Here is a 72,089-nt window from a genome sequence, read left to right as displayed (position 1 = left end):
CCTCCATGTCAGCTTGGAGTTACTGTGGCCTCCTGACGGGATTCCTCCCTTGGGAAGTCCGAGAACCTGCGTCTCTGGTTGCACTGGGACAGGTGCCACGTATCCTGAGAATGACTGGGTACCAGACAACACATGACTCCTCTGTGCGTGCTTTGCAGACGCCCGGAGCTTGGGCCGGCCTTCCCTCCCAGACTCGCTCTTCACAAGGTAGTGTTGGTTCGACTCCCAGGCCACCCTCACCGTCAGCTGAAGCTTAGAGTCTTCAAAACTCTCACCTCCTTACTGAATCTAGCAGGTGCTAACACGATGAAGAATAGATTCATTTTTACATAAGGCAGCTAGTTCTGAAAACATTTGAATGTTTTCTGGTTATCTAGAAAAGAACACGTGTTAAATTTGAAAAAGAAACCTCCTAGTGACAATTTCTGAGTTTCATGAATCCGCAAGAGTAAGGTGAACCTTAACCGGTCAATGGATTACTCTCCATTTAAAGCTTAGCCATTCAAGAGAGGACGGAGGTAAATTTTAGGTATTTTTTGCCAGAAACTTAACTGACTGACTTCCTCATCAACCCTACCCATGGTGGCTTAAATAATTTTAAGGCGCTGCTGTTTTTGAATTTCAGATGTGACGTCCCTCTGACTCAAGAAGGAAGTCCTTGTAGTTTGCATTTGCAGATGGCCTCTCCTGCTCCGTGGGTACATGGCTTTCTTTTCCTGTTGGCAGGCTGGAAAGTACACGACTGTAGACATTCTTGGGGTTGCTGCCTTTATGGGGACCATAGCCTGCTGTAGAGCAGTGGCCGTCCCAGAGGAATGAGCCAGACTCTGGGAGTAAGGACGGAGGAACTGAAGTCACTGTGAGCTGTGCCCCCTGTGTCCTGGAATGCGGTAAATTCTCGTAGGTCCACATGAGCAGTTGCAGTCACTGGGGCTTGGGGACAGAAGGATACCCACGCAGGCTCTGCACAGTCCTAGTGGCAGTTGCTGGAGGTGAATAATATGAGCTGTCCCCAGATGTGACCACTTCATGGGCTTCGCTCCTGGAGCACCTGAGACTTTGGCAGTTCTGGGAAGGATAGGAAGGGGAGGGTTGTGAAGCACAAATGTCCACCTGTGCTGGAAGGGACTTGAGAGACCAGGGCTTTACCTCAAAGCTCCCTGGAGTTTCTGAATCCACCTTGGATTTGTCCAGGACACAGGACCCAGCTCCCCTCACTTCAATGGCTTGCAGGACCATCTCTGCCTCCCCAGGCATCCAGGATGAATGTGACTGGTCCCCTTACTCCCAGAGACTTGGGGACTCCTGGCCGTGGAGCGGAAGCTGCCTTGCACAGGGCTCTGCCTGCACAGTGACCTGCCATGGCAGAGGGACAGCTGCCTTGTGTCATGCCACATCTGCTCCCCTGGGGTTCCTGAGGGGTGAGTGGACCCAAGTACATGGAAAGCTCTCCGGCATGCTGATTTCCTCTGACAGAGTTGGCTGACATTAGTGGTGAGCTGTGGAATGTGCTAGAACAGCAGCGGGGAATCTGCAGAACTCCCCACTGAAGGGTGCGGGAGCTGAGCTTGCATTGCACATCTCCTAACAAGGGAATGCTGCCCATTAGGCTCTGAATGTGCAGCACTGAGTGCCCTCAAGGCTGGCAGCTGTGTGCTGGAACTTAGAGGTTTGACCAAACGCCTCTGGTTTTCTGAGAGGAAACTGCAGGCAGGACAGAGGAACTATGACTGACATACCTTAGATCACCTGCAACAAGTTCAGGGCAAGTGATCCCAACTTCATCACTGAAAAATGAAAACAAAAACTGAGAAAGTGTTCTGTGCTATCCTCCCATGGCTTCACATTCTCAGCTCAAGGCACAGGGGGTGATGAAAAGTGTTTCCAGTTTGGAGCGTGGGGTAGGAGCTGAGACGGGGATGTGAGGTTTCCTGGGACTGCGGGTTCTGGGCAATCATGTAAGTCCCACCCTCCTCATGGTGGCTGGGCCTCATGGAAGCAAGACACGCATGGGCAGTGGTGGGCCTGGTACCCACGGGGCCAGAGCTGCACTTCTTCAGGAGGTCGTGAGATTCTTCGGGAGCAAGAGGTGAACCATGTCAGCAAACAAGCTCTCACACCAAGGAAAACAGATGGGCGCTTCCTTGGGTTGAATGTCCCCCACACTTAATCCCCAGTGTAACTGCTGAAGGTGGGAAATCCTATTATGATGATTGAAAGGTGGCGCCTTGAAGAGGTGATTAGATTGTGAGGACCGTGCCATAGTGAGTGAATTAATAAATTGATGGTCTAGTGGTGTCATGGGTGTGGTTCTGAGGACTGTAAAAGAAGCAGTAAGGAGTTAGCTCTCTCTCTGCTACCTGCCATGTGAGAAGCCTTTGTCACTGTCACCACCAACAGGCCTTCATGAGGTGTGTTCCCTGGACTTTGGACTTCCCAGCCTCCAAATCTGTAAGCAGTACATTTTGCTTTCTTTATAAATCACCTAGTTTGGGGTATTTTGTTATAAACGAAAGAACAGACGAATACAGGCATAAAATCCATAGGGTCCAAAGTGAACTCAAAATTCTCCCTGAAACAATTCATCAGGGACTGATGTTGATGGAACTGGAGGACGAGTTGGTTGGGGAGAGCAGGCGGGGGTTCCAGAAGGTTCCTCTGCATGGCTGTGTCCTCTGTGGGAACCGATGAATGTAGGAAAGCTGGTGGACTGAAGCGCTCGGAAATCCAGAGCTGGGCGGGCACCGCAGAAATCGCCTTCCTACCCAGATAGCTCGTTCCTCTTTCATGAATTTCTAGATGGCCTCCTTTCAATTAAACAGTTTTATATTTGAAGGCATTCGATTTACATTGCTCCATATAAACTACTGAATGATTGGCATAGTCCATTTCAAGAAGATTCCAAATCAATTATGAGATTGATTCCACATGATGTGTATCTTCTAAACCAACACTATGGGCTCCAATTGAAGAAATATTCAGATAAGATTGGGAGCACATGCTAGTTTTTCTTTTGTCACGATTTATGCAACATTTAAAAAAAAATATTTGGAGATTTAGAGAACATTCAGTAAAATTCTATTATTCTTGTAGTAAATTTAGAGTAATTCTTTGGTGTCATTTAAGAATTTTGGGTGAGTACAACTTCAAATGATGTGAAAATCCCTTTATGATGCTCAAAAGAATTATGTATTGTTAGAATTCTTTGATTAAAGCCCATGATTTTGCTTATAATTCTCCTAGTGTCATAAAATGAGTTTGCGTGCCGCAAGCCAGGAACTGGGTCCAAGCACTCAGGCGCCTCTCCAGTGTCACCAGAGCTCCTTGTGCTCTGTCTCCCTCTTGCCAGATCCCTCCACGGACCAGTGGGACCACCTTGGGGGCAGGAGCCTGTGGTTTGCCTTGGTGGAGCATGAGGCTGGCCCCATGGCTGGTGTCCCACTGCTGGATGCTCTCAAAAGCTCATTCCACAGATAACACGTAGTTCTGGTCAACCCACATCAAAAAGAAACAACGGTGCTTTCTCACCGTAGTCTATTCCCATATTACCTAGAAAACCGTTTAAATTTCTTTCTTCTTTCTAATTTTCTCTCGTCTTTCACCCTCTTATTTCTATAGGTTCTACCGAGACGGCTGCTGAGAGGAACACAGGTACCTCCAGGGCTGTCTGTGCAGCTGGCCGAGTGGCGCGGTCAGGAGGTCACTTCCAGGCTCCTTCCTGAGGCCCCCATAGCTCTGCAGCCTCCCCACAGTGCTGTGAAGAGGGGTAGAAGGAAACCTCTTCCTGTTCCACTCCCATAGCTTCTGTTTGAAATTATGATATCGTGGCTCCGGGTACTGTCCACACACAGTACGTATCTCTCGTAAGAAATTGTACTTTGGTTTAGCCTTATGTACTTTGATTTTTGTGATCAAACTAGATGATAAAAGCTACATCTGCCATTTACACAGGATTGAAAGCAGATATTAAGATGGAAGTTCAAGACACGCATGGGCAGGCTACACAGACACCAATAAATGAAGTATTTATGCACATTCCAAAAAACGAACTACAGTAACCATGTATACGACGTAATCTAATCAAATCTGTTATTAATATTTCAGCTTTTGGCCTATATGGCTCTGGCAGTCGGTGCCTGTTTCTTCTCCCATGACAGAAATTAGGGAAACCAGCCAAATTTGGCATCCCTCCCCTCTTGTTTAAAGTAGATTTGGGATTAATTATAATAATAGCAATCTTTTGTAAACTATTTAATTTTCAAGTGCATTTTGCGCACATGTAAATGTATTTTATGTGTACCGACACTGTCTTATATGGATGCCCACACACACAATCCCTACCCACGCAGCGTGGTGGTTGTTAACAGCACAGACTCTGAGCCTCCCTGCCTGGCTTCGAAGCCCAGCCTCACCTCCTACCTGCTGTGACTGTGGGCAGCTCATGACTTCTTCCTCAGTTTCCTCACCTGTACAATCATGATGAAAATAGTGCCAGCCATTGGGAAGTTAGGAGATTTGAACGAGTTGCTATTTGTAAAGAACTTAGGGGGCTCCTAGCTCACACAGAGTCTAATTTACGTCTCTTCACAGCCGGTCAGTTACTGCTATTTTCCCCATTTATGGAAAATGAAGCTATTTGAGACATCTGAGAGGTAAAGACACTTGCCCAAACTATGCAACAACTTTACTTTCCCAACCCTAAACTCTTTCTGGTGTGTTTAGACTGAGGCAATTTATGACGAAGCCCGTTTTCAGACATTTTTCAGATATGTGCATACTTCAGATAGATTGTGGGTTTGGTTCCAGACCACTGCAATAAAGCAAATACCACAATAAAATGAGTCACACAAATTTTTTGTTTTCCAGTGCATATAAAAGTTATGTTTACACTATACTGTAGTCTGTTAAGTGTGCAATAGTGTTATATTTAAAAAAATAAATGCATACCTTAATTAAAAAATGCTTTATTGCTAAAAAATGCTGAGGGTCTTGCCTCCAGGTTCATGGCTGCTGAGCAGGCTGGTGGTTGCTGAAGTCTGGGTTGGCTGTGGCAATTTTAAAAAATAAGACAGCAGTGAAGCTTGGTATAGAAGAGTCAAAGAAGCTTGACTCTTCCCTTCAGAAAAGATTTCTCTGTAGTATGTGAATGCTGTTTGATAGCATTTTACCCACCGTAGAATTCTTTCAAAATTGGAATCATTCCTCTCAAACCTTGCCACTATTTCATCAGCTAAGTTTATGTGATGTTCCAAATCCTTTGTTATCATTTCCACCATGTTTGCCACGAGTAGATTCCATCTCAAGAAACCGGTTTCTTTGCTCATCCACAAGAAGCAACTCCTCATCGGTTCAAGTTTTACCACGAGACTGCAGCAACTCACTCCCATCTTCAGGCTCCACTTCTAATTCTACCTCTCTCACCATTTCCACCACATCTGCAGTGACTTTCTCCATGGAGTCTTGAACTCCTCAGAGTCATCCATGAGTGTTGAAGTCAGCTTCTTCCAAACTCGCGTGAATGCTGGTATTGACCTCCTATGAATCACAAATGTTCTCATGGCATCTAGAATGGTGAATCCTTTCTAAAGGTTTTCAATTTACTTTGCCCAGACCCATTAGAGGAATCACACTATCTGTGGCAGCTACAGCCCTACGAAATGTATTTCTTAAGTAATAAGACTTGAAAATCAAAATTACCCTTGACCCATGGGCTATAGAATGGATGTTGTGTTAGCAGGTGTGAAAACAACATTAATTTCTTTGTACATCTTCATCAGAGCTCTTGGTGCATCTAGGTTCACGGTTGATGAGCAGTAATATTTTGAAAGGAATCTTCTGAGTGGTAGTTCTCAACATTGGGCTTAAAGTATTCAGTAAACCATCCAGTAAACAGGTGCCGTCATCCAGGCCTTGTTGTTCCATTTATAGAGCACAGGCAGAATAGATTTAGCGTAATTCTTAACTGCCTCGGGCTTTTCAGAATGGTAAGTGGGCATTGGCTTCAACTTAAAGTCACCAGCTGCATTAGCCCCTGACAAGAGAGTCATTTGTCCTTTGAAGTCAGGTATTGACTTCTCTCTAGCTATGAAAATCCTAGATTCATTTTCTTCCAACATAAGGCTCTTTTGTCGATGTTGAAAATCTGTTGTTTAGTGTAGCCGCTCTCACCAGTGATCTCAGCTAGATCTTCTGGGTCATTTGCTGCAGCTCCTGCATCAGCATCTGCTGCTGTGTCTTGCTCTTTGTCTTTCTTCCTTTAAGCCTCATGAACCCATCTCTGCTAGCGTCAGACCTCTCTTCTGCAGCCTCCTCCCCTCTCAGCCTTCACAGAATGGAAGAGAGTTAGGGCCTTCGTTTGGATTTGTCTTTGGCTTAAGGGAGTGTTGTAGTGGTTTGATCCTGCATTCAGACCACTCAGACTTTCTCCACATGGGCAGCACGGCTGCTTCGGTTTCTCATTATTTGTGTGTTCACTGGAGCAGCACTTTTAATTTCCTTAAAAACGTTTCCTTCTCACTTAGGACTTGACTAGCAGTGTGGCGCGAGAAGCCCAGCCTTTCCGTCTGTCTCGGCTTCCGACGTGCCTTACTCCCTCAGCTCCATCGTCATTTCTAGCTTTTGACTTCAAGTGAGAGATGGGTGACAGGCCATTGAAGGTCGTCAAGTGGCCTAATTTCAATATTGCTGTGTCTCAGGGAACAGGGAGGTCTGAGGAGAGAGACAGGGAACAGCTGGTCGGGGGAGAGGGCAGAACACACACAGCGTTTGTTGATGAAGTTCGCTTTCTTCTGTGGGAGTGGTTGGTGGCGCCCCAAAACAGTAGCAATAGTAACATCAAAGATCACTGGTCACCATAACAGACATCATCATCATCATCATCATCATCATCATCATCATCATAATAAAGTTTGAAATATTGCAAGAATTACCAAAACGTGGCAAAGAGACACAAAGTGAGCACATGCTGTTAGAAGAATGGCACCGACAGACTTGCTGGATGCAGGGTCGCCACAGACCCTTGACTTGTAGAAAATGCAGAACCTGTGGATTGCAGTGACACGAGGCATGCTGCACATGGAGGGAGCTTTTAAACCATACTCATCACTAAACGACCTGCTCTCATTGCTTTCCTGTTTGCAGTGGTCTAGACACTAAAATTAATCCAATAAATAATTTCCACATTCTCGCCATTATGTTTATTAAGCATTAAATATAGGCACGATTTAAGGGAAAATGACGGGTGTCATGTTTTTCTTACCTTTTCAGCTTCGTCTTTTTTTGTGGCTGTAAACTGCTTCTTCAAACAAATAATAATTTTATATAATCCATTTCCCTCGCTCCCCTGGTGCATTCCCAGGTCTCTAAAACAACTTCTCTCAGTGCTCTGATCTCTCAAGAATATAGATCCATTGAGCCAATTAGCATAACGCTGAAAGTGGTTGGCATGATAACATATGTGCATGGATTAGAAACAGGAAGCAGATGATTCAAGTGTCTGACATCCTGAGAATTTGGAATTGTTTCATCTGACAACCATGGAGCAATTTTCAACATATCTGAAGATGACACGTTGTGAGTCAGCAGGGTTACCCACAAACCACCATAAATGGGATTTAGTGTTGAAGTTATTTTGTCTTCAGAGAAGAGTTTTGGGAGGAAACATTATTGTGATGTTGTCTGTAAATTATAGTCCCACTAGATACTTACTTTTCTCACTGGAAATATGACACAGTGCTCAGGTGAGAGGAGATTACGCTGCATGGCATACAAGCTTTTTCCTTGTAAAGTGACCCCGCTCGTGATGCTGTGCTCAGGTGTGTGGTGTTTGCGTGTCTGCACAGCTCAGCTGGTACGTGTGCATAGTTTAAAAGTGCATGCGCCTGTGTGTTTATGCGGTGTTGTGCTCACAGCCGTGCACCAGGGTGATGAGCACCGATGCTGTTGTCCACTTTGCAGAGCAGGGTGTGACTCACCCAGGGAGGTGGAGCTGCTGGGTGATGGAGCTGGTGCTTGGACCAAAACATCCTCACTCTTGGTCTAGCAGACTCTCCGTCCTGCTACACAACTTCTTCTCTTGGAATTTTTTATACCTATTTGTAATATTTCCAACTCAAGCCTCTAACTTTTTTCCTGTTTTTTTTTTTTTTTAAATGGAGATGGAATTCACGTAACGTAATTAATAATGTTAAAGTTAACAATTCAATGTCTTTTAATACATTTTACAATGTTGTGCAATCATCAGCAATATTTAGTTCCAAAACATTTGTATTACCCCAGAAAGAAGCCCCACACCCATTGAGCACCGGGTCCCTGCCCTGCCCCAGGCCCTGACAGCCACCGATCTGCTTTCTGTCTCTATGGAATGGACTATTCTGGACATTTCATATAAATGGAATCACAAAATAAGTGTCCTTTTGTGTGTGGCTTCCTCACTTAGCGTGTTTTCAAGGTTTGTGAGTGTTGTGGCATGTTTCAGAGCTTTGTTTCTCCCTGTGGCTGAAGAGTACTCCATGAGAAGCTGTATCACGTTTCGCCTATCCGTTTGTCTGTCCATGGACGTGGGGTTGTTTCCATCTTTTGGCGACTGTGACTGATGCTGCTATGAACACATATGTACATGTATGTGTTTGTTAACATTTTGGAAGCTGTATCTTTGGGCTCAACATTTAGCAATCAAGACACCATTATTAGACGTCTCAGGCGAGAACAAAGGGTGACTTCTCGTATAAGTGGGACCCTGGGCTTCGATGTTCATTATCAGTGGTGGTTGTGAATCCCCTAAGCTCTTTAAACTGCCTTTGCTTCCTTAAATCTTAGGGTTATTGTGGGAGTAATATTTATCTATGAGCATTGTACAAGTATTAAACATGTAAACGCTCCACTAGGAATACTTTACCTAGTGCTGGAAAAGTTATCCTGGGCCCTCCATGCCTACACAGAGTTAGGATTTCGAGCTAGTTAGAAACCAGCATGTGTAATAATGCTCCACTTTTATGAACATGGCCTGAGGTTGGCAGCCCAGAAGATCAGATTTAGCAAATATTTAAACAACTTTATCTATGCCACCAAAAAAGGTTTCTTTTTAAAAATAACAAGACAGATAAACACACTGAAAAAGCACAGAAATGACCTTTATTCTATTTATAGAAAATATTGGGACATGATATTTTCCTTACTTTCTATCCCTAAGCAGAGACTATACACATTTACAAAACAGTCTTAAAATGCTCATAAAATAGATTTATACTTTTCTTTGCCTATTTCATGTTTATGATTTATCTTTCCAAGTAGAAACTTGAAATTATTAAATTATTTTATTTTGATTAATGGGTTCAGAATTATGGCTATTAATTCAAATTGATTAGGACATGTTGAATGAATTAGAAAGGTGACCAGTAAATATAAGTTATTCAATTAGTCATTTATTAACTAATTAACAACCATTAATTTGGCTTGATCTTTTTTTATGTGCCAGATCCTTTGGAGAGAAAAAGGTAGTGGATTATCTCATCCCTTGTTTGGATGTTGAGGAGATATTTACTTTCTACTCTTACTTATAGGTCTGCATGTATAAACTTTTAAACACATTTAGTGTAAAAACATTTAGTGAAGAGATGTATGCCATCACGTGGGGTAAGGAACAGAGGAAAATGAATTTAATGACATGTATTGATTTGAAGTTTAGAGGATACAGCCAGTGCCCTGACACAAGAAAAAAAAAAAAAAAGTTGGCCAAGAGGGCAACTTAAAGAAGTTAAATGCTCGAAGTATGCACAGTAGGTTTTTATGCATTTAGTCAAGTCTTTTACCGTAACAATGTTTACAAGAAGGTGGCTCATGTACTTTTTTCAAAAATCACGTGTTCACTGATGTTTTCCAAGGAACAAGTACAACTGGGGACATTGCTGCCTTTTAGTCCCTTAATTTCTATAACACTTGACCACCTAAAGATGACACCGAGTCATCCGGGAAGCCCAGGGCTTCCTGTGCCACACACGAACGAGGTCCAGAATAATTCGCGTGGTGGTGGCTACAGTAGACACTTTTGTGGATCTGACATCTGCCTTCTTTGAAACCATCCACTCCTGACCTCACACCAAAGAGGAGCTAAGTATGCAAATACAGAGTCCCTCTAGCATGCAGGAGGGGGATGGAAAATGCTGTGGATGCTGCTATGTGCATAATCTTGTCACTGTCCGTGCTGCTGGCCACTAGGTCCCTGGAAGCCAGGTGGGATGGACTGCTGCTCCCTCTGGAAGAAAGGGATAGGATGCACCAACCAGCCACCAGGTGTCTGCTAGGATTTCCCAAACTGGGGACCCAGCACTGGCTTCTGTGTCTGACAGTACAAACGTTTGGAAATGGCGGTAGTTACATCTGTTTATATTGTCACTTAGTGTCAATTCTGTTTTCCCAGGAAGTACACAATAACCAAAGAAATGGTTTAAAGCTCCCCTCGCACCTTCCTCCCAGCCAGTCCTGAGAGGGCTGTCCCGCAGCTGTCCTCCGTGTCTGGGTCAGTCCTGAGTGTCCCGCAGTTGTCCTCCGTGTCCGGGTCAGTCCTGAGTGTCCCACAGCTGTCCTCCATGTCCGGGTCAGTCCTGAGTGTCCCGCAGCTGTCCTCCGTGTCCGGGTCAGTCCTGAGTGTCCCACAGCTGTCCTCCATGTCCGGGTCAGTCCTGAGTGTCCCGCAGCTGTCCTCCGTGTCCGGGTCAGTCCTGAATGTCCCGCAGCTGTCCTCAGTGTCCGGGTCAGTCCTGAGTGTCCCGCAGCCGTCCTCTGTGTCTGAGTCAGTCCTGAGTGTCCCGCAGCTGTCCTCCGTGTCCGGGTCAGTCCTGAGTGTCCCACAGCTGTCCTCAGTGTCCGGGTCAGTCCTGAGTGTCCCGCAGCTGTCCTCAGTGTCTGAGTCAGTCCTGAGTGTCCCGCAGCTGTCCTCAGTGTCTGAGTCAGTCCTGAGTGTCCCGCAGCTGTCCTCTGTGTCCGGGTCAGTCCTGAGTGTCCCGCAGCTGTCCTCAGTGTCCGGGTCAGTCCTGAGTGTCCCGCAGCTGTCCTCCGTGTCCGGGTCAGTCCTGAGTGTCCCGCAGCTGTCCTCCGTGTCCGGGTCAGTCCTGAGTGTCCCGCAGCTGTCCTCCGTGTCCGGGTCAGTCCTGAGTGTCCCGCAGCTGTCCTCAGTGTCCGGGTCAGTCCTGAGTGTCCCACAGCTGTCCTCCGTGTCTGGGTCAGTCCTGAGTGTCCCACAGCTGTCCTCTGTGTCCGGGTCAGTACTGAGTGTCCGACAGCCGTCCTCTGTGTCTGGGTCAGTACTGAGTGTCCCACAGCCGTCCTCTGTGTCTGGGTCAGTACTGAGTGTCCCGCAGCTGTCCTCAGTGTCTGAGTCAGTCCTGAGTGTCCCGCAGCTGTCCTCAGTGTCCGAGTCAGTCCTGAGTGTCCCGCAGCTGTCCTCTGTGTCCGGGTCAGTCCTGAGTGTCCCGCAGCTGTCCTCCGTGTCCGGGTCAGTCCTGAGTGTCCCGCAGCTGTCCTCCGTGTCCGGGTCAGTCCTGAGTGTCCCACAGCTGTCCTCAGTGTCCGAGTCAGTCCTGAGTGTCCCGCAGCTGTCCTCAGTGTCTGAGTCAGTCCTGAGTGTCCCGCAGCTGTCCTCCGTGTCCGGGTCAGTCCTGAGTGTCCCACAGCTGTCCTCAGTGTCTGAGTCAGTCCTGAGTGTCCCGCAGCTGTCCTCCGTGTCCGGGTCAGTCCTGAGTGTCCCGCAGCTGTCCTCAGTGTCCGGGTCAGTCCTGAGTGTCCCACAGCTGTCCTCCGTGTCTGGGTCAGTCCTGAGTGTCCCACAGCTGTCCTCTGTGTCCGGGTCAGTACTGAGTGTCCCACAGCCGTCCTCTGTGTCTGGGTCAGTACTGAGTGTCCCACAGCCGTCCTCTGTGTCTGGGTCAGTACTGAGTGTCCCGCAGCTGTACTCAGTGTCTGAGTCAGTCCTGAGTGTCCCGCAGCTGTCCTCAGTGTCTGAGTCAGTCCTGAGTGTCCCGCAGCTGTCCTCTGTGTCCGGGTCAGTCCTGAGTGTCCCGCAGCCGTCCTCCGTGTCCGGGTCAGTCCTGAGTGTCCCACAGCCGTCCTCTGTGTCTGGGTCAGTACTGAGTGTCCCACAGCCGTCCTCTGTGTCTGGGTCAGTACTGAGTGTCCCCCAGCTGTCCTCAGTGTCCGGGTCAGTCCTGAGTGTCCCGCAGCTGTCCTCAGTGTCCGGGTCAGTCCTGAGTGTCCCGCAGCTGTCCTCAGTGTCCGGGTCAGTCCTGAGTGTCCCGCAGCTGTCCTCCGTGTCTGGGTCAGTCCTGAGTGTCCCACAGCTGTCCTCTGTGTCTGAGTCAGTCCTGAGTGTCCCGCAGCTGTCCTCCGTGTCCGTCCTGAGTGTCCCGCAGCTGTCCTCCGTGTCCGTCCTGAGTGTCCCGCAGCTGTCCTCCGTGTCCGGGTCAGTCCTGAGTGTCCCACAGCTGTCCTCCATGTCCGGGTCAGTCCTGAGTGTCCCGCAGCTGTCCTCCGTGTCCGGGTCAGTCCTGAATGTCCCGCAGCTGTCCTCAGTGTCCGGGTCAGTCCTGAGTGTCCCGCAGCCGTCCTCTGTGTCTGAGTCAGTCCTGAGTGTCCCGCAGCTGTCCTCCGTGTCCGGGTCAGTCCTGAGTGTCCCACAGCTGTCCTCAGTGTCCGGGTCAGTCCTGAGTGTCCCGCAGCTGTCCTCAGTGTCTGAGTCAGTCCTGAGTGTCCCGCAGCTGTCCTCAGTGTCTGAGTCAGTCCTGAGTGTCCCGCAGCTGTCCTCTGTGTCCGGGTCAGTCCTGAGTGTCCCGCAGCTGTCCTCAGTGTCCGGGTCAGTCCTGAGTGTCCCGCAGCTGTCCTCCGTGTCCGGGTCAGTCCTGAGTGTCCCGCAGCTGTCCTCCGTGTCCGGGTCAGTCCTGAGTGTCCCACAGCTGTCCTCAGTGTCCGAGTCAGTCCTGAGTGTCCCGCAGCTGTCCTCAGTGTCTGAGTCAGTCCTGAGTGTCCCGCAGCTGTCCTCCGTGTCCGGGTCAGTCCTGAGTGTCCCACAGCTGTCCTCAGTGTCTGAGTCAGTCCTGAGTGTCCCGCAGCTGTCCTCCGTGTCCGGGTCAGTCCTGAGTGTCCCGCAGCTGTCCTCAGTGTCCGGGTCAGTCCTGAGTGTCCCACAGCTGTCCTCCGTGTCTGGGTCAGTCCTGAGTGTCCCACAGCTGTCCTCTGTGTCCGGGTCAGTACTGAGTGTCCCACAGCCGTCCTCTGTGTCTGGGTCAGTACTGAGTGTCCCACAGCCGTCCTCTGTGTCTGGGTCAGTACTGAGTGTCCCGCAGCTGTCCTCAGTGTCTGAGTCAGTCCTGAGTGTCCCGCAGCTGTCCTCAGTGTCTGAGTCAGTCCTGAGTGTCCCGCAGCTGTCCTCTGTGTCCGGGTCAGTCCTGAGTGTCCCGCAGCTGTCCTCCGTGTCCGGGTCAGTCCTGAGTGTCCCGCAGCTGTCCTCCGTGTCCGGGTCAGTCCTGAGTGTCCCGCAGCTCTCCTCAGTGTCTGAGTCAGTCCTGAGTGTCCCGCAGCTGTCCTCCGTGTCCGGGTCAGTCCTGAGTGTCCCGCAGCTGTCCTCAGTGTCCGGGTCAGTCCTGAGTGTCCCGCAGCTGTCCTCCGTGTCCGGGTCAGTCCTGAGTGTCCCGCAGCTGTCCTCAGTGTCCGGGTCAGTCCTGAGTGTCCCACAGCTGTCCTCAGTGTCCGGGTCAGTCCTGAGTGTCCCGCAGCTGTCCTCAGTGTCCGGGTCAGTCCTGAGTGTCCTGCAGCTGTCCTCAGTGTGCAGGTTAGTCCTGAGTGTCCCGCAGCTGTCCTCAGTGTGCAGGTTAGTCCTGAGTGTCCCGCAGCTGTCCTCAGTGTCTAGGTCAGTCCTGAGTGTCCCACAGCTGTCCTCAGTGTCCGGGTCAGTCCTGAGTGTCCCACAGCTGTCCTCAGTGTCCGAGTCAGTCCTGAGTGTCCCCCAGCTGTCCTCAGTGTCCGGGTCAGTCCTGAGTGTCCCGCAGCTGTCCTCAGTGTCCGGGTCAGTCCTGAGTGTCCCGCAGCTGTCCTCCGTGTCCAGGTCTGTCCTGAGTGTCCCGCGACCGTCCTCTTGAGCAGCGGCACTCACTTCTTGAGATGTCCCATCTCTGATCTAGCTTTGTCTTTTCTTTCTTTTCAGGGGCTATATAGGACCCATATTGACCACAGGCATGAGGAGAGGCAGAGGCTCTGCAGAATCCCTGGTGGCAGGCAGGTCCCCTCAGGTGCATACTCCTCTTCTGAGCTGCTGTGCCATTCCTGACGCAGAGTTCCATGTCTCATGGTCGCATTGGTAACAACCCAGGATGTTTCTCTCTGATGGCAGGTCATTTTCTATGTCACATGGCATAGACTTGCTGTCGAGGTTTGGGAGTCAGGGTTGTGATTTTCCTGCTGGGGCTTGTTGTGAATTCTGCCTGTGTTTTCTCCCAGCACAGATGCCTCTGACAGGATGGAGCCTGCCAGGTCTTGGGCCCACAGTGGCTGGCGGTGTCACAGTGTGGACCTGCTGCAGCATGGCCATGCCTTCCCTGTGCTGGCTCTTCAGAGCCACAACCTTTGATCCCACCGGAAGTGGCTGCAATCAGATGTGCTGTTCCCATCCTGCTGCAGGGGCAGAGCTGGCAGACAGACCTGAGGCTGCCTCTCTCAGCCACATAGAGGCTGGACTCCCCTGACTGCTCCCGACCAGTGATGGAGTGTGGCCAGGGAACTGGCAGACCCCTTTCTGAGGACTAAGTGCCATCTTGCATCTTCCTCCTTCCCCAGTCACAGTGTCAGGATAGTTCCAGGCTAAGACCTTCCCTGCCAGCTACTGTTTCCTTATGTTCCCCTCACAGCAATTCCTCCTGCAACACTATTGCATGTGTGAAACTCTTCTGAGATCTGCTTCTTAGAGGTCTCAAGCTTCCCTCCTGGGTAAATGGGTCAGAGCAGTGTGCCCAAGAGTGAGACATGTTGCCTCTAAAATTCCTTTCCTTTGCAGGAAAAAGGAGCTGTGTGAGGTGTGAGGTTCAGTCTCTGTCCCTTTCTTTGGAAGAAACATGCAATGACTCAGACACTAGACCTTTAAATTTTTTAAAAATTTCACCCATGTGACAGTTCTTTGAAACTTTGCAGTATTTATCACCCACACTCTGAAGCCTGCATATCTAAGCAAGCATCCAGCAGAGCTGACACTTTTCATTCATTCTAATACATATGAGGTAATCAATATGACGGAGCAGTGTGATACCTTAGAGAACGTCCACAGGGTTCAGGCCCTTCAGACCATGTCACGGCAGAGAGCAGGAGTATGAGCACAGCCCTTTAAATGCCTCATTTTGCATTAAATTAGTGGTTAATTACTGCTCTGAGCTGAATGCTTGTATCCCTGCAAGATTTATATGTTGAATTCCTAACTCTCGAGTGACCTCTGTAGGTTGGATACTCCCCCCAACTTCATTGAGGCTTAATCCCCACTGTGACTGCTGAGCTTGGGAAACCCTATTATGAGGACATGGCAGGGCAGAGAGAGACAGCTCCTCGTGTGCTCTCCTTTTAAAGCCCTCAGAACCATGCCCCCGACCACCATTTTTAATGCATTCACTATGGCACGGTCCTACAATCCAATCACCTCTTCAAGGCCCTGACTTTTAATTACCATAATAGGATTTTCTACACTCTTTTCATGTCACAGTGGGGACTAAGTTTTAGGGGGATGTCAATATACAGCAGTATGGGTGGGGTGCTACTGTAACAAATACCTAAAATGTGGAAGTGCTTTGGAACTGGGTAATAAGTAGAGGTTGGAAGAATTGGGAGGCACATGCTAGAAAAAGCCTTCGTTGCTATGAACAGACCTTGAAGAGTGATTATGGAGAAGCCTCAGAAAGAGAGGAGGATGAGGAAGCCTCAATTCTCTTTGAAAATACCTGAGAGGGTGCAAGCAGGATGCTGGTAGATATGGATACTAAGGGCCATTCTGATGAGTTCTAAGACAAAAATGAGGAACTTGTTATTAGACAATATAATAAAGGTGGTCTTTGTTATAAAATAGCAAAGAAATTGACTGTGTTTATGTCCTGGTATTTTGTGGAATGTAGAACTTGTGAGCCATAAAACTGGATATTTGGCTGAGAAAATTTCTAATAAAAGTGTTGAAGGAGCAACCTGGTTTCTCTTGACTATAGTAAAATGTGAGAAAAGAGAAATGATTTAAAGATGGAATGTTAACAAAAAGGAAAACAGAACTTAAAAATTTGAAAAATTCTCAGCTTATCCATATCCATATTGAAAAAAATAGGAAAGCCGGTTTGCCTGTTGGAGAAAGCACAAGAGTGTAGCCAGGCGATGCTTTGATAAGAAAGTGACTGTGGATCAGTCATCTCAGTGGAATCCAGGTGCTGTTCTTCATGCCAATGGGAGGAGTTAGCTGTCTACACAGAGGCGGGGACCTACTGTCCAAGACAAAGGAAGAATGACCCTGAGGCATTTTGGAAACCATCAGGGCTGCTCTCATCTCAGGCCCTGAGTACTAGGACCTGGGGGCACGACAGCTTCAAAGGAGGGGCCCCTGCTGCCCAGAACTGCCTCAATTTGAGGGTTCTGCTCCCCAGCTCTGTCACCGCGTTCTTCAGCCACTCCCGCGTTCTTCAGCCACTCTGGGTGTGCCTGGTGTGCCTGGTGTGGCGTGCACTGTGCCCAGCAGGAACAGTGAGAAATAAAAGTTTGTTGTTGACAAGCCACCCAGCTTATGGTATTTCATTACAGCAGCCCAAGCAGACTGAGACAATGGTCCTTAGCCTCATGCTGTCTTTCCCCATGTCCACAGAACTCAACTGTTTGATGCTATTGTCCTTATAGTTAACAGTAATTACTTTCTCCAAACCTCTCAAACACCTGTGCCTACATTACCTTCCCTTCCACCCGAATTGCATTCTAATTTAGCAGTGGTAGAAGTTCATGATGGGCATCGCTTTTGTTTGACAGGGGCTACTGCGCACTTCCTAGCAAAAGTTCTGGGGTCTTCGCTGACAGTCAACCAGCAAATGACTCAGGTCCCAAATATCATTTTAAGGTTGGTTTTCGTGGACTACACCAGGTGTCACTGTTTCAGCTTGGTCCTCAGGAGATGGTCTCTGAGACAGAGATTTGCATGGTCATGGTTCACTGTGGGGTGCTCTTGGGACAACATCTGTGAGGTGAAGAATGTAGGACTGGGCAGAGGAAGTCCCTGGACAGAGACGAATTCACAGCAGCAACAGTAGCTGATCCATGGCAGTGTCCTCAGAGGTGTCCTTCATTAAAGCAAGGGGGCCAGGCCTCTGAACAGCGCACAGACCAGTCACTGAAAGCTGGGGTGTGGGAGGGGGAAGCCTTGGGTGAAGTAGCTCCTGTCGGCCGAGGGCAATTCCTGGGGAGAGATTTGTCTGAGTCATCTGCAGCCAGCACTCCTGGGGGCCAAAGGACTGAGTGTGTTGGTGCTGGAGGGGGGACCCCAGACTCTGCTGCTCAGCTGTAGCAATAGCCTAGACCAAGGGACCCCCAAATCTGGAATAGTGCGTGTTCCCTCTAGACCTATGCGAGATTTTTGAAGAGGAAAGTTCAGTTCTTGAAAGCCTAGTTCCTAGGGTTTTTGTATCGTGAAATCAAGAATATATTTAGAATGAAAAGGACACTAAAGGGAAGACCTCTGGGCCTTTCTGATGCCAGGTCTCCTCTGACACCACCACCAGGTAGTTCATCTGCCAAACCACAGTTTCCCACTTCATCGGTCCACAGCACCCTCACTCCCTCAGTAATTTTATTCTATCATTCCCCTAGGCCAAAGGAAACAGCCAACAGCTCCTTTTACTAAGTAGTTAGGTCCAAAGAGCCTGATATGTATGCATGTCTTGTTGGGCACAGAACAGCTCCCCGAATGTGGGAATAGGCTGGACACTGTGCCCATGTGCCCTCACTTCACAGATCTACTGAGGGCATGTGCTTTTAATCACAGCAACTGCAGAAAGCCCTGCTTTGCAGAGATGATGCCATAGAAAGGAATGTAAGGAGATGGTGAAATGGAACTACCCCAAGCTGCTAGTTCTTGAAGCAAGAAACAGATGTTACTGCATTTCTCTCAAAGATTTCAGACACCCAGCAGCATCCCCTAAGTTCTCTGAGGCATTCCAGAGAGCCTCTGTGCACAATTCAGGAACTGTGGTTCCAGACCAGTCTCTTTATTTAAAGGCCTGTTGTAACTTCTTGTTTCCATAATAAAATAAAAGCAGTAAGACTAGCTCTCAGCATTCTGGACCATCCGGTCTGCTTGAATCCTCTTCCCACCTTGGCCCAGAATGGCTCTTTGGGCTGCCCTGCTGCCACAGGACCCTGTGGGTTCTCTCCCTGTGTGTTCTCTCCCTGTGTGCTCCTTGATTGGTGTGCTCTTGGCTCCTGAAAGCAGGGCCTCTGACCAGCATGTGGGTTGTGCTAACATGGGAGGTGGCCAGGGCAACAGGGAGAGAAACAGACCAGAAAGGATGGGAAGATGATAAAGGTGCAAATCTCTAGCTCATTGCTGTAGACGAGGAAGGTTCTGAGGCCCCCAGGACCTCAGAGAAGAGACAGGAGGCCTCCAGAGCTACCCCTTTGGAGGACACAGCCAGGGTGCTTGTCTCCTGCCCCTCATACTCTAGATCGAGGCTGCCCCCAGGTCTTTAAGTTTCTTCTCTTCCAGGCAGAGCAGGCCTCTGAGCTCAGCAGAAAGCCCCAGAGCAGAGAAGGAGGAGGTACAGGTACTCGCTTAAGGTGGAGGCTGTCAGAGCACACGGAGCTGCCCGCCACAGCTGGGGATGAGAGGCAACCTCAGGGTGTGATGTTGGGCACATGACACACCCGCTTCATTGAACTGATTCTCAAGTAGCCCCAGGAGGCCGTGCTGTGGATGGGATATTCTCCAAATTTACTGGATCCTGACCCCCACTGTAACAGTTAAGAGGGTGGGAAATCCTGTTATAGTAATTGAAAGGTGGGGCCTTGGGAATGTGACTAGATTGTGAGGACTGTGCCCTGACAGATGGGTTGATCCATGGATGGTTTGGTGTTGGTCACAGGCATGGTTCTGATGGCTTCATGAGGACAGTGCATGAGCACGTTAGCTCTCCTTTGCTCAAGCCATTCACCTTGTGACATCCTGTATTGCTGTGGAGAGTCACTACCCACCAGCAAGGCCCTCACCAGATGTGTTCCCTGGACCTTGGACTTCACAGCCTCTGAAACCAAAAGCAATAAATCTTATTTCTTTATAAATTACCCAGTTTCACATATTTTGTTATAAGCAACAGAAACAGACTAGTATAGGCTGGTACTGTTATTGTTGTCTCTGTAGTGACTATGACACAACTGATCCTCAGAATGGCTATGGATGCGCCCTGGACCCTCAGGCACCACTGCAGAGTCCCAGCCTTGTTATCTCCTGCTGCAGCCTTGCTCTTTGCTGCTATGCTTTGCTGATTCCATAATTCATTGGCAGAATCCAAATCCTCAGTGATCTCTCCTTTCTCTGCTTTTGTGTCACATAAATTAACCCTGAGTTACACGGGATTTCTGATGAAGCAGATGCTAAAATTTTTGGTGAAGATACTGCTAACATTTTTCTTTATAACTAAACACAGCAAATCATCTAGAATCTGACTTTCTATACACTAATGATTATTGAATTATCCTCTTAGCCATTTAAATATAGATTAGTAGGCTCCAGGGTCATTTTGATAAATCTGTCTTTGGGGAGGGGATAGACCCCTGTACACAGAACTCCTGGAACCCTGGGAAGGAGAGGACTGTGACCTCCAATTAAATATTCTGAAAATTTAGACTAGAGAGACAGAAAAGTAGATGCCCTGCAGGTAATCCCATGGAAAATCCACTGTAAGGAAAAGATACGCCAGGTCCTAAAGGACAACTCCTTGTGAAGGAAGGGGGTTCCGGCTGTTGTCCTGGTGCACACAGGGTCTGAAGATGGGTGGGTGTGTATTAGTTTCCTATCGCAGCTGTAACAAATTACCACATACTTGGTTGTCTTAAAACAGCACACATTTGGGCCTTTGTGGGATAAAATCAGTGTGTCAGCTGGGCTGCATCCCTTTCTGGTGACTCTGGTGGAGAGTCTATTTTTTTCCCTTTTCTGGCTTTTGGAAGCTGCCTTTCATCTTCAAAGCTAGCAAAGGCCAGTTAAGTCCCTTTCAAGATGCCATCCCTCTGGTTCTGTTTTTCTCATCTAAGGGCTCTTGTGATTACTTTGGGCCTGCCTGGATTACCCAAGATAATAAGTCTTCCCATTGGAGGTTATCTCATCGGCAACCTTACTTCCATCTAAAACCTCAATCCCCCTTCTCCTGTGTAACATAAAATATTGGAAGCAGGAGCTACATTATTCTGATGGCCATGGTGTTAGTCCCAGAAGAGAATGTGGTTAAAGCTAGAAGCCCCAGTGGCCTTTGCCCCCACTGCACGGTGTCACACTCAAGAAGACAGTGGGTCAGTGTGCATGAAAAGAATGAAACCTGGAAATCAAGGAGGGCAAACCTGCGGCTGGGGAAGAAGCTGGGCAGAGAAGGGCATGATCAAAGCTATGGACAAATTTCAGACCTGATGTGTGACTTACTGTGAGGCACAAAGTCTTTATACATTTTGTACTATGCTATTGGGTCACATTGGTTTATGTTATCTTTTCCTGGTAGATCACCTATTATCATGCCTCTCTTTTTGTATAGTAACATTTCATGCCTCAGTCTGATATCAGTATAGTTATACTAATCTCCTTTTGTTAAGTGCCTGCATGCTGTATTCTTAAACTTTTTAATTTTTAACTTTTTGAGTCTTTGTACTTAAAATGTGTCTATTTTTTAGTAGCATAGCATTGTTTAATCCAGTCTGACAATCTTATTCTTTTAATTGGAATATTTAGTTGATTCATATTTAATGTAATGACAGTCATATTTAGGTTTATATCTATCAGTCCACTAGTTATTTTCTGTTTGAGCTACCTGAGGACCTTTGTTCCACAGAGACACCATGTTGCAATGGAGAAGGCAAGCGTGCTTGTGGACTCATCAAATTATCCAGGACTGCGTCATTTGGAATGTCTTTACCATTCGGAACTATAAGTGGCTCCCTTGGACATGGAACCTCCCAGGGGTCAGAGGACATTCCTTCTGGAGGTGCTTGTGGTGAGTAAGTGTGTGTGTGTCCCACAAGAGACACAATTTTCTCCACATGAGGGGGTGCCTGATTTAAAGCAATTGGCAGGAATAGCACACGCTTGCTTCTGAGCTGGTAAAGCAGGTGTGGCGTGGCCCTTGGTCGCAAACATGCCTTGGATTCTTGTCCAGTTGCTCCACACACTCTGGTTTCCTACAGATTGCACTGTAAGGGCCACAGCACCAGGGGTCATGGTAGAGTCCTCATTTATCCCTCACTGACACACACCTGCTTGTTTCTGAGCTCTTGACACTCACAGGTAGCCAGTACATATTTTCTTCAGTAGCCTTAATTTAATTTGACAGTTTTCTTAAAAAGTTTAATGAGAAGCAAAGGTAATATTTCTGACCAAGACAGGGAGACTCGAAAGTACACAACAAGCATGTGCTTATTCTCACAGTCAGTGATCCTTTATCAGCAGTATTGATATTTCATTATCAGTAAGTAGTTTTCAATAAAGGAGGGTGTTTACATCCCACTTTGTGAAGACTGCAGAATGTTTTAAGGGCAAAGCTTGAGGGTGACAGAGGCATGAGGCCATTGTGTGTCTTGTAGGGACTGGTTCCGGGGCTTTGCAAATCCCAGAACCCAGTTTAGTCAATTTATCCAAAGCTGCTTACTCTGGTTAGTGAGACCTCTCCTGCTGCTTCCCAGCTATCTTCATATCCTGTTCCCAAACCTAAAGACTCTAAGATGGGCCGAGTGTGCAGCCAGCGTGGTGAGAGGGAGAAGCTGACAGCATCCCTCCCAGTGGAAATGACAGTGGACACCAGCATGGGCCAGGCGTCGCTTTGTGAGCATCTCATCTAGGGCAGAGGAAAGAGTAGAAATAAAACGTCACCGCGTGCTTCTACCCGCTAGGTTCAGCTCATTAAATAGAGAGCCGACTGGGGATTACTTTGTCATTCAGCTGCTTTCAACCATACGACAGCAACAGAAACTCAAATGAGCTCTTTTTCAAGTGTTTAGGGTTTTCATACTCAGCTAACTGGTTGCTCCGAGGTCTTAGATTAGCCGAACTTCCTGTGACAGCTTCATCCTTGAGCCCTGCAGTTCTCTGAAAAGTCCCTTGTATTTCTTTAATCCCTCCTTTCTTGCCTGGTTCAGAAATAGCATGGCATCTACTGGTCCACATCAATTTGGCAAGGACGTGCAAAGCCGAGTGGAATTTAGAGCGGTGGAAAATACCGAAACGCAGGCAGGCCATTAACAAAAGCCAACTGACCCAAAAGAATTTCCACAAGGATTCAATTTCAAACTTAGACCAAGACTGAATACTTTGTTCCCAAGGCACTCCCGGGCAGAAATGAAGATGGATAAAATGCAATGTGAGAGTGGAAACGGCCCGCTGCTCTCCTGTCTTGCAGACCCTCTTGTCATCTAGATCCTGTCCACAATCATTGTGCTCACGGCGAGCAAACTCAGGGCTGTTCATGCCTGGATGATGGAATCGGATCTTTGACCTCAAAGAATTTGCCATCTGCTTGGGGATATGATATACAAACAGATAAAATATTAAATAACAGTAAGATAAAAAAAGGAAATTGTCCCAAAGTAGCATCTTTTTGTTTTGTTTTTTCTCAAATAAATTGTGAAAGCAGTGTATTAGCATGTTTTCTATTGCTGTTAACAGAATGCCTAAAACATGGTAATTTATAAAGAAAACAAAATTTATTTCTTACAGTTTTGGAGCTGGGTAGTCCAAGGTCGAGGGGGTGCATCTGGTGAGGGTCTTCTTCTAAGTGGGCACTCTTCGCAGGGTCCTGAGGTGGTGAGGGGTGTCACACGACAAGAATGGCAGAGAACTTTCAGGTGTTCACTTGCTTTCCATATAAAGCCCCCATTTTCCTCCCTGACATCCCCTTAAACCATTGTATTAGTCCATTTCTGTTGCTTATAACAAAATACACAGAACTGGGTGATTTATAAAGAAAACAAAATTCGTTGCTTTCAGTTTCTGAGTCTGGGAAGTTCAAAGTCCATCGGGTGGTGGCAACAGTGACCCAGGGGTCTCACATTGCAAGATGGTGGAAGCAGAGAGAACAGAGAGACAGACAGACAGACTCTCCTCTTCTTTTAAGGCCCTTGGAACCACGCCCCTGACCACCATTTTTAATCCATTCACTACTACATGGTCCTACAATCCAATCGCCTCTTCAAGGCTCCTCCTCTCAATTACCATAATAGGATTTCCCACCCTCTTAACAGTCACAGTGGGGAGCAAGTTTTTAACGCATAAAACTTGGGGGACACAATTCAAGCTTCAGTGAGTTTTGGGGACATAATTCAATCCACTATAACCATTAACTCACTGCTCTGCGACTGGATCAATCCATTCACATGGGCATGGTCCTCACGATCCAATCACCTCTTAAATGCCATATTGATGATTAAGCTCCAATATGAGCTTGGGAGATGATGTTCAAACAATAGCAGGTAGTCATTGCTGGAGGCGTTTAAAGGAGAGAAGAATGAAACTACCACTTTCCTGTAAAAATAGACCCATTCCTTCCATGTTTGCGATGAAGAGAGAATACTGAAGTGGAGAAGGGTAGGCAAATCCTGTCCACTGAGGGTCACCTTGTCCTTGGATATTTCTCAGTAGTAACCAGGGATGGTGCCATTATGGTGGCAGTATAGCTGGGGGGACCAGAGGACGGCACATGCATGTGTGTGTATGTGTGTGATGAGTGTTATGTAGTGTAAGCACGTGCATGTGTGTGCAAATAAGTGTGTGTGTGAGTGTGTGCACGTGTGCTCCAAGCAAGGTAACAGAATCCTTCTTCTTAAACTCATCATTGGAGTAGAATCACTGGTTAGTGATGTAAATAAAATTTTAAGGAAGGTCAGCACATAACACAGGGCAATACACTCATGGAGGTACATGGAAGGACAAGTTGATTTACTCTTCTGTGACTTTAGAATCACCCTGGGAACCATCCCTGCATAATTACCAATGACCCTGCGAGTCAGAGGCTTGCTGGGAATCAAGATGCCAGAGAGGTTAGATCCCTGGGGGTACAGGTGGCAGAGAATGGGTTCCAAGAGACAGGGTCACTGGGTGGTTCCTGTCTAGCCTGGCTTCACAGGCAGGAATGTACGCGGTCAGCCCAGCTGCTCGTCCATGCTCAGAGTGGCCACCAGGCCCAGAAATGGAGCTGGACCGAGTCCTGCTGAGAGCAGGTGTGGGCTGGATGATCGGGGACATTCCAAAGACTAATTTCATAAAACAAATTCCTTAAGTGGAGCCTTATCTTAGAAAGCAAATCCACTAGCACAAAGGTTCAGAGTGTGGGCTTTGGAGAGGGTCAGACATAGACTGTGTTCTGTGTTCCCAGCAAGTTACTCTCCCTAAGCTTTGGTTTCTTGGTGTGTTTATCTGAAGACATGTTTACCTGTAATCATTTTTGACACGTTCTTAGAGGACCATTTAGAGCTGTGCTGCTAATATCCATGGAAGGTGAGCACAAAGTTTAATTTAAATTTCCTAGTAGCCACACCAAAGGCAGCAAAAAGACACAGGTGATGTTAATTTAATAATGTATATTATTCATCACAAGATATCCAAACTATTGTCATTCCCACATGTGATGAGGTTATTGTTCATTCCTCCTTTTGTAGAGTCTCTGAAATCTGACAAGCATTCTGCACTGTACATCTCAGGTTGGCCCAGTGCATTTCAAGGACTCAGTGCCCACGTGTGACTGGTGGATTCCTTACTGGGAAGAAGAGGTTTGCGTAGTTAAATGAAGTAATCACCAGAGCACAGTACCCGATAGTTGATAAACACCCAGTTCATGCAGGGTTTTTCAGCTATATTTTTCCTATCTCATAGCATGTCACATACACTTTTTTTCTTTCCTTCTCATGTTGGGGTCACTGTGCTTTTGAGAGCAATCCTTCTATTTTACTGCTAGGTGGGCCAGCTGTGCTGGGGCTCATAGCCACACACCAACCCCAACCCCTAGCCATCGTCTGAAGAATGTGCACGATAGTCAAGACGAGAAGCAACGATGGGGCGGCTGGCCCACGAAGATGCGCGTAGAATCTGGAAAGGAAGCCCACGGCGGGGAGGCTGGGGATGGAGCCCACCGTGTCCAGGCACAGGAAGGGCAGACTTGGCGCCCACAGGAAACCCTTTTTTGCATCTTCAGTGATTCAATGTCTGGTTCATTGTAAGAGATTGATAAACATTTGGTGAATGTATGGATGAACGAATAAAATAGCAAATAAAAATATGGCAATTAAAACTTTTTTCAGATTTATCAGGCCATGTGGATTAGCTCGGGGCCCATTCAGGACTGACTATCAGAGCTGCTTTAGTTCATCAGAATAAGTTTCAGTTTTGGGAAACACTTTCATTAAAGGGTTAAACTCAGAGGGCTTTCCTTTCCCCCTGTGAGACTTCTCCAAAAAAGCCTCTTCCTAGGAAAACGAACACAGTTGCATCGTCACTGGGATGGTTGCGACTCACTGGTGCATTAGGAAACTTGTAGCAATATTTGGAGCCTTCCTGCAGCTGCGCAGGCAGTGGGGCTGCAGCACATCCAGAGACCAGCAGATAAAGTGAGGGACGGAGGGAGCTCTGCGGTTAAGGCAGCGCGGCGGATCTGAAAACATTTGAGCATTACAATTCCCGGTAGCTATGTGCTTCGTTCCTTTCAATCCATCTTCTTTTCTGTTAGAGAGAAAGACTAAAACAAAAACTTAGCTTAAAAAGACAGATGAGCCATTATAAAAAGATTCCCTCCCAGGATTACCTTAAAAAATTCATTTTATGTTGTTTACTGTTTAGATAAACATGTTTTTCAAAGCCTAAAGTATGCAGAACATACAGAGCAATGTGCAGCTTGAGAGACATTTGGTAAAATGCACACACCTGTGTGAGGACAATCTAGACAAGGAGGGAGCCCAGTGTCACAGACCAACCACCTGGTCATGCCCACGACCTCCACAAGGTGGTCCCCTAATGACCTGCAATACCACGGGTAGCTTCACCTGTTGATGAGCTTTATACAAACAGAATATTTTTGTCTAGCTTCTTTTGCTCAGCATTGTGTTGTGAGATGCATCCATGCTGCATTTGGCAGTACTTTGTTCATTTTTCATTTCTGGATGCTATTCCACTGAATAAATACATGACAGTTTATTTATTCATACTATGGATGTCTCCACTTGGGACAATGAATAATACTACTATGAACATTCTTGTACAGGCCTTTTGGCACACGTGTGCATGCATTTCTTTTGGTTAGGTACTTAGGAGCAGAATTTCGGGGCCATGGAATATTATGTATTATGCTTTAGTAGACACTGCCAAATATTGTTTACCAGCCTTCAATTCATAACAGTTTTAGTTGTTCCACATATTGTCTAACATTTGGCATTACCAGGTTCTGATTTTAGTCATTCTGGTAGATATGTAATGCTATCTCTACACAGTTGATGGGTCCAAGACTGGATTTAATTTATAAAAAATTGTAACTATTATTCTTTAAATATGTTTGCCTTATAATTCTCACTTTTATTTTCTTCTGGAACTCTATTAATTATATTTACATTGTTGTGAAAATGTACCAGCAAGAAGAAAACGACACTTGGAAGGTTGGAGAGCCAGGTATTTATTACACTGGTAGGCCCAGACTAGCTAATGCTTGGAAATCTGGACCCCGAGGTCAGGTTTCACAAAGTTTTTATAGGCAACAAATCGACAAGGCTAGCATAGCCATAAGTTTCATTTCTTGGAATTCATGTAGTCTAGGCAGATAAGCAAGCTAAGATCGGTTATAAAAGCCAAAAACGCAAGTAGTGATTAGAGGCCCAACTAGTGTAACAAGCAAATGTTGTTTCAAAGACAAAATATCACTTCAAGGACAAAACAGACTTATGAGAAAATTATTTTGGCATTTTCCCAATATCATATTGTCTCATCCTGTTTCTCATGCTTTTTATTTATTTCTCAGATGTTAACTCTCTGTAATTCTGGATTCTTTGTGGGTAATATTTACAGAAATATCTTTTGTTCCACTGACTCTTTTTTGAGGCATGTATACAATGCTGTTAAAAATAATTCATAGGTTTTTTTCATTTTAAGCATATATGTTTGTGTGTATGTCTGTGTGTGTATTTATATTTTAGAAATTCTATTTGATTCTTTCCCAAATCTATCTGTTAATTTTTGATTGCCTCCAGTTTATTGCTCATATTTACAATTTTACCATTTCTTAAAAATAGTATACACATACTTGTTTTACATTTTACATCTGATAATTTCAATGTCTAAAGTCCTTGGGAGTCTAATTCTGCATTTTTTTTTCTTGCATACTCTTCCCTATGGTGGCCTTTTCCCTTATGTTTTATAATTATAGATTTCAGGTTCATAATCAGCTGATCTTAGTGGAAATCTGAGAGGCCTACACTGCCTCATTTGAGAGGCCATGTGTTCTTTTCAAAGACAATAATTATCCTTAACTATTATATGTTAACTTCTGGGCTAGGAGTTTAGGGAATCTGTGCATTCAGTGTGGTAACCATTAGCCAAATGTGGCCATTTAAATGAAAATTAATTAAAAAATAACTGAAATAAAATAAAATGAAATTAGTTCCTCATTTGAGTAAGACACACTGCAAGTGTTTGGTAACCACGTGGCTGCTATAGTATACTTCTATCATTGCAGAAAGTTGTATTTGAAAGTAGTGTATGGAATCACAGAGACATATAAATTTGAATCTCCAAATTCAAGGCAGTACTGTAATTACAAATTAGTAAACAATGTGCTTTCCACATGGGAGGAAGACTTTACTCAGTCCCTCAAGTAACTGGTATTTATTCAAGGGGCTTTATTCCAAACTGTCACTTTCTTTGGCCCAAGACTTGCTTCCTTTTAACTGAGAGGTTGGTAAAACCCAAGGAGATTGCTGGTATGGGGAAAATCATCCTTAGCAAAGCTTAGAATTTAATTTCACATATGCTGCGTTAGTTTTTAACATCTGAAGATTTCCTGTGCAATGCCTTTGAGTGTACGTAAGCATCTAGAACAGGTTGGCTGCATTAAATTGAAACAAGCCGTAGGCCATCAGCACAAAGTTCTTTCTGTATCCAGAACCCTTATGCAAGCAAGCTGGGGCTTTACTAAAGACATTCCTTGTAAGTGATTAATTCTGAATCAAGCTTCAGCCATTAATGGCCAGATAATATCCAATTGGTTATACAGCTTGGGACCTCCCATTGCACCACACTCAAATAAAGCAAATACCTAGTCATAGTGAATTGAGTGGTTACTGTCCTCTGCCTGCATATTCAGTCTGTAAAATCTCACTGCACATGTGCCACAGTAAAAGCCATAACCTCCTTTCCATTTTGGCATTTCCCAATTTATCAATTGTTCTTTGCTCAAAAATAAATGCTGTTAAATTTATTGGGTCTCAAGTTTTACTTTTTTTTTTTTTTTTTTTTAACAATTTTGTGTCAAAAGTAGAATCAGAATAAGATCTCCAGTAACCCCCAGGAGCACTGAGTGACCAAGCCAAGGTACCCACTGGGCCCACTGTGTTCACTGCTCTGGGGGTGAGATCCCTCTCAGATTCAAGTTCTGCAAATTTGCCTTTTAAACATTTCAACTTCACTTGAGCATTTCTTTAGTTGGACTGAGCTTGGAATCTGATAGGATTTAATAAATAACTGGACTGGGTCTAGTTAGAAGCCTCAGGTAGTACCTTCTGAAAATGGGTTCCTCCAAATCTAAGGAGTCTGGTACTCTACTTTCTAGGATATCAGCTAATTTATGTATAAAAATTGCAGGCACAGAATCTGTGTATTTTTGGAAAAAAAATTGGTTTAACCCACTAAGGACAATTTAGAATTACAGTGGCCATAATGGGGGAGTTTTAACTTGTGAGGTGCGTTAGGACAGAAAGGGTCCAAAGTGCTTCAAAAACAGTGGGATATATATTTGATTGGCATGTAGAGGCTTATAAAAAAACTAAATGAATAAAAAACAGCTTCTGTGTAAAAATTCTTATAAAAGACAAATAAGAAATCTTAAAAGGTTTTTATTTCAAAAATATTAGTAAAAAACTTTAGCCAGCAGGGTGAGTAATCTTGTTTCATTGGCTGGAAACACAATTTGTATCCAGATATTCTTTTAAAAACTAGAGAGTTTTATATTATTGTACCTGGCACATGGCTAGAATTTTAGAATGAAAGCTATAAGATTTGCTTCTGTCTGTATGTTTACATGTGTCTATATGTGTGAAATTTTCTTACCTACAGATTGTATTGACAAAATTAATTTATAAAAAAGCTCTATGTAATTGACTTAAAGAAAAACAACTGCTTATATAATTATGTATTCTTTAAACTCTTAGACAGGTAAAAACTAACCCAAATGTTTTTCTAGGTTACACAATCTAGAATAATCTTCAGCAAATAAAGGTTAATTCAAGTTACTAGAACTAATAAAACAAACGTGACTTTAGAGTTGTCAACATTAGATATAATTCACACAAAAATTTTTATTCTTACAGGGCTTACTAGTCAAATATGTTCTTGTTATCTATACTAGATATTCAAGATTATAGAACTATGAGTTCAACATAATATGTGCAAATAGAAATGCATCAAGCACAGCAGTGAAACAAACAAACATTTGTGCATTTAACTGTTTTAGAATTCCTGTTTTTGTGATGGCTGCTTAGCATGTACATTCTGTAAAATAGTTAACAGGGAAATAAAATACTGCTTAAGTTTGTTTAATGTTTCAGTTTTCATGAGTAATTATTAGGAAGAAGTAATTTTAATAGATGTAAGAGTAATAAAAGTTTATAAATGAACTTTTAAACAATAATTATGTTTCATAACATTTCTGCTAAAATTTTGCAAGTCACATTCATACCTTATAGCCTTGGAGTTTTCCTAAATTAAAATTAAATGATAGGTATTCACTGAATGCTGAGATCATTTCTAAATAAGATAAAATGCTGATGCATTAATTGCTGAGCATAAGTTTATCCACTTTTGCTTTTTATTACAAAGAGACTAAAGGTATTTAGATCTTTTAATATACATGTCCTGTGCCACATTGGAATATTGTACTATGAAGAGGCAGATGTTTCTAGAAATTATGAAATGGTTTTAATTTAAAGAATGTCGGTTGGTGCATGACAGACAATTCACAATTGCTTACCCGTACTTGTATTAGTCAGGGTTCTGCAGAGAGACAGAATCAGTAGGATATGTTATAAATATATGAGAGGGATTGATTAGGGGAATTATCTCACATGGTTGTGAAGAGAAATCCCACGATCGGCCGTCTGTAAACTGGATGCCGGTAGCGTGGCTCAGACCAAGTCCGAAGGCCTCAGAACCAGGGAAGCTGATGGTGTCCTTGGTGTAAGTCCTGGAACCCAAAAGCTGAAGAGTCTCAGCTCTGATGTCCACAGACAGGAGAAGAGTGTGTCCCAGCTCCAGCGGATCTTCACCTTTTTTCGGTTTTTGTTATATCTCGCGGCCCCCAGTGGATTGGAAGGTTCCCTCCCATACTAACAGCAGACCTTTCCCGCCCAGTCCGCTCAGGCTGTCATGCTAATCTCTTCTGAAAACACCCTCAAGAACACACGTAAAATGACAGCTTTACCAGGTTGCTCGGCGTTCCTTAATCTAATCAAGTTGATACCTAGAATTAACCTTCACTACTTTTCTCTGAAAATTAAAGTTACTAAAAGTTGAGAATTATAATTAATATATGGCAATTAAAATTATTGAAAATAATGAGGAAAACTACTCTATATGCAAGTACACAGAACTTTTTGTAAGAAAATCTGTAAGGTGTGAGGATGTGTTTTGTTTTGTTAAGGAAAAAGAGAGTAATGTTTTTACTAAGGTAGAATGACTTTTTGTTCCACAATGAGAGAAAGAAAAAATATAGCACAAAAACTGAGTAGATACAAGAAAGTTTAAAAGATTTGTGGAAGAGAAATCTTGAAAAAGGTATTTTATGGAAGATCAAGCTGGTTAGATATGGAGATAATTATGCTTTTAAAATCGAGCATTAATATCAGAAGTGCACTGATGCCAAACTAGCATTCGGTCTTCTATGTTAGAACAGCAAGGTGTTCTTGGAGCACTGGCCTGCTCTTAACCAGAAAATAAGACAAAAAGACAAAGCCTTTGTAATAAGAAAATGAGAAAAGTTTTCCTTACCTTTTAAGTAATGTTCATGGGAAACGGATGTGGTTGATTACTGTGGCCCATCACCCAAACCCCCCTCTCTCCTCCCTGTCCTCCCTCCCACCCAGCAATGTCCCCTCTGTTTGCTTGTCGTGTCAACTTCAAGGGATTGTGGTTGATATGTCTTCTTCCCCCCACCCCCGTTTTTTTTTTTTTATGTGTGTGTGTGAATTTATTTATTTATTTTAGCTCCCACCTATAAGTGAGAATATGTGGTATTTCTCTTTCTGTGCTGAGGGCTGGCCCGTGGCTCACTCGGGAGACTGTGGTGCTGATGTTTTTTTTTTTTTTTAATGGACTTTTTGTATGAACATTGCTGGGACTTTAATGTTTTGTGCTTTTTTTATTTGGTTTCCCCTTTCTGGATTTAAGGTTAGCTCTTTTTCCTTTTAAGCTATCTATTCCTTGCAGCAATTTGGTAGATTATAGTTTTGTAAAGAGAACTGAGACATTTGTCTTTATTTACCTACCTGATTCCTCCAGAATTCAGAAACAGTTATTGCTATTATTTTCATAGCAATGTAGTTATTTGCAAATTTTAATAAGAATCCACCTTCTTTGTAACAAGACAATTGGAAACATTAATCAATATTGCCAAGTCTTTAACCATAAAGTCGTATTTAAGAATGTGCGTAATATCAAATATGACCAGACAGTTTTAAGGAGCTAAGGTTGACTTTAAGAAGCCAATGTTTATAAAGCCCTCTTGAGAAAACCTACCCGGTACCTGGCTTTGAGGGTTCTCAAACCTTAGCCTTACGGAAGGAAGGCCTAGGAATTTTAAAATATTTTGAGAACCTCAAGAAGAGCGAAATTCACCCAAATCCACAGGTATTACAGGCAAAGTCCGATGGCAAGTCCTTGGATTGTCTTCCTAGTACAGAAAGGCTTTTAAAAGTCCAATGTAAAATGTCTTATTAAAAACTGCAGCAAACCAGACTTAAGCAGAGCCTACATGACCAACCACTGCTCTTCGTGCACTTCTGCAAATAATCAGACCATGGTTAATAAGACTAAATTTATTTTGCAAACAAATTGGTTTTACTGTGATTACTTTTGGTAGAAATAGGAGCAGCTGTAAAGAGAAAAAATTACGTTTCAATATAAAACCACAATGCGTCAAGAATACTGACCTGTAGTTTTCTTTTATTGTATCTTTGTCTGGTTTTGGTATCAGGGTGATGCTGGCCTCGTAGAATGAGTTTGGGAGGGTGGCCTCTGTTTCAGTTTTTTGGAATAGTTTGAAGAGGATTGGTATTAACTCCTCTTTAAAGTCTGGTAGAATTCAGCAGCAAAGCCATCCGGTCCTGGGGCTTGTCTCTGATGGGAGACTGATGATTACTGCTTCAGACTCCTTGCTTGTTATTGATCTGTTCAGGTTTTCTGTCTTCTTGGTTCACTCTTGGCAGTTCGTATGTGTCCAGAAATTTACTCATTTCCTCCAGGTTTTCACATTTGCTGGGATATAGTTGTTTCTAATAGTCACTAATGATTCTTCATATTTCTGTGGTATTGGTTATAATGTCTCCTTTTTCAGTTCTGATTTTTGTTATTTGGGTCTTCTCTCTTCTTTTTTTTTTGTTAACCTAGCTAGTGGTTTGTCTATTTTATTTATCTTCTCAAAAAAACCACTTTTTTTTTCATCGATCTTTTGTATCATTTTTTGAGTTTCTATTTAATTTAGTTCTACTCTAGTCTTATTATTTCTTTCCATCTACTACCTTTAGGATTGGATTGTTGTTGTTCAAATTCTTTGAGGTGTAGTGTGAGGTCATTTACTCAAACTCTTCCACTTCTTTTGATGTAAGTTTATTACAATAAACTTCCCTTTTAGTACTGCTTTTGCGGCATCACACATGTTTTAGTTGATGTGCCTTTATTTTCATTAGTTTCAAGACATTTTTTGATTTCCTGTTTAATTTCTTCTTGGACCCATGTGTTGTTCAGGAGCATGCTGTTTAATTTCCATCTATTTGTATAGTTTCTGGAGTTTCATTTGTTATTGATTTCCAATTTTAATCCACTGTGGTTTGAAAATATACTTGAAATTATTTCAATTTTTAAAAAATTGCTGAGAGTTGATTTGTGACCTAACATGTAGTGTATTTTGGAGAATGCTCCATGTGCTGATAAGAATTTATATTCTGTAGTTGTTGGATGAAATGTTCTGCAGATGTCTGCCAGGTCCAATTGGTGTAAAGTGTAGTTTAAGTCCTGTGTTTCTCTGTTGATTTGTTGCCTGGATGATCTGCCCAATGATGAGAGGAGGGTCTTTAGGTCCTCCATTATTATCATAGTGGGGTCTCCCTCTTTCTTTAGGTCTAATTGTTATATATATCTGGGTACTCCAGTGTTGGGTGCATATATATTTATAATTGTTATGTGTTCTTGCAGGATCTATCCCTTTATCATTATATACTAGCCTTCTTTGTCTCTTTTTATGGGTTTTGGTTTAAAGTCTATTTTATCTGATATAAGAATAGCTACTTCTGTTCATTTTTGGTTTCCATTTGCATGGTATATCTTTTTCCATCCTTTCTCTTTTATTCTGTGTGTGCCTTTACATGTGAGGTGAGTCTCTTGAAGACAGCATATAGTTGGGTCTAGTTTTTTAATCCAATCAGTGTTTTTGGAATGGAGAGTTTAATCTATTTACATTTAGGGTTGTTATTGACAGGTATTGTTTTACTCCTGGTATTTCAATGCAATCCTCATCAAAATACCAATGACATCCTTTACAGAAATAGAAGAAACAATACTAACATTCATATGGAACAACAAAAGACCATTTATAGCCAAAGCCATCCTTCACACACACAAAAAATAAATAAAGCTGGAGGCATAACACTACCTGACTTGAAATTATACTACAAAGGTATAGTAACCAAAACAGCATGGTACTGGCATAGAAACAGACACTAGGACCATGGAACAGAATAGAAAACCCAGAAATCAACCCACATACTTATACCCAACTGATCTTTGACAAAGGCAACAAGAACATACACTGGGGAAAAGACTGCCTCTTCAATAAATGGTGCTGCAAAAATTGGACATCTATCTGCAGAAGAGTGAAATTAGACCTGTACCTGTTTCCATATACCAAAATCAACTCAAAATGGATTAAAGACTTAAATATAAGACCAGAAACCATAAAACTTCTAAAGGAAAACAGCAGAAATACTTAAGGAAGTAGGACTGGGCAAAGACTTTATGAATCAGATCTCAAAAGCACAAGCAACAGAAGAAAAAAAAATAAAGAAATGAGATTATGTCAAACTAAAAAGGTAAGAAAACAATCAACAGAGTGGAAAGACGACCTAAGGAGTGGGATAAAATGTTTGCAAACTATGCATCTGACAAGGGGTTAATATTCAGAATATATAAGGAAGTCAAATAGCTTCACAGTAAAAAACCAAATAGTCCAATTACAAAATGGGCAGAGGAGCTGTATAGACATTTTTCAAAGCAGGACATACAAATGGTCAACAGGTACATGAAAAAATGCTCAGCACCACTAGTCATAAGAGAAATGCAAGTCAAAACCACATTGAAATATCATCTCACCCCAGTTAGACTGGCCAGTATTAAAAAGACCTAGAGTAACAAGTGCTGGCGAGGATGTGGAGAAAGGGGAACCGTCCCACATTGCTGGTGGGACTGTAAATTAGCACAGCCACTATGGAAAACAGTATGGAGGTTTCTCAGACCACTACAGGTAGAGCTACCATATGAGCCAGAAATCCCACTGCTGGGTATATATCCAAGGGAATGGAAATCATCATGTCGAAGGGACACCTACACCCCCATGTTCACTGCAGCTCTATTTATAATAGCCAAAATATGGAACCAACCTAAATGTCCATTGACAGATGACTGGATAAGGAAAATATGGTTATACATACACTCAGTGGAATACTATTCAGCCGCACAAATAAAGAAATTCTGCCATTTGCAGCAACATGGATGAGCTTGGAAAAAATTATGTTGAGTGAAATAAGCCAGACACAGAAATACCACAGGTCCTCAATTATAAGTGGGTGCTAAGAAAGAAGGAAGGAAAGGAGGGAGAGAGGAAAGAAAGAAAGAAGAGAGAGAAAGAAAGAAAGAAAGAAAGAAAGAAAGAAAGAAAGAAAGAAAGAAAGAAAGAAAGAAAGAAAGAAAGAAAACCACAATAGTACAGTGATGTTTCAAAAGTAGAGAACAAATCTGTGGTTACTAGAGGTGGGAGGCTGGGTGGGAGAAAGGGGTTGGAGAGAGATTGCAAATGTGCAATTAAAATGTGCAATTTATTGTACATCAATTGGATAAGGGACATAAAGAATAATTACAATTTGTAATAATGAATATGCTAATAATATTGATTTTATCAACACATATTGTACACAAGTGATGGTAGTCAACATTGTACCCCAAATATGTGTAATCAAATCAATTATGCTTCAATAAAAAAATTAGTGAACTGCAAAAATATACAGGTGCAAAATGAAGTAAAATTTGGAAAACAATATACAAACAAAAAGGAAGATTGACAAAGAAATTTTAAAAAATTTCTAAAGAACATAATTGTTAAACTGAAAGATTTAACAGAAAGTTTCAGTAGTAGACTCAAGTGGAAGAAATAATTAAGGAACTCAGGGAGAGAACATTTGAAATTATCTAGACAGAGAAACACATACACATGCACAAAAGAATAAAAGGAAACGAAGAAAGCCTACAGGAATTTAAAAATTAATAAAAAGTAAAACTACAGTGCACCGTGTGGCTATTAGATTATGGTCTGTTCATTGTCCTTGAGATCCTTTTGTGATTGTTTGTTTTAACAACTTTATCACGTCCATAATTTATTTTATTTTATTTTTTTATTGAAGCATAATTGATAACATACATTTTGGGGATATATCATTGACTACCATCACCAGTGTTCAACACATGCTGATAAAATCAATAATGCTAGCATTTTCATTGTTATAAATTGTAATTATTCTTTACATCCCTCTTCCAATCGACGTACAATAAATTGCACATTTTTAACAAGTACAAGTTGATATGTTTTGACATATGCATACTACTGTGAAACTATCAGTGAAATAAAAATAATGAACAAATCCCTCATCCCCCAAATCTGCCCAGAGGGTTGTAATCTATTCTCTCCCTATCCTCACCTATTTTCATCGTCAACGGGCAGCCACTGATGTACTGTAGGTCATTATAGATTAGCTTGCATATTCTAAAATTTATATCAGTAGAATAAATTAGACACTACGTATTCCTTTCTGGCTGGCCTTTCTCTTGAGGCCTTACAATCTAGAGCCGAATGCCTCTGCAAGGACAAGCTTTATGCCTACTGTTGTCTGGGCCAGTCAAGTAGTTCACTCAGACACCCTGGGCCATAAACAGAGACGTTCAAACTGCACACCAGGAAAATATACTTTGAGCTCAAATCTCTCAACAAATCTTCTCAAGTAATTGTCCTCTGGACTCAGAGACTGAGTTGACAGTTTGTCCTGGACATTAAAATTTATTTTTCTTTCTTGTGCATAGAGTCGTTTGGTCAATGGGTGCCCCGGCTACGGAGTGTGTTTTTGGTTCTGTCTTCCTGGTGGTCGTCACTGTTATCTCCCTGGTGTGCTGTATCCTACCAGGGTCTTAAGTGTGTGTTTGCAGCCATCAGTTGTGTGCCTGATGGTGTAACTGCAGTTAGTGCCTTAAAAATCAGGATGAACAGCCAAAGCATGCTCTCTCAGTGAGCTCCATGCCATGACTGGTGAGTTTCATGCTAAGACAGAGACAAATTAGCCATGATGGTGACAGAGAGTGGCACTCATGCCCAAGGCTTGGTCAGTCTATCAAGATTGAGAGGATGACCAACAGGGATGGGATCGATAAACAAAATAAGCAGGAGGCCATTCGCTGGGGCTGTTTCTGTACCAGGAGCTCTTAGGCAAGCAAACTGTAACTTAACTTACAGTTAAGTTAGCCAAGAGCTTTCCGTGTAACTAGTTAATTTTGTATCAAGCTTCAGCCAATCATAGACAGCCAACTAGCCAATTGATTATGTAACTTGGGACCTACCATTAGACAATATACCAAACAAGGCAAATGCCTAGCTTTAGCCAACCAAGTAGCTTCTTTACTTTGCTTCCATGTTCAGCCTGTAAAAGCTCACTGCTCGTGCTGCTCGAGCAAAGTCCATAACGTCCTTCCAGTCATGAGTCAATCGATAAACTGTTCTTTGCCCAAATAGAGTCTTAAATTTTATTTGGTGTCAATTTTTTCTTTTTTTGACAGTTGCAATTCATCCGGTTTTCTGAGCAATTTGTTAGCATCTGTACACAGTCAGAAAACGCCTTCCTGCTTATCCTCAGCTCAGCATATGTCAGTAACGGGATGGTCCACCCCTGGGAGCGTTTCCTGATGTCAGGCTGAGACATGCATAGCTCCCGCATTCCTTCTGTGTGTTCTTTAACTCCCTGTACGTGCTGCTGTTTCGACCTCACTGTCACTTCTGTCTTTTCACTCTTCTGTGAGCTTTTTATGAGCAGAAACAGCACCTTATTCATGTCTTCATGTCACCGCAAACTGGCACTTGCTCAGCACAGAATAGGCCCTGGTTCATGATTAATTTCAGCATTTAAAACATAATCTGTTATGATGTACTTTCTTCAGGAGATCTACTGCATGAGTAAAAGATATCTACACAAAGCTGAGAATATGTAGGAATAGGGATTCTGTCACATCTGTTTTCCTAAGTGACAGAAGGGCTCTTTGCCCTTTAGTAGTTCACAACCTAAAACTGTACCCCTAGATTTTAAAAAGCCTAAGTCAATAGCAAATTAAATTTCCATATGAAGAGTTTTGATCTGAAGACACAAGGTCAGTCAATGTCCTACGGATGCTGGAGCTGGCTGGATCTACTCTGTGTCTCAGCTGTCGATTACTCACCCTACCCTAAATTGTTCTATTGAAAGCCCATAAAATATTCTGTTTTTATTTTATGGATATTCTAGGCAGTAATTCCTTAGCACAGGAGTCACAGAAAGTCATTCTAGTTCTACTTAGTATTTTTTTTGTTTGTTTTTTGTAAAGATCTGTAAAACATATGCAGATGTTTATGGCAACACAAAGCAAACATCTACGGCTGGCCACTCAGTGTGATTTCTTTGATGAGGCTCCATCCACTAATCTTCACGGTCTGTTACTAACTCTAGAGTTTCTTTAATAGGAGTTAGTTTGTACAGAATGTTCCTGCTGGTGTTTTCAAAATACTCTCCCAGAGGTCCCCGAGTCAAGTTATCATACTTGTCTTCAAATGCGATGTCTATAGGAACACGAGACTGTCAGATGAACACAGCACGTTTGCCAGTCTCCTGGAATACTCACCTGGCCGTTCTCCGCAGTAAACACACATGTACTTTAAGCTGTTTGCTTTATTTCTTGGAAACTGACAAAGTGAGTAGAACTCTCTGGTGTGAGTCTTTCCTTCCAGCAATCAAAAATGGAATGACTTTGATTAAAATAATAAAAATCTCTAAAATGGCAAATCAGTTACCATAGCAGTACATGACTATCTTTATGCTAGGAAGAAAATCCAAGGGTCTTTAACTGTAAACTTACAACATAAATGACGCTGAATGTAGGTTTTGACTGCCATGTAATTCTACAAGTTGTGATGAGAAGGGCCTGGGCCTGGGGTGAGACATAACCCTTGGTTTACGTCTGGCAAAAGGCTTTCTAGACGCGTGACCTTGGGGAAGTTACCTCTGAGACTCACTTCTGTCAACTTTAAATTGGAGACAATAGCTCCCACTTGACACGCTCATTCTGAGGCATCAAGAAGATCCAGTTTCTTCGACAAATAAGAAAAAATAAAACTGATGGATGGGGAAACTATAGCAATAGATGATTTAAGAGGTGTATCAACCAGTCACAGTATGTGGACTCTATTTGGAACCTAATTCACTCATCACTGTTAAAAAAAAGTGACACTTATGTGATAAGTAAAAATCTGAACAGTGATAGATTTGAAAATAAAGATTTATTATCAATTTTAAGGTATGATAATAATGTTTTAGTTAATTTAAAAATAGACCTTGTATTTTAGGAATATTTATGGTATTTACAGATGAAATTTTATGGTGAATAAATTTCCTGCAAGACAATATTCTACAGTAGGCTTGGGGGAGTGGGCAGGGTCATGTGAGTAAATAAAGCATATTTAATGGGACCAGCAGACGTTCCACCTCTGGTCTGAAGGAACTGGGATGACACTGTGTCATGTCTAGTTTCACATCCTAAATGTTACATGAACAAGAACAAGTTATGTCTTCAAAAGTCAAAATACTTGTCACTTTACATAACATGGTAAAAATTGCCTCAAAATTTATGGCTGGAAAATAGTATGACCCAATCTAAATACTCTTTCTGGTCTTTTGTTAAAGACAGATGCCATGTTTGCTGTAGACCTACTCTAGACCAGCTCTAATGAAGTCCCAAGTGAAACCACACAGGATCAGGCTGACATCAGCTAATTAACTACTTGCCAAAACATAAGTCAACACTCTTAAAGGAAAAAAAAATAATAATTCAGGTGTTTAATCACGTTGCATGCACCATGTTCTTTACCGAATCAAACTGGTTAAAAATATTTAAATAATTACTAGTCAGGCATAGAAGCAGGAAAATGTGTTATTCAAAGAGGAGAGAAAAACGGTAAATTGAAAATACCCCCCAAAAGGCATAGATGTTAGATTGTTAGGAAAGCACTTTAAAGTAGTTATTTTAAACATGTCCATAGAATTAATGTAAAAAATGAACATATTGAATACGGAAGAGGATCGAGCAGAGAAATAAAAGCAGTGAAAAAGAGCCAAATAGAAACTATAAAAAAAAAAGAAAAAAAATATATTAGTAGGCTTAAGAGAAGATTGAACATGCACTGTAAATATTAATAAAAGATAAATGCGGGTCAGCAGGATCTTTTTAAATTGATGCTGAATGGGCAGCTAAAACTCCAGGGGCAGCCCACTGTTCTCCTGGCAGAGGAACCGTGATGGAAGCCCATGTAGTTAGGGCCAGGGGAACCTCAGGGGAGGAGAGGGCACAGGGGGACCTGCTGGTTCTGTGTGCATTCTCACAAGCCTCAGTCCAGCCTCTGCGGTGTGCATGTGCGTGATGAGCCCAAATCAGCACAGCAGGAGTTCAGAGAACTGGATTTTGATTTGAACCACTGCTTACAGCAGGTAAGAAAGAACTTGTCATCCACATATAAACAGCAGGCTAGCCTGCTAAGACAAAAATAATTGCATTCCTCAGAAGATTGTAACATAACCAAGAGACTATAAAAAGTAAAATTTGCAATACCCAACATACAGTCAAGATTTACTTAACATGCAAAAAACAAAACAAAACAGGAAAATGTGACCCTGTCTTAAGGGAAAAAGCAATTAAAAGAGACCAATCCTAAGATGATCCAGATGTTGGAATTCATGAAGACTTTAACGAAGCTATTTTAACTATGTTTTTGAGGGAAAAGAAAACACACTTGAAATGAATGGAAATACAGGTATCATCAGCAGATAAGTAGAAATAATAAATATGTGAAACGGAAAATTTAAAACTGAAGAAAAGTCACTGAATAATTTCAATATCAGAATGAAGACGACAGAAGAAGGAGCAAGTGAACTTGAACAGAGATCAATAAAAACTAACCCATCTGAAGAAGAGAGAAAAAGGAGATTATAAAATAAACAGAGAAGAGATTATAAAGTAAACAAAACAGAGGATCGATGTGCCACCACCAACTGAATCTCAAATAACAGAAATTTATTTTCTCAAAGTTCTGGAGTCTGACAATTTAAGGTCAAGCCAGCAGGTTTGGTTTCTGGTGGGACCTCTCTTCCTGAATTGCAGACTTGTGTTTATACACGGCCTTTGTTCTGCAAGTGAGTAGAGGGGGGAGAGAGAGCCAGAGGCAGAGGGTGTCAGAGCACTCCCATGTCTCTTCAGACTGTTCTTGTAAGGACACCAGTCCTACTGGATTGGGGCCCCATACTTCTGATCTCACCTAACCTTTATGACTTTACCACCTCCCTAAAGGCCTTATCTCCAAAATATTGTGACAATGTGGGTTAGGGCTTCAACATATAACTTTTGAGGCAACATTACTCAGTCCATAACAGAAAAAAAGACATGCTTAAATAATGACCCAAAACTTCCCAAATTTGATGAAAGACATAAGTTTTCTGATTTAACAAGTTCAGTAAACCTCACATAAAATAATGCTGTAACGTATACTCAAATAGAATCCAAACATATATTTAAATCAAATATGCTTATTCACATAATAAGCAAACTTCTCTAAATCAAAGATAAGAAAAGCTTCAAAGCAGCTAGATAAAACAACACACCATATAAAGGGAAGAATAATTCTAATGACTTTAAATTTATAATCAGATCCCATGGAAAATAGAAGACAGTAGAACAACTTCTTTTGAGAGCTGAAAGAAAAAAATATGTAATTCAAATTCTATATATAGCATAAATATCTTTAAGTAATAAATTAAAAATAAAGACATTTGCACGTAAAGAAAAACAATGGCAGTTTATCACCAATAGACCTTCTCTACAAGAAATGCTAGGAAAAGGTTTTCTGCCTGTAGAGAAATGGCACCATAAGAAAACTTACATCTTCAAGAGTAAAAGCAAAGCATCATAAGCAGCAAACGTCGTGATAAATGTAAAAGGTAACTTTCTCTCCTAAGTACATTAAAATATATATACAATTATTTAAAACAAAAAACATAGAATTATTGGTTTTTAATGTATGTGGATGTGATATATATGATAACTTCGTCATAGAGGACAACAGAGAGAGGATATAGGGACTATAGGGTTGTGAAAGTCTACATTTTAGGTAAAGAGATATCATATTTTAAATAGTCTGCAAAAGGTCTAATGTGGAAAATGTAATCCTAAGAGAAACCCCTAAAATTGCCAGCCCACCAAAAGACAATAGATTAGTTAAAATGGGATACTAAAAGATATACAAATAATCAACCTACCCCTAGACCCCAAAAAATCAGAGGAAGGGAGCAAAGACAAAAATTAGAGAAGAGACACAGAAAATAAGTAATAAAAATGACAAAACAATAAATATTAGAGAAGGATAATATAATAAAAATTAGAGAACAGACAGAAAATAAATAATAAAAATGGAAAAATAATAAATATTTTGCCATTTATGACTATTGGTGATAAACTAGTTCTAACACATCAGCAGTTGCATTAAAGTAAATGGTCTATACTCTTCAATAAAAGGCAAATATGACAGAGTGAATATAAAAGGAAGTTCCAGCTATTGGTTACCTACAAGAAACACACTATAAATATAAAGAAATATATAAGACAAAAGCAAATGGATAAGAAAGATATAATTCACAAATAGCAAACAAAAGAAGGCTGGAGTGGCTATATTATTATCAATAAAATATGAGGGGTCTTCAAAAGGTTCATGAAAAAATTATAGTTTTCTTTTAATTCCATTATTTCAGGAATTTTTTGAAATATTCTCATAGACTCAAAAACAACCAATATAACCAAAGATAGAGATTTAAGTAGCCTATAAAAGGTTAGGTATGTATATTGTAATCCTTAGAGAAACCCCTAAAAATTCCAGCCCCCCCCAAAACAACAGATTGGTTAAAATCACACAATGATAAAAGAAACAATTCACAAGTAGGGCAGAACAATTATAAATGTGTATGCACCAAATAACAGATCCTCTAAACACATGAAACAACACTTGACAGATTAAAGAGTGAAATGCATTCATAACCAGTAGGAAAATTTAACACTCTTCTCTCAGCAATTAAAAGATAATAGATAAATTATCTATTAGTAATGTTAAATATCATAACAAATATATAAAAAAACTACTTTTCATTTTTGCTACATGCACAAATATAAGAAGTAGGTTGAACCATAAATTATTTAAAAACATTTTTAAAAAATTGAAATCACAATGTATTATCTAACCAGAATGGAGTTTGTATTGAATAGATAGGATTTCTAGAAAAAAACTCAATTAATTTAAAAAACAAGCAACATACTTCTACATAATGCAAGGGCCAAAACAAAAATTACAATAGAAATTCAAATATTCTTTTAACTAAATGATATAAAAATGCAACATATCAATATTTCGTAATGCAGCCAGTGCAGTGATTACAGAGAAACTTGTAGATTTAAAATGTCATATAAAAGAGGGGAAAATAAAAAATGAAAGTCTTAATGTTTTACCATAAGAAGGTAGAAAAAGAAAAGCAAAATAAATTTAAGTGATTACAAAGAGTCAGAGAGAGAAAACAATAAAAATAAGAGCAGAAGTCAATGTAATAGATCAGAAACAAACAAGAGAAAATTATCAAAGACAAAAGGTGGCTCTTTGAAATGATCAACCATATCGACAAATAACTATGTAGACTGAAATTTTAACATAATATCAGGCATAAAAAAGAGGTTAGTTATCACTAAAGATTCTGCATACATTAAAAGGATAATAAAATAATACTTATTTTAATTGGATAAAGTTCTCAGAAAATGTTTACCTAAATGACATAAAAAATTTCTGAATATGCCTATATTCTTCAAAGAAATTGAATGTGTTATTCAAAATCTTTCTAAAAACAAGCAAAAACAAACAAAAAAACACACAAAAATAACTCTAGGTCAAGATAGTTTCACCGAGGAATTCTATATAACTAGTAAACATTCAAGGAAGAAATAGCATCAGTCTTACTCAGATCATACACACACATGCACACACACACAAAAGGCATCTTCAAAAGCTTATGAAAAATGTTTATTATGGAAAAACTATGCATGAATTTTTTAAAAAAAGCACCTAAATAAACTTTTACTAACTTGTTATAACATATCTAAACAGAATCTAGTTTGAGGAACTAAGAGGATATGACATCAGTTTAAAAAGCTCGTATCAAAGAAACATGAACTCTGCTAAAATTACAGCAAGAACAAACACCAAATGTATGGAGAAGTTTGGGTAGCAGAATGGTGAAATCAATGATGCTTTATAAAAAGTTTAGGGAAATGCCCCAAAGAATTCAGCAGCTTACAAATGGATAAATCGTGTTAAGAAGGAACAGTAGCAGACCATTCACATCCATTTGTGAGAAGAAAATTAATCTTGTTTGTGCCCTAATTGAAGAGGACCTGCAATTAACAGCAAAAAGAATAGCCAACCACAGACCTCTCAATATGTCTAGCTTAAATAATTCTGACTGAAAATCATAGTTGAGCAAACTTTCTGCTCAATAGGTGCCAAAACTGTTGCATCCAGATCAACTGTAGAGAAGAGCAGAGCTTTCAATGGAAAATTTAAACAAGTGGAATCAAGGCCCTGAGGCATTTCTTTGAAGAATTGTAACAAGAGATGAAACATGGCTTTACCAGTACAGTCCTGAAAACAAAGCACAATCAAAGCCATGGCTACCAAGAGGTGGAAGAGGTCGAGGCAAAGCAAAAGCAGACAGGTCAAGGCAACAGTTTTTTGGGATGCTAGAAGTGTTTTGCTTGTTGACTTTCTGGAGGTACAAACAATGTTAACATCTGCTTATTATGAGAGTGTTTGGAGAAAGGTAACCAAAGCTTTAGCAGAAAAATGCCCAGAAACCTTCTCCAGAGAGTCTTCCTCCACCATGACAAGGCTCCTGCTTATTCCTCCCATCAGACAAGGGCAATTTCACGAGAGTTTTGATGGGAAATCATTATGCATCCACCTTACTGTCCTGATTTGGCTTCTCTGACTTCTTTGTGTTTCTTTCACTTAAAAAATCATTAAAGGGTACCCATGTTTTTCTTCAGTTAATGATGTAAACATGACTGCATTGACATGGTTAAATTCCCAGGGCCCTCAGTTCTTTAGGGATGAGTTAAAGGGCTGATATCATCATTTTAAAAAATGTCTTAAACTTGGTGGTGTTTATATTGAGAAATAAAGTCATATATTTTCATTGTACTCTTCTAATGTCGTTTTTCCACAAACTTTTTGAAGTCCCCTTGTATGTATGCATGTATGTATGTATGTATGTATGTATGTGTGTGTGTAAGTGTGTGTATGGTGTGTGTGTGTGTGTGTGTGTGTGTGTGTGTGTGTGTGGAGAGAGGGACAGAGACAGAACAATATTCCACTTAAATATAGAAGCCAAATTTTGAACAAAATATCAGTAAATGAAATTCAACAATATACTACAAGAATAATATATCAAGACCAAAAAATGTTTATTTCAGGAAAGCAAGGTTTGAATAATATTCTAAAATCAACCAATGCAGTATAACATATTAACAGAATAAGACAGAAAAAAGCATTTGGTAATTTTAATAGATGCAACAAAAACATTAAAAAATTCAATATCTTCTTAAAATAAAACTTCTCAAAAACCCTGAAATAGTAAGAAACTTCCTCAATTGATAAAGGAATTCTACAAAAATCCATAGTTAACACCATATTTAATAATGGAAAACTATTTTTTTCCTCATAAGATTGAGAATAAGGTAAAATGCCGAATTCCATTCACCTTCAACAGTGCTCCAGATAACTGAAGAACTGTAATAAAGAAAAATAAAATCAAAGGCATAAATATTAAAAGGAATAATTAGAACTGTTTCTTATTTGCAGATAATGTATCTGTTTATTTACAAAATATTGGGATATCTCCCCAATAATTTACCAGAAGGAATAAGAAAATTTAGCAAGGGTAAAAAAACCCACAAGATTAATACACACAAAAAAATCACTTGCATTCTTGTATATAGACAGCCAACAATTGGAAAGTAATATTAGAAAAACAATTCCAAATGCAGAAGTGCAAAATTTTGAAATACTTAGTAATAAAACTAATAAAAGAGGCCTAATACCTCTGCACTGAAAATTATAAAATATTGCTGAGAGGATTGAAGAACAAATAAATTCAGAAGTATACATTGTTCCTGGATTGGAAGAATCAGTGATATTAAAATGGTAATTATTTCTAAATATATTCATTAATGAACACAATTCCAATCAGATTCCAAATAATTTTTCTTTTGGTAGAAACTAACAGAGCTATTTCTAAAATCTATATGAAAACACGCATGACCTAGAATAACAAAAGAAAGTTTAAAAGTTATGAACAAAGTTGAAGGATACCCTTATACTACCTTATTTTAAGCTATAAAGCTAAAATAATCAATACAGTTTAATATTGGCAAATAGATTGGAGATTGATTGACATATTAATCATAAAGACTTTCCATCGAAGGTCCAGAAATTGACCCATGTATGTATAGTCCATTTATTTTTGGTAAAGGTGCCAAAGCAGTTCAATTCAATGGGGTAAAGAAAGTCTATTCAAGAGACATATGAGAAGAACTGGAGGCCCATTTATAAAAAGTAAAATATGAACCTTTTTTAATGCCATGCCACAAAATGAATTTAAAGTGGAACAGAGACCTAAGTAGAAAACTTAAATATATAAAACTTCTAGAAGAAAATTAAGAAAATATATTCTCAATTTTATGGTAGGCAAAGATTTTTCAATGGTCACAGCAGACAGTAATATAAAAGTAAAAAGAAAAGATCACATGTGATAAATTGGACTTCATCAAAATTAAAAATTAAAAGTTTCTGGTTATGACTAACATCTGTAAGAAAACATATAGGCAAGCCACAAACTGGAATAAGATAAAATATTTATGGTACATTTAGTTGAGACGTATCTTGCATAAGGAATATGAAAAGAACTCCTGCAATTTAATAATAAAAATACAAATTACTGAATAAAAATAGATAAAGCACATGAACAGATATTATATAAAAGTAACTATAAGTTCATGACAAAGTGCTCAACAGCATTTGTCATCAGAAAATATGCAAATTAAAATTACTAAGATACCACTAAGCATCCACTAGAATGGCTAGAATAAGAAAGGATGTGCAACATTTCGAACATGTACATTGCTGGCAAGAGCATAAATGGGTGCACTCTGAAAATTTTTTCTCACTTTCTTATAAAATTAAACATATTACTATTCCCAGTCTAGCAATTCTACTTCTAGATTATACCCAACAGAAACAAAAGCTTATGTTCACAAGATAAGAAGTACAAAAATATTCATAAGTAGCTTTATTCATTATAAGTGGGAATAATATTAATATCCATCAATAGGAAAATCAGTAAAGTTTGACACATAAATTTAATGAATTCTACTCAGTCTTAAAAAGCAACAAATTACTGAATCTCAAAAACATTATGCTGAGAGTGAGAAGCTAGACACAAGAGTACATGACATATTATCTCATTTATATGAAGTTCTAGAACATGCAAAACTAATCAATTGTGATAGAAATACGCACAGTTGTTGCTTCTTGTGCTATCAGAATCTGAATGGGGCACAAGGGAACTTCCTGGGATCGTGAAAATACATATTTTGATAGTGGCATGGTTTTCACTGGTATATGCATTTATCACAGCTCACAAATTGTACCCTTAGGATTTGTGCCCTTCACTATATGCAAATTATATCTCAGAGAAATCCTACAAAATGTTTCTTAGTGTTGTGCTGGAGATCTAGCTGGAGCCATAGGGAAAAGAATAGAAATAGAAGGCACAAAGTTTGGAGATAAAACTGTCATTCTTTGAAAATGGCATCATTATGTGCATAGCAAATCCCTAAGAATTTATAATCATACAGCTGGAATTAATAAGTAAATTTTAAAAGGTATTATATGTAAGCCAAATATTTCAAAAAACAGTTATATTTTTATATATAAACAAATAAAATACATGGGTTTAAAAATAATACCTCATAAATAAATAAATGAGGGAGAAAGGGCAAATATTTTTACAGAAGAACCTAAAATAATACATGTAGACACATGCCCCCATTCCAAGAGTTACCAAAATGACAAACTTTGATTTACACTATGTGTATAATGTGTATATAAAAATATATTTACATAACTGTTTTACTCTTTACTCTAAAAGGATACCTATATCTTTGTAGTATAATTTGAAATCAGGTTGTGTTATGCTTCTGGCTTTATTTTATCTTATTTTTCTGCTCAGGATGGCTTTGGCTATTCAGGGTCTTTTGTTGTTCCATATTAGCGTTAGGATTATTTCTATTTCTGTGAAGAATGTCATTGGTATTTTGATAGATTGCATTGAATCTGTACATCGCTTTGTGTAGTATGGACATTTTCACAATGTTAATTCTTCCAACCCAAGAACATGGGACGTCTTGCCATTTTTTTGTGTCCTCTTTAATTTCTTTCAACAGTGATTTATAGATTTTGCTGTAGAAATCTTCCACTTCCTTGGCTAACTTTATTCCTAGGTATTTTGTTTTTCTGGTGACTATTGTAAATGGGCTAGCCCATTTCTTTCTCCTTGATTTCTTTTTCTGCTGGTTTGTTGTTGAAGTATAAAAATGCTACTGATTTTTGCATGTTGATTTTGTATCCTACAACTTTGCTAAAATCATTTATCAACTCTAAGAGTTTTTTTGTAGAGTCTTTAGGCTTTTCTATATATAGGATCATGTCATCTGCAAACAGGGACAACATGACTTCATCTTTTCCAGTCTGGATGCTCTTTATTTCTTTTCCATCCCTGATTGCTCTGTCTAGTGCTTCCAATACTATGTTAAACAGGATTGGTGAGAGTGGGCATCCTTATCTTGTTCCCAATCTTAAGGGAAAGGTTTTCAGCTTTTCCCCATTTAGGATGATATTGGTGGTGGGTATGTTGTATATGGCTTTTATTGTGTTGAGATGCTTTACTTCTATATTTAATTTGCTGAGAGTCTTTATCATGAAGGGATGTTAAATTTTGTCGAATGCTTTTTCCGCATCTCTAGATATAATCATATGGTTTCTGTCCTTGATTTTGTTGATATAGTGTAGCACATTTACTGACTTGCATATGCCAAATCACCCTTGCATCCCTGGGTTGAATCCAATTTGATCATGGTGTATAATTTTTTTGATGTGTTGCTGTATTCTTTTTGCTAATATTTTATTGAAGATTTTTGCATCTACATTCATCAAAGATATTGGCCTGTTTTTTTTTTTTGTTGTTGGTGTTGTATCTTTGGTTTTGGTATCAGAGTGATGCTGGCCTCATAGCATGAGTTTGGGAGAATGCTACAAAGGTATAGTAAACAAAACAGCATGGTACTGGTATAAAAATAGACACATGGATTAATGGAACAGAATAGAGAACCCCCAAATCAACCCACATACTTACAGCCAACTGATCTTCTACAAAGTTACCAATAACATACAATGGAGAAAAGACTGCTCTTCAATACCTGGTGCTGGGAAAACTGGAAATCCATATGTAGAAGAATGAAACCAGACCTGTACCTCTTGCCATATAGCAAAATCAACTCAAAATGGATTAAAGACTTAAATATACATCCCCAAACTATAAAAGTCCTAAAATAAAACAGAGGGGAAATACTTCAGGAAATAGGACTGGGCAAAGACTTTATGAATATGATACCCAAAGAACAGGCAACAAAAGGAAAAATGAACAAATGGGATCACATGAAACTAAAATCCTTTTGCACAGCAAAATAAATAATTAACAGAGCAAAAAGCTAACCTGCAAAGTGGGAGAAAATGTTTGCAAACTATGCATCTGACAAAGGATAAATATCCAGAATATAAAAGGAACTCAAAAAACTTAATAGTAAAAAACCAAATAACCTGATTAAAAAATGGGCAAAAGAGCTGAATAGGCATTTCTCAAAGGAATATATATGAATGGCCAACAGACACATGAAAACATGCTCAGCATAACACAGCATCAGGGAAATGCAAATCAAAATCACACTAAGATATCTCACCCCAGTTAGATTGGCTATTATAATAATGACAGAGAAAAACAAATGCTGGCAAGGATGCAGAAAAAGGGGAAGTCTCCTGCACTGTAGGTGGGACGGTAAATTAGTGCAGCCATTATGGAAAACAATATGGAGGTTCCTCAAACAATTACAGAGAGAACTGCCGTATGATCCAGCAATCCCACTGCTAGGTATATACCCGAAGGAATGGAAACCATCATGTCGAAGAGATAACTGTACTTCCATGTCTGTTGCAGCTCTATTTACAATAGCCAAGAGTTGGAACCAACATAAATGTCCATTGTCAGATGACTGAATAAGGAAAATGTGGTATATCTATACAATGTAATATTACTCTGCCATGAAAAAGAATGAAATACTGTTATTTGCAGCAACATGGATGAAGTTAGAGAAAATTATGTTAAGTGAAATAAACCAGGCATAGAAAGAGAAATACCACGTGCCCTCACTTATAAGTGGGAGTGAAAAGAAGGAAGGAAAGAAGGAAGGAAGGAAGGAAGGAAGGAAGGAAGGAAGGAAGGAAGGAAGGAAGGAAGGAAGGAAGGAAGGAAGATTACAACAATAAGAGTAATGCATTGAAGTTTCAAAAGGAGAGAACAGAACAGAAGTTACCAGAGGTGGGGAAGGCAGAAGGTGAGGGGGGTAAGGAAGGCACTGGAAAAGGTCTATCAAAATTGATAATATTGAATATACTAATTATCGTGATTCAAATATCACATGTTGCACACAGGTATTGATACTCAATGGTGTACTCCACAGATATGTGCAATCAACTATGTTCCAATAAAAAATAAATTAACAAAATTTTTGGTGTCTGTAAATAAAGTTTTATTGGAAAGAAAAAAAGAAAAAACCTAAACTGTTACCTATTCGTTTTTTATATTACTCATGTGTTTTCCAAGATGGCTATAATTGGCACTTATTAAATTGTTATATCAGCATATTTCTAGTTGTAAGGGTATTTTTTATAAAGAAATTTATCTATATTTATTTATTTATATATATATACATTTTATTATACACACATGTGGGGTACAGTGTTGAATTTCAATAATTGTGTACAATGTGTGATAGTTAGATCAGTGTATTGGCTTATTCATCATTACAATACACCATCATTCTTTGTGTCCATTGACCAATTCCTCACAAGGCTCCCTCCCTCTCTCCAGCCCCTCCCCTTTTCCACCTCTACTTTTCTAAAAGTTCAGTGTATTACTGTGACTGTTGTTTGTTTCTTTCTTTCTCTCTGTCTCTCTTTATTGATCATTTGTTTATTTATGGATTCAGTTCCCAGTTATGAGTGAAAGCATGTGGTATTTCTCTTACTGTACCTGGGTTGTTTCACTTAGAATAATTTTCTCTAGTCTCATCCATGTTGCTGCAAATGGTAGAATTTCATTCTTTTTTACAGCTGAGTAGTATTCCATTGTGTATATATACCACACTTTCCTTATCCAGTCATCTATCAATGGACATATAGGTTGGTTCCATTGCTTACCTATTGTAAATAGAGCTGCAATAAATATGGGAGTGCTGGTATCCCTTTGACCTGATATTTTCCAATCCTCCTGATATATCCCCAGTAGTGAGATTGCTGGATAATAAAAGCCATATATAATAAATCCACTGCCATTATCATCGTAAATGAGGAAAAGCTGAAAGCTTTCTCCTTAAGATCAGGAACAAGACAAGGATGCCCACTCTCTCCACTCTTACTTAACATAATATTGGAAGTACTTGCCAGCGCAATTAGACAAGAGAAAGAAATAAAGGGCATCCAAATAGGTAAAGAGGAAATCAAATTGTCCCTGTTTGGTGAAAACATGATTCTATGTATAGAAAACCCAAGAGATCTCCCAAAAAACTCTTAAAGCTGATAAATGAATTCAGTAAGATTGCAAGATACAAAATCCATATACAGAACTCAGTAGCATTTTAATACTCCAACAGCAAACTAGAAGAAAGAGAGATCAAGAAAACAAGCCCATTTACAATAGTCACTAATAAAAAAAAAAATACCTAGGACTAAATATACCCAAAGAGGTGAAAGATCTCTACAATGAGAACTACAAATGTTTTCTGAAAGAAATTAAAGAAGACACTAAGAAATGGAAAGACTTTCCCTGTTTGTGGATTGGAAGAAACAATATAGTAAAAATGTCCATATTTATTTTTTAATTAAAATATATTGATTGTACACATAGTTGTATTTTAATACATGTATATAATGTATGATAGTCATACATTATGCAAGTTAGCATATTCATCATCACAAAAATTTATCATTACTTTGTGATGAGAACACTTGAACTCTCTTCGAGCCACTTGAAAACTTTCAATAAATTATTGTTATGGATACCTAGCACTACTGTACACCACTGGAACTTATTTTTCCTGTCTAGCTGTAATTTTGTGTCAATTGACCACCCTCTCTCTATCCTCCCCTTCCCATCCTCTAGTAATCACAATTCTAATCTCTACTTTTAAAACTCCATGTAATTATTTATTTTTAGTTCCCATATATGAATGAGAACATGTGGTATTTATCTTTCTGTGCCTGACTGAGTTTACTTAACATAATATCTTCCAGGCTCATCCTTGTTGCTGCAAGTGACAGGATTTCATTCTTTTTCATTGCTGCATAGTATTCCATAGTGTGTACATACCATGTTTTCTTCATACATTCATTTGTCAGTGGACATCTACATTGATTCCATGTCTTGGCTATTGTGAATAGTGCTGTGGTAAACATGGGGTGCAGATATCTCTTAAATATGCTAATTTAGTTTCTTTTGGGTAAATAATCAGCAGTGGGATTGCTGGATCATATGGTAGTCTTTTTTTTAGGTTTTTTGTTTGTTTTTTTGAGGAAACTCCACTCAGTTTTTCATAACGGCTGGACTAAATTACATTCAACCAACAGTGTACATGAGTTTCCTTTTTACTGCATTCCCACCAGCATTCATTATATTTCATCCTTTTTGTAATAGCCATTATAACTGGAATGAGAAGATACCTTATTGTGGTTTTGATTTTCATTTCCCTAATGATTTGGGATGATTTTTTTTTTTTTATGCTGTGCAGAAGCTTTTTAGTTTGATATAATCCCGTTGGTCTATTTTTGATCTCGTTGCCTTTGCTTTAGAAGTCTTCTTCATAGAAATGTTGCCCAGACCAATATCTTGGAGTGTCTCCCTTATATATTTTTCTAGGAGTTTTATAATTTCAGATCTTACATTTAAGTCTTTAACCTATTTTGAGTTGACTTTGGTACATGGTTAGAGGTACAGGACTAGTTTCATTCTTCTACATGTAAATTTCCCAGTTTCCCAGAAACATTTGATGAAGAGGTTGTCCTTTCTCCAATGTATGTTCATAGCACCTTTGTGAAAAAATCAGTTGGCTGTAGATATTTGGATTAACTTTTAGGTTCTCTATTCTATTCTACTGGTCCTTGTGTCTGTTTTTATACCAGTACCATGCTGTTTTGATTACTATAGCTTTTTAGTATATTTTGAAATCAGGTAGTGTCATGCCTCTAGCTTTGTTTGTTATTTTGGTTTGTTTTCTTATTTTTGTGTTTTGTTTTGCTCAGGGTTGTTTGGTTATTCAGAGTTTTTTGTGGTTCCATATGAATTTTAGGATTTTTTTTTTCATTTCTGCGAAGAATGCCATTGTTACTTTGATGGGGATTCTACTAAATCCATTGATTGCTTTGGTAGTATGTTAATTTTTGCAATATTAATTGTTCCAATCCATTCTCTTAGTATTTCTTTTCATTGTTTGTGTCCTCTTTAATTTCTTAAATTTGAGTTGTGTAGTTTTCATTGTTGTGATATTTCACCTCCTTGGTTAAATTTATTTCTAGGATTCTTTTTGGTAGCCATTGTAAATAGGATTGTTTTCTTAATTTCCTTTTCAACTAGTTTGTTGTTGGTGTATAGAAATGCTACTGAATTTTGTGTGCTGATTTTGTATCCTACAACTTTACAGAATTTGTTTATCAGTTCTGAGGGGTTTTCGGTGGAGTCTTTAGGTTTTTCTATATATAAGATCATGTTATCTGTAAAAAGGGACAATTTGAGTTTTTCTTTTCCACTTTGGGTGAACTTTATTTATTTTTATTCCCTAATTGCTCTGGCTAGAACTACCAGTTGTTATGTTAAAAAAGGATGGTGAGAATGGGCATCCTTGTCTTGTTCCTGTTCTTAAAAGAAAACCTTTAAACTTTTCCCCATTCAGAAGAATGTTACCTGTCATTTTGTCATATATGGGCTTTACTGTGTTGAGGTACCTTTCTTCTATACCTATCTTGTTGAGAGTTTTTATCATGAAGTAATGTTGAAGTTTGTCAAATGCTTTTTTCTGCACCTGTTGAAATGATCGTTTTTGTCCTTGATTTTGTTGATGTGGTGTATCACATTTATTGACTTGCATATGTTGAACCATCCTTGATTGCCTGGGATAATTCCCACTTGATCATGGTGTATAATCTTTTTGACATGTTGCTGAATTCAGTTTGTCAGTATAGTATGTTGTTGAGAATTTTTGCATCTGTGTTCATTAGGGATATAGTTTCTTTTCTTTGTCATGTCCTTGTCTGATTTTGGTATCAGAGTGATGCTGGCCTCATAGGATAAGTTTGGGAGAATACCCTCTGCTTCAATTCTTTTGGAATAGTTTGACAACAATTGGTATGAAATTTTTTTTTTTAAATCTTGGTAAAATTCAGCAGTGAAGCCATCTACTACTGAGCCTTTCTTTGTTGGGAGACTGCTGATTAGTGATTCAATCTTGTTGGTCAGTATTGGTCTATTCAGGTTTTCTATTTCTTCTTGGTTCAGTCTTGGTAAGCTATGTGTCCAGAAATTTGTCCATTTTCTTCAGATTTTCCCATTCATTGGCATACAGTTTTTCATAATAGTCTCTAATGATTCTTTGTATAGGCATTTAGATTTTGTAAAATAATAAAATAAACCAACCATCTCTTATTTATGAAAATTCAACAAATGGATATATTTTTTCTGTCTGTGCAACCTTTGCAAAAATATACCAAAAAATGCCAAAATAAAAATTATGGGTTTAATTTGCATTATTCTAGTGACTAATGGTGTTCACCTTCTTGTCATGTGCTTATTGATCATTTGTATTGGCTATTCATTCATATCATTTTTGGTGAAATATTTAAACATTTTGCCCATTTTATTGGCTTCATTCTCTATTACATTGCAAAAGTTGTTATATATCTGGAGAAAAGTCTTTTATCCAATATCAGATTTGAGTTTTCAATTTCTTAGCTAAGTTTTATAAAAAGCAAAATTTTAAGCAATGGAATCTAAAATATAATTTTTTTCTTTCATGCTTTGTTCTTTTGGTGTTCTAAAAAATTGTTGCTTAATCAGAGGTCACAAAAATATTCTTCTGGAGCTTCTGGAGTTTTAGGCTTTACATTTAGATTCATGATCCATGTCAAGTTTATGTGTGTATTTAGTGTGGGTTATGGGTTGATGCTTTCTTAAATTTTGTAAACGTATGTCCTCTTGATACAGCAACATTTGTTGCAAAACTATTTTTTCTCCATTGAATTATCCCGATAGATATATGTATATATCAATATTGTCTTGATTATTGTTGCTTTATATTAATTCTAGAAATCAGGTAGTCTAAGTCCTCCAAGTTTATTCTTTTTCAAAATTGATTTTGCTTTTTAAGATCCATTTCATTTCCATATAAACTAGAATCATGATTAATTTCTTTTTTAGAAAACCTGCTGAAATTTTGATTTTGATTTTTTGAATCTATAGATTGGAATGAACTTTTTTTACTAATATGGAATCATCTGTTTTACAACATAGTGTAGTTATCTTTTATTTAGTTTTTTTTAAAAAAATTCTAGCAACGTTTTAGTTTTTAGTGTCTAGAACTTGCACAGATTTTGTTGAAGTTATCCATAAGCATTTTTAATGCTCTCGTAAGCAGTATTAATCTTTTTTCAAATGTTTATTGTATTTTATATTTCTTGCTGGTAATTCTAGCTAAAGAATTACCAATTTGGGGAGGGTGGTGTTTGTTTTCAAAGTGCCAACTTTTGATTTTATGAGTTCTATTTATTATTTTTGTGTGTTCTTTATCACTGCTTTCTACTCATATTTCTTACTTTCTTGATTTGCTTATTTTGGCATTAATTTTTAATTTGTTTTCTTGTTTCTAATGTGACTATTGACTTGATATCATTGAGACCTCTCTTCTTTTCTAATAAAAGCTTTTAATTCTATAACTTCCTCCAAACATATCTTTAGCTACATTCTGCAAATTTTGTTCTGTTGTGTTTTTATTTTCATTCAGTTCAAAATAGTCATAATAACAAGAATAACAGTAATAATATCTTCCCACAAATATTTTCTCAGACCTAGACAGATTTGCTGCTGAATTCTACCAAATATTCAAAAAAAGTTTTATTATCAATACTGTATGAACACCTCCAAAAAATAAAAAAGAAGGAAACACTTCTCAACTCCTTATATGCAGCCAATATTACTGATACTCAAACCAGACAAAAGCATGAAAAGGAAATAAAAGTATAAACAATAACTCTTATGGACATAAACACAAAAATTCTCAACTAAATACTAGAAAACTGAGTACAGCGACATATAAAAAAAAAGTTATGCATCATGAATAAATGGAACTCATTCCAAGAATAATAGTTTAGTTTAACATCTGAAAATCCTTAAAATAATAGATTATTTAATTTATTATTTTTTAATCCTTAAAAAAATTCTATTACATTAATAGAATTTTAAAAACAAAACCCACAAATGATCTCAATAGACGCAGCAAATAACGTCTGACAAAATCTAACACACTTTTATGATTAAAACACTCAGCAAATTAAGAATAGAAGGGAAATTCTTCAAACTCATAAAAGCCATCTACAAAAAAACCCCACCATGAACATCATAGTTGTTGAAGGCCTGAGACGCATTTGCTCTAAGATCAGGAATGAGACAAAGATGTCTACTCTCACTACTTCTATTTGACATTGTATTCGAAGTTTTAGACAGGGCAACCAGGCAAGAAAAGAAATAAATGACCTCTATATTGGAAAGGTAGAAGTAAAAATATCTCTATGTGTAGATGACATGAACTTGTATATTAAACAATCTTAAAGAAACCACTAAAAATCTATTAAAACCAATAAGCAAGTTTATCAATGTTGCAGGATAAAAGATCAATATACAAAAATCAACTGCATTGCTATACACTAGTAATGAACAATCTGAAAATGAAATTACAAAGACAATCACATTTGCAATAGCATCAAAAATAATAAATACATAGGTTTAAAGTTAACAAAATAGTCCAAATTTGTACTCTGAAAACTACAAAGAACTATTGAAAGAAATTAAAGAATATCTAAATAGGTGGTAAAATATCCCATGTACATGGATCAGAAACTTAATATTGTTAAGACGACAATACTGTACAAATTGATCTACAAATTCAACACAATTCCTACCAGGATTCCAAATGAGTTCTTTGTAGAAATTGACACGCTGGTTCTAAAGTTCATGTAGAATTACAAGGGACCCAGAATAGACAAAACAACCATGAAAAGATAATGTTGGAGGACTAACCCTTCCCAATTTCAAAACTTACTACAAAGAAATGGTACTCAAGATATTTTGAAATTGACATAAGAATAGACATAAAAATAAATGAATTAGAATTGACAATTCAGAAATAAAACCATGTGTCCATAGTTAACTGATTCTGGGCAAGGTTTCCAACATCATTCAATGGGAAAATAATATTTTTCAAATTTATTTTTTATTTTTTCCAACAAATTTTGATGGAACAATTAAATAGCCTTATGTAAAAAAATGAAATTGGAACCTTACATCATGACACATGCAAAAATTAACTCAAAATGTATCAAAGAACTAAATTTAATAGCTAAAACCATAAAACTCATGGAAGAAAATATAAATGTAAATTTTTGTGGTGTAAGCTTTCTAAAAAATATGACATTAAAATTACAAGCCACCAAAGGAAAAAGATAACTTAGACTTCATCAAAATTTTGTGCTTCAAAGAAAATCATGAAGAAAGTAAAAAACAACCTAAAGAATGAAGAAAATGTTTGCAAATAATATACATGATAAGGGACTTCTATGTAGGATTTGTAACAATGCTTGCAGCTCAATAATGTAAGAAGAAATAACCCAATTTTAAAATGGGCAAACAGTCTGAATAGATGTTTCTCCAATATATGAATGACCAATAAACACAAAAAAGATGCTCAATAGCAGAGAAAAGCAAACCAAAACCATCATGAGATACGACTTCACACCTTAAAGGTTGGCTAGGATTTTAGAAAAATAAGGAAACAACAAGTGTTTTAGAATATATACATTAGTTGGAACCCTCATGCATTACTTGTGGGAATGTAAAATGGTACAGCCACTGTGGGAAACACTTGAGTGGTGTCTCACAATTTTAAACACACAATTACCACATGATTCAGAAATTCCACTCTTAGAAATACACCTCATCACATTTTTGTTCATAGTAGCACTATTCACAATAGCCAAAAGGTGGAAACAACCCACGCTCCTTCCTAAGGATGTGCATAAGAATCTTATTGATCCTCCAGCTTCTGGTGGTTGCCAGCAATCCTTGATATTCTTTGATAACTCTGATTTTTGCCTCCAGCCTTACATGGCTGTCTTCCCTATGTGTCTGTGTCCAATTTCCCCCTACCTTATAAGAAGAACACCGATAATTGGATTAGGGCTCACTATGACCTCATCTTACCTTTATTATATCTGCTTCCAAATACAGTCATATTCACAGATTCCAGGTGGACATGAATTATGAGGGGACAGTATCCAATGCAGTACAATCTCCAGGTATTTGGGGGGGTTTCCAGCTGTTTTTGTTATTGATTTCCTGTTTAATTCCATTGAGCATACTTTGCATGGTTTCTGTTATTTTACAACTGTTCATTTTTGGAAGAGGAAGTGGGGATTCCTGAAGGGGGTGGCCATGCTTACCCCACTGCCCCACTCCTCCCACACTTTAGAGCACACAGCATCATCTGAGGATGGTCTGGGAGCGTGACAGAGAGCCACGAGGTGGCCCGTTACTATCATTTATATGTGGTGTGAACTTCAATGAAGACTAACAGTAAAACTCTTAAATGTCATCAGGTTTTACCAAAGCTAATGGACCATTCAGAAGCTCTGGGTTATAATGAAGCCCTTATTTAAGAAATACTTGACTCTGCCAATTTAGAGAACTATGCTTAAAAAATGGTTTTGTACGCAGACAATGAAGATAGTGCTGGGTGATTTCACAAAAATGTAATCAATTTATTGTATATTGCAAGTCTTAATAGGTGTCATTAAAGTATTTGGAGAACTCATTGATGGAAACATGAAACACAAAAAGTATGCAAGGTGGGAAGCAACAAATTTCCATAAATTTTAAACAATGGAGAGACTTCTGAAGCAGGACCTGTTGGAATTGAAGAATATGATGATGTTGAAGAAAACAGAGATGCTCTAGTCACTCCTCTGCCCACTCAGCCACTTTAGCCATCATGATCTTCAACCTGTGTCCCAAACAACATGGCATTGTGTGACTCTGGTGAAATGCAGATTCCTCCCACTGCACGTGCCCCAGCTAATGCATCAGAGATGCCTCACAGCACAGGTGAACATGCAGTAACATCTAACCTACCCCACAGACTATTCTGGCCATGGATCCCACACTTGTCAGTACACTTCCTCGGGATGATATCCATCTAACACCAGAGAAGATTATGTATTAGAGCTCAGGAATATTTCAAACATGCTGGCAGTATTCTGCAACATGAAGAGGTGAGTGCTGCTGTCTCTGCAGAGGGCCCTCAAGCACTGACCACGGGCAGAGAATGAAGCTTGTGACAGCAGATCCATGCAACTTTGGTCTAAAGAGCTCACAGTCCATTACTCTACCTTCAGCCTATCAGAAGCACAGTTTTAAGGAAGACTTCAGTTCCACTGAATATGCCAATAGAATCTGTGTCTGTGCATCAGATTCCTGTTCAGTTTTCATTGTCCATTTAGTAGATCCAATAATCCGCATATATGGGGCTGATGTATGTATGATCCTAAAAATGCTCATTGAACCCTGCTTCAAAAAATTAAAACATACTTCTGTAAAATGTACATTGGGAAAATGTTTTGTGTTTTAATTTATACACATTAAGGGAATTTTTAAAAATCTATAATGTTCGGGCAGAAGGACAATTATTACTTGGTTATAAACCTTTTAATTTAGCTTTTAGGAAACATCACCAGAATATTTCGCATTAGAGGTTATGTTTTTGTTTACCTTAGAATTTATAAAGTGCAGATGAACGTCCTCAACTGTTAACATGAATATGAAGGACACTATGTTCAAAACTCCATTTATATTCGTGTTAAATATAACTACATTAAAAGTAGAAATTTCATGCAAGTAAATACAACAGGGTAAAGTTAGACTTAAAAATAATGGTGGTTTCCCAGATACTTTCCTTTGTCCATTGAAACTTGACATGAATTGGAATTTGTTTCAGAGGCAGTTTGACTGCATGTATCAGAAAATTTTTTAAAAAATGACATTTCAGTAATTCCCAGAAACCTGGTGTTTTAAGCTAAGGTTTTCTTTTGCTGCTGTGAAATGCATACCTGCAGATGATGTGGAAGACTAAAGAGTGTAGGTTTTCAGTTTTGTTAAGTTTATAAGTTTTGTGAGAAATTATGAACTTACTGTGTCACCAGCATCCATGCAGTAGAAAAATAAAGAAATATGTTACCTAAAAACAAAACAAAAGTTCAATCATGCTTTATGGTCCCAAATGTGGTTTTGGTCAACGTTCCATGGAAGCTTGAGAAGAATGTGTATTCTGCTATTTTTGAACAAAGTATCCTATAAATGTCAATTAGACCAAGTTGATTAATAGTGCTGTTCAGGTCAATTCTTATGGATTTTCTGACTGCTTGGTTTATTGATTATTGAAAGAGGGCTGGTGAAGTCTATTTATAGTAGTGGATCTGCTTATTTCTCCTTACGGTTCTCTCAGTTTTTGTCTCACATATTTTAGTGCTCTGTTGTCAGGCACATTTATTTTAATGGTTGTTATGTCTTCTTGGAAACTGACTCCTTTGTCATAATGTAATGCCCTCTTTATCTCCAACATTTTTTTTGTTATAAGGTTTTCTTTTTAAAAAATTAATGTGGCTAATTTAGCTTTATTTTAGTTAGTATTACCATGATATATCTTTCTTCATCCTTTTATTTTTAATCTATGAAAATCTCTGCTGTTAAAGTTGGTTTCTTGTAGACAACATATAATTGGGTTTTGTTTTATAATCCACTGTTAAAATTTCTGCGTTTTAATTGATGTATTTAGACCATTCACATTTCAGGTGACAACTGATATATTTGGGTTCATATCTGTCATGTTTATATTGTTTTTTATTTGTTGCACATGTTCTTTGTTTCTATTTTTTCATCTACCTCTTCTGCTTTCTCCAGTTTATTATTTTTTTTTGATTGGAACACAGTTGATTGCACATATGTGTGGGGTACAGCATTGAATATCAATACCTGTGTGCAATATGTGATATTTGAATCAGGATAATTAGTATATTCTTCATTGCACAATGTAATAGATTTTCATAGCCTTTTACCAATCCCTCCCTTTCACCCCTCTCTCTTTCCTACCTCTGGTAACCTCAGTTCTGTTTTTTTCTCTTGAAAGTTCAACATGTTATTCTGATTGTTGTATCTTTCTTTATTTTATTAGTTGTTTATTTTATAATTTATTTTTTATTAGATCCCACATATAAATGAGGACATGCAGTATTTCTCTTTATGTGCCTGGATTATTTCACTTAACATAATTTACTCTAAGTTCATCCATGTTGTTGTGAATGGCAGTATTTCATTCCTTTTTATGGCAGAGTAGTATTCATTGCATAAATATACCATATTTCCCTTATCCAGTCATCTGATGATGGACATTTTTGTTGCTTCCAACTCTTGGCTATTGTAAACAGAGCTGTGATAAACATGGGAGTACAGGTGTTCCTTTGACGTGATGATTTCCATTACTTTGGGTTTATACCCAGCAGTGGGATTGCTGGGTCGTATGGCAGTTCTATATGTAGTTTTAACTGAACATCTCATGATTTTATTTTTCACCTCTCTTTAGTATATTAATTGTGATTCTTTTAAAAACTTAGTTCTTGTCGTAAGAGTTCACCATCTGCATTTTCAACTATCTGAGTCTACCTTCAGATGTCACTGTACCCTTTCATGCAAGTATTCCCAATTGCCCCCTCCTCCCCTTTGTAACACTGCTGTCCTTTGCTTAATTTATTCATAAGCTATTGATACCCAATACAGTGTTGCTATTATTTCTTTAAAGAAATAATCATTTAGATTAATTAAAAACATAAGACAAAAATTTTTATTTTACCTTCCTTTATTCCTTATTCAACACTCTTCCTTTCTTTAGGTAGACCCAGGTTTCTGGCTTATATCAATTTCCTTCCCCCTTAAAGACTCATTTTCATATTTCTTGTGTAGGTTTTCTGGTGATGAGTTCCATGAATTTCTTCAGTTTTTGTTAGTGAAAGGATTTATTTATCTCCCCCTTACTTTCAAAGTATAATTTTAATGAATATTGAATTCTAGGTTGGTGGATTTTTTACTTCAGCACATTAAAAATTTCACTCTGCTCTCATCTTCTTGCATAGTTTCAAAGATAATTCCCTTGTAACCCTGATGCTTGTTCCCGTATAGGTAAGTCATGTCCCCACCTTTATTTCTTTCAAGATTTTCTCTTTGTCTTTGTTTTTTTTCTGGCTTACATACAACATGCTTGTTTGTTGACTTTTTTTTGTTTGTTTTACTGGTCCTGCCTGGTGTTCTCTGAGTTTCCTGGATCTGTAGTTTGTTATCTGTCATTAAATTTGGAAAATTCTTGGGCATCATTATTTTAAGTATTTCTTCTAATCCATTATTTCTTCTCTTTCTAGTATCCTAATTATATGTATGTTAAACCTTTTAAAATTGCCCCCAAATTCTTTGATATTCTGGACTATTTCAGATTTTCATTTGTTTTTCTATCTGCATTTTAGTTGGGAAATTTTTACTGACATGTCTTCAGGCTCATGGATTCTTCCCCTGACTAAGTCCAGTCTCCTGATGAACCCACGAAAGGTGCCCTTGGTTCTTTTGTGGTCAATGTTTTTGGTTTATAGCATTTTATTTCAATACTTTCTCAGAGTCTCTGTCTCTCTGCTTACATTATCCATCTTTTCTTGCATGTTGTCTGCTGTTTCTATTAAAGCACTTAACATATTAATCATGGTTATTTTAAAGTCCTTATCTGATAATTCCAAAATTCATGTTACAGCTGAGTTTGGCTAGTTTGCTCAGTCTTTTCACAGTATATTATTTCTTGTCTTTCTTGTGATTTGTTTGTTTCTTCAAAGCTGGACATAACAAACGGCATACTAAGAACTGAGGGAATTAGGTCGTGACTGTGAAGTCTGGCAAGGAGTTGGCTGTATTTAACACCGGCTGTAGCTGTGGGTTCTGTAGGCTGGAAGTCCCTTTGCCGTCCTTGGTTTTGCCTTTGCTGCTGTCTTTGTGCTTCTTTGAGATCTCTTTCTTAGGTGAAGTCTGTGTCTTGCCACTCTTTAGCTGTAATCAATTGTTTCTATAGCGGGTCCTATGGGTGTCATGGTAAGGCATGGGGAGGGGGAGCTTTTGTTTAATTCTCAGGTTCTGGTGGACTTGTGCCCCTGAGCTGTTGCCTTCATGGGTGTTTTTAGGCTTTTCCCCTGTAGCTGAGCCCGGAAGGCTCGAGGGGGCTGGAGTCGGGGGTCTACCTTTCCCAGGTGGAATAAGGCTCTGATAAGTTTTTTCCCTTGAGAATGGGCCTTTGTTATAAAGACTGTTTGTACATACTTCAAAATAGTTAATCTTTTCCTTCCCCTGCCAGAAATACAAAGGAATCTTTCTTGGCTCTTCACTGTGAGAAACTGCTGGAATTCTTGGAGGTAAAACTTACGAAAGTGTGAGGTCCTCCAAAGAAACATGTCCCAGGAGTCTCATCTCAGCTAGCCAACACTCGGCCTCCAGTAATTCATCAAAATTGCCATTTACAAGTTCCTGGTTCCAATTCATGGCTCCAGAGGCTTCCGGAACAGATCTCTCTGTGGCTCTCTGGATGTGCTTATCTCTCCAGGTTTTGTGGATACACTATCTTCGCTGAGAAAACCAACTACAGCTCCTAATTAGTTTACAAACATCTGCTTGTCTCAGCGCACTCTTAAGAGTACAAAAAGATAAGTTACACGCAGGGAGAATATGTTTGCAAAAACATATCTAATCAAAAATGTATATCTACGTATAAATGTACATTCAAAATTCAACAAGAAAAAAAATTTCAAAAATCACAATAAGAAAACAAACCCAATTAAAAATGGGCAAAATATTTAACAGACACTTCACCAGACATGATAGATAGATTATAAATAAGTGCTATACACCACTAAACATCAGGGATGTGCAAACCAAAAGCACACTGAGATAGCCCCACACACCCATCAGAACCAGCACCATTTAAAAGACTGGCCGTAGCAGGTGCTGGTGAGAACGTGTAGAAAGTAGAGCTCTCAGACACGCTACGCAACACGAACTGACACAACCCGTGTGGGAAACAGTTTGACAGTTTCTTAAAAAGCTGAACACAAACTCATCAGATAATACCTTTCCCACTCCTTTGCATTTACCCGAGAGAAATGTAAGCATGTGCCTTAGCAAAGATTCGTACATGAATGTTCACAGCAGCTGTATTCCTAAGAGTCAAAAACTGGAAACCACTCACAATCTTATCAAAAGGCGCATGGGCAAGCGGGGTGCAGAGTGTCCATATGACGGAATGCTGCTGAGCAGTACAGTGACACAGAAGCGTGGCGTCTGCAGCGGCAGGGCGAATCCCACAGTAATATGTGGAGGGAGAAGCCAGGCAAAAAGCAGCACACACTGCATGATCCCATTTACGTGCAACTGTAGAAAATGAGAGCTGGTGTAGAAGTGCAAGTAGCACGGAAAGTAGATAAGTGGTTTCTTGAGGATTTGTGGGGGGCAGGGAGGTGACAGAGAGAGGGACTACAAAAGGGCGGGGTGACGTTCTGGGTGATGACAGACATGTTTATTGTCTTGATTATGGTGATGGTTTCACAAGTATACACGGGTCAAAATTTGTTAAATTGTACAATTCACTAAATTGTGCACTTTAAATATGTGTAGTTAATTTTATTTTAATTAGATATCAATAAAGTTTTAAAATTAAAAACAAACAAAAGGTCACATATTGTATAATTTAATTTTTAAAAAATTCTGAGAAAGAAAAAACTAATTTATAGTGACAAATAGAAAACCAGTATCTGCCTGGGGTCAGGGCTGCAGAGGAATTTGACTTCAGTGGGGCGCATGAGAACCTTCTGGGGTGGTGAAAATGTTCCAGATCTTGATTGCAGTGGAGATAATTTCTGCACATACATTTGTTAAAACTCATCGACTGTACACTTAACGTGTAAGCATTACACGGTATGTAAATTATACCTCAACGTATTTTATTAAAAACTTCAAGCCCAGTTTCTATGCGTGGGTTCCATGGTGCTGGCCTGAGTGCAGAAACGATTTAAACTGTAGTCAATTCGCGGGCACGACAGATACGCTTTGCTCTGAGATTCTGACTTCAGTTCACCTAATTCTAATCATTATCCTGCAATGAATGAATTAAAACCATCTGATTTAGTCATATTTGTAGAATGTTATTAGTAACTCCTTTGACTGTTGTGATTGTTTCTTTTTTCTAATCATTGGGTAATAAAACCCCCCTTTTCAAGTTTAAATGTCAAACTTAGATGTCAAATGAGTAATGTAAGAGGCTCGCGGATATACAATGGGCGTGTGTAACATCCGGAAACATCTTATTAGGCTTTTCTCAATGGGCCTCTGCCCTGAGAGACCATGGATGGCTTTAATTATTTACTGAAGAACACAAGCCTATAAAATATTAAACTGTGATGGAATGGAAAGAGTATTTTGAGGCAGCTACAGACAAAGCTCTGCCTGTCAAGAAGATAAAAGCTGAGTATGAGTCACCTAGCAGAAGGAGGTTTGATCATACTTCCTCAGTGAGGGGATCATTCCTGCAGGCGGATTGCACAACGGGGACGGCCCTGTCACTGCAGGGTCGCAGGAGTCCCGGGTGAGCGCCGGGTCACTTCGCTGGGACAGAATGGAGCTGTGCGATGTCCCGTGGGGTACGGCCTTGCTCCCCAGACCTGTGTGAAGTCTGCAATCCCAGCAGTGATCTCCGAGTGGTTGTTTTTGCTCCAGAAGAGAATATCTACCTCTAAAAAGTTCTGTAAATATGAATGAGCTCACGGGACCAGTTCCCACTCCTGATAGACAGTGTTTCCACAGCACCAGGTGATCGCTGAAGGCTGAGTGACCTGGGGACAGTGCTACTTTTATTTGGGTTTTGGGGGGTAAACGACAATGAGGAAATGAAAGGTTATGATGAAGTAAAGGAGACGTCCGCTGAGGAGGATGTGGGAATTCCTGCTTTAAACACCCTGCCCCCATTCCAACCCAGCAGTGATGCAGATACAATAAATAATAAAATGAAGCTGTGGTAAGATAACGTGGAACAGAAGCAGGAACCAAGCTTGGAGCTTCCAGAATAAAACCTCGACATGGGAAAGGCCCCTCTGTGCGTGGGTGACGAAGACCCCAGGAATCGAGCGGGAAGCTTCTGTGTGCCCGAGCCTCCACGTGAGGTCAGCTGTGACACCAGTGGGCTAAAATCAGAGCTCAGAGGATGACAGGATGAACTGAGTCACCAGAAGAGGGACAGTAACCGCTCGCTCATGTCCACTGAAATTCCCTTCACCTTCTCCAGGTTCTTTCACACGCCCATCTGAACACCTACCCCAAAAGTCTGTGTGGACTGCTCAGCATGGGCCCCGCTACGCTCAGTCTTCAGTGGCACCCAACACGTGGCAGGACCGGGAGTTCCTCGGGCGCAACTCCCATCAGGATCAGAACTCAGCAGCCCTGATTTTATCATGACTTGGGGTGGCCACAGTCTAAAAGGAATGCAGGACATCACTGGACCACAGTGTAAAAGGGCCACCACTGAGGCCAGGGAGCAATGACGAGATGAGTCAGCTGAAAACCAGCAAGTTATCCTAGAAGTGGGGACGGGAGAGGCTTGTCAGGAGGTTACGTGGGCTTTGAAAGAGGAGTAGACATTTGTTAGATAAACAGGAGGTAGGTGTAGAATTTAGGAGTACTCAAGATGGTAAAGATAATCGAATAAGCAGAGCAGTGGCTAAAAAACTCATGGATGAGCAGCCCGGTCCCCATGTCAGACAAAGGAAGGGGCAGTGTGTTCCACTGAGCTAGGTCCCACCACGTGGCGAATAGAGGGTGTTATGGGGCCACAGAGAAGAGGCTTCGCTGTGGTCTGAATGTGGCCCCCAAAATGAAATTTATATGTGGAAATCCTCACCTTCCAATGCGATGGTTTTTGGGGGTAGGGCCCTTGGGAGGTGTTGAGTCATGAGGTGGAGGCCCTGTGATGGGACTAGAGCCCTTGTATAAGCAGCCCCAGAGAACTCCCTCGCGTCTTCTGCTGTGTGAGGACACAGGGAGAAGACACCGTCTGTGGACAGCGAGCGGCTCTCACCAGACCCCGAACCTGCCTGCACCTTGACCTTGGAGTTCTCAGCCTCCAGAACTGTGAGAAATGCATGTCTGCTCTTTAGAAGCTGCCCAGTCTGTGGTATTTTGCTATAGCAGCCCACATGGACTAAGATGCACTCACCTGAATCTTTGGGAGTAGGAAGTTTTCCAGAATTTGCTCTACACTGTCTTGAAAATTAAAAAAGTACTAACCAGTGAGTAAGCATCAGGGAACGAGGGAGAGATTCCAGAGAGAAGAAACAGCACGTGGCAAGCACAGACACAAAGATAGGGGTGAATTTGCAACTCGGGTAGTATATTGAAGAGCTGACGTATTGGGTGGGCACAGGTTGTAAATATTCTCTAATGCTTTTAGGAAAACTGGAATTCATCTGTCGGCCAATGAACGGCCTCTCAAGGTGTAAAGAATCAGAGGAGACCAGACTCGTTTCGAGTGAAATCTGTTTTTCAGTGATAAATAGATTCTTGTAGTAGTGTGGTAGGGAAGAGCCTGAAGAAAGCAGGTCATTTGTATAAGGCCCCTGAAGGAGACCTGAAAACAACCAAGATCAGGAAGGGTTAGGGTAATAATCCCATTTCTAGCTGCGTAGCCTTAGGCAAGACTCAACTTTTCTATCCCTCCTGGTCTTCCCTGAAACATGCCATTAATCACGTATATACCTTGTCTTGTGAAGCTTTACCAAGACACTGTCTGAATCACTCATGTGTGCTTGGACATTGAGGCTGTGAGTTTTTTGGTTCAAGATTGTGGATATTGCCTCTAGACAGTCCTGGGCTCCAAGGACTCCCACAATCTCTGTGATTTAGTCAGTTGGGTTAATCGCTTTGAACTCAGTTTTCTTATCTATAAAATCTGAATCACAGCACTCGGCTATTTAGATTGTTGTGAGGGTTAATTAGAAATGTTCCATGGAAAATGTTAACAATGAGGATTACTCAGCTGGCGTTTCTGCCCCGTGTCCTCCTTTCTGTGTGAGTGGTGAACTCCTGGATGGGGTGACCTCAGAGGACAGAGATCTAGGGGTGGGGGAGACATGTGCTAGTTAGGTCCATTGTCCCAGGAGGTTGGGGAAGGTCTAGGAGAAGGTCTAGGACATGCAATGCAATGTTTTTCTCTCTGAGCCGTGTCAGAAGTATCAGGAAACATCTGGTTGGGAAGATTTGGTATGAAACTGGAAATACAGAACTCAGAAGAGAGTTTGGGTCTGGATATGTAAATCTGGGGAATATGAGTGAAAGCTGAGATCATGGGAACAGATGAGGTCATGGAGCAGGAACGAAAAGACAGGAGCTGAGGACAGACACCTGGGCTCTCTCTATAGGAACCGCCAGGGGAGGGGAGGGAGCCACGCACAAGGCAGAGGGAGCAGCTGGGTCCCTCTGAGAGGAGGACTCTGTGTCACGAAGTCCGTCATCACTAGGATGCCAGGGCGCTAAAGCGCGAGTATGCTCCTGGTCTTGGTTAAGCACTCTCCCCTTAATTAAATACGATGTAGCTGGTGGTAGAAAATTAAATTTTCTTGTGATTATTTTGGATTTCAGCAGAGTCTATTAGACTTTTTGCTTAAAAACTCATCCTTACTTTTCTTGAAAAATCCAAACCAGTACTGCCACTGACAGTTGGCTCTACTTGTGTTTCCTGCCTTAGATACCTGAAGGAACAGGTGAGGTGCTGCGAATTAAACGCTCCAGCTGCAGACTGCTGAGGCTGGTGGCACTGTAGCTTCCTTGCTTTACCAGTGAGTCAGCATGATTTATGCTTCTATTTGATTTTTTTCTCTCTTTTTCTACCATAGCATTGTAACTTTGACAGTTGTGAGCAGAAAAGGGTGTTCTTACATCACATCCAACTTTCGCATGGCACAGATTAAATGAAAAATGCTCTGGAGGGAAAAATGAGTACTTGAAATCTAGATTTGTACAAACTGAAGAATCCTGTGTAGATTATAGACATCATGGACACACACACATATACACACAAACACGCACACACACCACACATACATACACTCTCATACACATATGCACATCATGCACAGACATATACACACATGCACATCCACATACACGCATACACACCCACCCACACATCACAAATACACACATACAGTCATACATGCACATGCACACAACCATACACAGCCACACACATCACACACGCACACATGCGCACACACACCTACACATATATACATGCACACATATGCACACACACATACATGCACGCACACACACATACACACAGAGTACGTAAACAAGTTGCTGTTAATAAGCATATTCATTCCGGAAGTATTCCTGGCGTGCAGATAAGGCAGGGAGTTGTTTCCGAAGCGTTATCTGCCATCAGGCGGGGTGATGTAGCGACAGCGTTGTTTGGAGGAGGAAGTAGCTTTTGCACAGAGATCTGTGGGCTGGAAAACGAGGGCTTCGTCTGTGACCTGAGGAAGGAGAGCTGGTGGGGGAGGCTCGGCAGGCGGGTGGGCTCAGCCTACACAGGGGTGTGCAGGTCCCCATGGGACCAACCACAGGCACTCGTGCCGTCCAGGGCTTCTTGTCCTCCGGAAGATAAACATGAGTCACAGATGTGTCACAGCACTGCCGAGTCACGTTTGATGAGCACGTACGGCTGTTTCACAGACTTTGAATCCATGTCCCTTAACACCCACTGCTTCCGCACCCCCCAACACACACAGTCACTTCATGTGTCACTACTGTTCAGTGTGTCGGCTCTAACTGCTGAAAGAGCGTGGCCTGGTCTGTCACGGTGCCATGTAGCCCCGGCTTTGCTCTGTCACAGTGGTGGGTATGCACCGTACCTAAAGTCCTGGTCACCCAAACATTGATGATGCCAGACATTTTTGGTAACACTGGATTTTAGAGGTAATCTGAAATTAAAACTTTCATTTTGTGTAACAGGATTAGTTATTTTTTTGTGGCAGACTTTCCCCCTCATGGGGCAGAGGACTGCTGACACTCAGCAGGTAATAACTTTCCTTTTTCCTGGAAAGCAGATGGAATGACATATGGATGCCACAGGCTCTGGTATGTCCTTCCCCCAGAAAACAAATCGTATAGCGTCATGAGAAATGTGGCACTTCCAGACAAATCTCATTCTCAACATCTCTTAACTGGAAGACCGGCTGAGTCACTTTCCACGTTGTCTTGTGAAGGGGTAGAGAGTGACCTGCCCCTCTACCCCATGGGAGGCTGAACACTGCACTTCAGGGCTACCTGTCAATCCACCCCCCATGACAATGCAGTGAGACTTCTCTGCCCTGGAGGGGAAATAGGCCAGGAAATGCTTCTTTGAGGCATTTCAACCACTGGCTCCTAGGGAACTTGGCTCTGACTTTTGGAAAACGTCCTCATACAAGAACGCGTGGGCACCCCGGGGTCCTTGACTGCTCGACTGCAGAGAGCCCCTTGAGCAGCTGCTGCCAGTGCAAGAGGAAAGGACATGAGGCTGGAGACGCCCACTCACTGCACCTCGAGGAATCAGAGGAAGGCTCAGGCAGACGGGAGACACCGCCCAGGCCTTCTGCAACCTCGGTCTTGGTCACATGACTGTTTTGAAAAGGTGTGGCAAAGGGGTCAGCCCGGCCCTGCCCTGAAGAAAGAAGATCTTGAGTTGAGGTGCCTCTTGGCCCTGCTCCGTTCCCCTCACCCTCCGCCAGGCCCCTCACTCCAGGAGGACGTCCACGCCTGCTGTGGGCCGGGTGATGGGTCATGGCTGCCTGTGCCATGCTGGGCGTCTCTGTCTTCAGAGGGGACCCTGCTCCACCTCCTCTGTGTGGCAAATGCTCTGCTGTTCCTTCTCTCTGTCTTCCTCA

The 72,089-nt window shown here is 40.3% G+C and overlaps 1 pseudogene; it reads left to right on the top strand.

Annotated features, from left to right (window-relative positions):
• The first annotated feature begins 24,368 nt into the window (after positions 1–24,368).
• LOC134379199 (vacuolar protein sorting-associated protein VTA1 homolog) lies at positions 24,369–60,162 on the top strand (annotated as a pseudogene).
• Positions 60,163–72,089: the final 11,927 nt, after the last annotated feature.

Source organism: Cynocephalus volans, chromosome 5, assembly GCF_027409185.1.
Source record: "Cynocephalus volans isolate mCynVol1 chromosome 5, mCynVol1.pri, whole genome shotgun sequence".
NCBI classification, from domain to species: Eukaryota; Metazoa; Chordata; class Mammalia; order Dermoptera; family Cynocephalidae; genus Cynocephalus; species Cynocephalus volans.
This window is presented reverse-complemented; position numbering and strand designations above follow the sequence as displayed.